Source organism: Zingiber officinale, chromosome 1A, assembly GCF_018446385.1.
Source record: "Zingiber officinale cultivar Zhangliang chromosome 1A, Zo_v1.1, whole genome shotgun sequence".
Classification (NCBI taxonomy): Eukaryota; Viridiplantae; Streptophyta; class Magnoliopsida; order Zingiberales; family Zingiberaceae; genus Zingiber; species Zingiber officinale.
The window spans coordinates 139,036,577-139,103,770 of record NC_055987.1 but is presented as its reverse complement, the minus strand read 5'-3'; the positions used below and the strand labels follow the sequence as shown (position 1 = coordinate 139,103,770).

The 67,194-nt window shown below is 38.5% G+C and overlaps 4 protein-coding genes across 5 annotated transcripts; all 4 read left to right on the top strand.

Moving 5' to 3' along the window:
* Window positions 1-23,445: 23,445 nt before the first annotated feature.
* On the top strand, window positions 23,446-25,404 carry LOC122035352 (probable beta-1,4-xylosyltransferase IRX10). The gene is made up of 4 exons (XM_042594761.1): window positions 23,446-23,774; window positions 23,990-24,378; window positions 24,442-24,683; window positions 24,757-25,404. Exons 1-4 carry the CDS (start codon window positions 23,669-23,671, stop codon window positions 25,274-25,276), a joined length of 1,257 nt encoding a protein of 418 aa, XP_042450695.1. The 5' UTR covers window positions 23,446-23,668; the 3' UTR covers window positions 25,277-25,404.
* A 6,541-nt stretch (window positions 25,405-31,945) lies between these two features.
* On the top strand, window positions 31,946-39,891 carry LOC122035341 (hydroxyacylglutathione hydrolase 2, mitochondrial-like). Its single transcript, XM_042594754.1, has 8 exons — window positions 31,946-32,106; window positions 34,331-34,513; window positions 35,732-35,935; window positions 37,929-38,052; window positions 38,756-38,856; window positions 39,188-39,262; window positions 39,335-39,433; window positions 39,557-39,891. Exons 1-8 carry the CDS (start codon window positions 32,053-32,055, stop codon window positions 39,701-39,703), a joined length of 987 nt encoding a protein of 328 aa, XP_042450688.1. The 5' UTR covers window positions 31,946-32,052; the 3' UTR covers window positions 39,704-39,891.
* Window positions 39,892-43,395: 3,504 nt separating this feature from the next.
* LOC122035312 (transcription factor bHLH128-like) lies at window positions 43,396-48,054 on the top strand. 2 transcript variants are annotated; one of them, XM_042594734.1, is made up of 6 exons: window positions 43,396-43,847; window positions 46,083-46,420; window positions 46,699-46,830; window positions 47,499-47,564; window positions 47,686-47,754; window positions 47,866-48,054. In XM_042594734.1, the coding sequence occupies exons 1-6, from the start codon at window positions 43,490-43,492 to the stop codon at window positions 47,920-47,922; spliced, it is 1,020 nt and encodes a 339-aa protein (XP_042450668.1). In that variant the 5' UTR covers window positions 43,396-43,489; the 3' UTR covers window positions 47,923-48,054. The 2 variants fall into 2 exon arrangements, with proteins under 2 accessions (XP_042450668.1, XP_042450662.1); XM_042594728.1 differs by having other exon boundaries at window positions 46,080-46,420.
* A 598-nt stretch (window positions 48,055-48,652) lies between these two features.
* On the top strand, window positions 48,653-55,844 carry LOC122035330 (zinc finger CCCH domain-containing protein 33-like). The gene is made up of 7 exons (XM_042594745.1): window positions 48,653-49,236; window positions 51,130-51,174; window positions 52,254-52,370; window positions 53,342-53,465; window positions 53,551-53,627; window positions 54,832-55,191; window positions 55,385-55,844. The coding sequence occupies exons 1-7, from the start codon at window positions 48,823-48,825 to the stop codon at window positions 55,520-55,522; spliced, it is 1,275 nt and encodes a 424-aa protein (XP_042450679.1). The 5' UTR covers window positions 48,653-48,822; the 3' UTR covers window positions 55,523-55,844.
* The last annotated feature ends 11,350 nt before the right edge of the window (window positions 55,845-67,194 follow it).

The following is a 67,194-nucleotide window of genomic DNA, read 5'->3' as shown; positions in this document are numbered from 1 at the left end:
CCTTGCGTGTGCCTTTCTGACTCTATTGGAGTCTCCTCCGGTCGGGCCTCCGGCAATGATGTTAATCTCGTCCCGAGATGCGTTGCCCCTATTTTCCTCCTCCCGAGCAGATGGTTGAGGTCGTTCATGCGATGCCCGTTGGTGGGCTCCGGGCTGCTGACGATGATGCCGCTCGGGGGATCTCCTTTCTATTCTTTGAATGGGGCTCCGTTATTGATGTCGCGCGATCTGGTGAAGGTGATTGGCGTCGGTAGCTCCTTGGCGCAAGATGAGTGATGGGGGGGAGGCTCCGACAGTCACGGATGTTGTGAGTAGCTGACTAATGGAGTGAACAAAACATCGGGGTCCATATCTTTCCCCTGGGCTTGGGTCGATCAGGCGCGACTTGTTGGACGGCGTGCGGACGAGTGTGCTGATGAGGACGGGCAGCTTCGGCTCTCGGTCCTCTGGGGGCTAGTGACTAACGGGCTGCTTCCGCTCGGCGGAAGCTGGTTGGTCATTCAGGGCTTCCTTTCTTCTCGTCGCCTGGGCTTCCTCCAAATTGATGTACTCGTTGGCCTTATGCAACATATGGTCGTAGTCCCGAGGCGGCTTCCTGATGAGCGAGCGGAAGAAATCACCGTCCACGAGCCCTTGCGTGAACGCGTTCATCATTGTTTCCGAGGTGATCGTTGGAATGTCCATGGCCACCTGGTTGAAGCGTTGGATGTAAGCTCGGAGCGGCTCCCTCGCGCCTTGCTTAATAGCGAACAGATTGACGCTGGTTTTCTGGTGATGCCTGCTGCTCTCAAAATGATGGAGGAACGCCGTTCGGAATTCCTTGAAACTTGTGATAGATCCGTCCGGCAGTCTCCGGAACCACCGATACACCGATCCCGAGAGAGTGGTGAGGAACACTCGGCACTTCACACCATTTGTGTATTGATGCAGAGTGACAGTGTTGTCAAACTTACCCAGATGGTCGTCTGGGTCGGTTGTTCCGTTGTATTCCCCGATCGTAGGGGGCGCATAATGCTTCGGCAGTGGATCACGCAGGATGGCATCTGAAAACTGTCGGTTGATCCGCTCGGGTGACGCGTCCGTTCGGGGCGCTTTTCCTTTTCTGACGTCCCAGACGGGTCCTTCGTCCGATGAAGATCCCTTGTCCTGATTAGCTTGCGCTACCTCTGAGGGCGTCTGGAACAGAGCCCGATGAAAAGGTATCGGGGCGGGCGATGCCCCCATCTGGGTGCCGGTCGGTCCCTTATTTTGCCCCCATATGGAGAGCTGCTCCGGCCGCTCTTCGGGTGGCGCTCGGCCCCCCGATGCTGATGTCGCCTGCTGCGCTGCCCGCTCGGCCTGAGCTTTCTGCTACTGGTCCACGATTTTTGCTGCTCGCGCTTGGATGAGTGCCTCGAGCTCCTTAGGAGAGAGCGTTACCAGAAGTTGACGTCCAGCTTCTTCCATCTTATAGGCTCGGATTCAGGTGCATTCCCACAAACGGCGCTGATTTGATCCTGTCCGAGCGCTGAGTCGACGGAAGCTGGGGACGTGGCACTCTCCGTTGTCCGAGCTGGGAGGGGTTTCCCGACGACGGCCCTCCGACGCTCAAGTCAGGCAACGAGAAATGGGAGAGGCAGCGTAACTGTGGCTACAGTGAAGATTTGCGCATACCTTCGTCGACGTCTGGGGGTCCTTATATAAGACCCCGGAGAGGCGCGGGCACGCTTCTTGATGCGTGCACGCTTCCCCAAATATATTTTAACAAGCCCATGTCAGAAAAACACCTCTGACGTCATTCCGCAATCGTCCGAGCATATCCCAGATGTGACAGTGGAAGCTTCCACCGTACGATCCTGGGTACGGCTCGGCCTCCAACCCTGCTCCTTGTCGGCGACAGATGTCTCGAGGATGATGTTATCCCCTGTCTCCTTTTTCCTCTTGCATTCCCTGTCTGTTCCAGGGCCGAGCCATTCGGCCGCTCGGCAGGCGTATCACTTCTGTCGTCGGTTATAGGTATCGGTCCGACCGAGAGGACTCCCGGTCGTATGCTCGGATGAGATTGCTCCTGTCTGTCTCTGTTGCCTTGTGCCTCGGCCGAACGGACAGTCCGCTCAGCCTTGAAACCTTCTTACCTTGAGCATCGGAAATCCGACCCCTAGTCGGGTTGTCTTTCATTCGGCCCAGGGGATTCACGGCCGGTCGGCCTGCTTCGTCCGGTCGGTCGGGTCTCAGCGTTGAATCTCTTGACCTTTGACCTCCACGTGTCGTTGACTTTCTGCCCACGAGGATCCCCGTCCTTACCACCGGATCAAGTCTTAATGGCATTAAAGGATTGAAGAATGTAAGATGACCACAACACATCACAAGATAGGAAGAAGATTGCTTTGACTTAGTAGCATTTTTTATTCTCAATTATTGTCAACTATGAACCTTGGTCTAACAAAATTTGTATTTTTCATTTTTTTTATCATTGAGGGTTGATTCAATCCTCCCTGTTGGCTTTAAATTTTTAAATAAAAATGTTCCTTCCATGTTATCAACAACTCAAAGATACCACCAATTTTAACCACTCCATTTCTATTGTGTAAGAGAAGATTAAAAACTAATGATTCTCTTTATAGTGAGTTTAATTTAAAGGGTTAGCTAATATGATGCATTGAATATAACCTTTCATGAACTCCATTTTTTTTTTTTTTGATAATCTAGGTGTCTGGACTTCACTCGACTAATCTTGGAGATAGATGGTCTTCCCTCTTATTCGCTTACCAAGTAAATTTGGAGCTTAGCTTATGCGTATTTAGAAGCCAACCTCCAAGATATTTGTCTCATTTGGAATTTGAAACGCTAGTCCTCTTATTGCTCCTCTGACTACTTTATCACTACAACACACCCGTGAGGGCAACTTCCTTTTACCATAGCTATAAAATATACCATTTCTATCAAATCTTATGAAATGAAATTGAATAGTCAAGATTCTTTTAGATTTATTTATATACATGATATGTATCATTTTAAAAATGCATTGTTTCGAAAGATGCTTTAGGTGGTTGTCTATGCAAGTGGATACCAAATAAAATACATATGATCCCTTATATGTTTTGTATTGAATATGTGAGATTAGATAGTTTATATAGATACACACCTAAGAAATTAAAAGTACAACTAATTCAAACCAATTTGAGTTGAATGAAATATGTGCCTTTAGGAGGCAAGCATTGTAGACCATCCCAAGGGGGGAAATGAGAGAATAACCCCTGAAAAAGAAATTCGTAGCCCCATTAAGGTTATCTTACACTTGGAATTTGGGAAATAAAAAATATAGTGATATATTTTATTGTCTTGTCAATTTTAGGTAATAATTTAAACATTTACTTTTAAGTGGTCAAGTATATGCATGTTACTTGTATGATATGTTCCACATTGTTGATAATATAATTGCTGCTTGTTATGAGTTTTACATTGCATGGTTGCACTAGTTAGTTCAATAACAAAAAGATAATTGATTTATTGTGAAGCCTTTGGAATCTTAGTAAGTCCTAGTATCCTATGATAAATAGCAAGGAACTTCCTTTTTACAAGTTTACAAACATGTAAGATCCATTTGCATGTTTGGCATGGTCGACTCAATAAGACTCAACTTTCATTTAAGTCATTAGGTCAATTTACTTCATCAAAGAGAAGGGAAAGCATGATAGAACAACTCCTTCCCTCCATTCACTTCTAGTGCAATTGAGCAAAAGTAAGAGATTGAAGACTCTCATAAACTCAATTTGCCTATGATTTGCTTTCACCCTGCAAAGGGAAGGTGAGCTGAAATAAAAAAACCACTTTACCCTCAAAAGTATTCCCAAGACATTCCGCCTCTAAACCACTTTTGTGAGTTCTCAACTTCTCTCCACCAGAGGAAGCAAGCACAATCGAGCAGCCACCAACATCGACAAGTGCGCTCTTGTTAATTTAGTAAATGTCAAACAAGTTTGTGAACTTGCTAAGAATGGAAATGGAGTTATAGTCACAAGTCAAGGAGTTCAATTGCTGGCATCCTCACCTCTATAGTCACACCCTATTCTCTAGCCCCATCTTTGTCGACTAAATTCGAGGCACAAATGACATCCAAAGCCCTAGTGCAGACACACTCGCCTCCATAGGATTATTCCTTCATTATGCTTTTACAAATCGTTCTCCTACTCCTCCATTAGTTGTTTTAGATTGTATGCTTACTCTAGTTAGCATAATAAACAATTGACAAGTAATATACCTTATATACTTGGGCCAAACACATCTTAATAAGGATAATGCTCACAATGTATGGTTACACATATTTTTATTAAACTATTATTGATTAGATGATGCTGAACATTACACTTTTCCGCATATATATATATATATATATATATATATATATATATATATATAGCAGGCATTAATCATTATATATTTTCGATTTTTTCGATATGGACCTCCTCATTTTGCGTCCATTTAACACATGCATTGTGCAATAACCAGATATGATAACGTCTTTGGAATTCAAAATCTTATAAGACCTAGTATCTTATGATAATGACAAACATTTAAGATCCATTTGCATGTTTGCAAGATCATTTCGATAAGACAACTTCCATCTAACTCATTGGATCAATTTAATTCGCCAATGGAAATTCTTGTTTGTAAAAAGAGGAGAGAAAGCATGATAGACGATTCCTCCTCTTCGTTTACTTTTAAGTGGAAGTGAACAAGAGATGAAGATTGAAGATTTCCATAAACTCAGTTTGTCAATGATTTGCTTTTGCCCAACAAAGAGAACAAAAAATAAAACAAAATAATCGAGGTATCCTCAAAGTATACCCAAGCCATTCCACCACCGTGAGCACCTTTGTCAAGCTCTCAACTTGGCATCTCTCGCAAGAGGAAACAAGGACAATAGTGCAACCAACAAGTTTACTAAACTCATTTTTTATTCATTCGTCAATTTTGAACAAGTCTACGGACTTGCTGAGAATGGAAACAAGGTTATAGTCACAGTCTTGGAGCTCAGCTTGATGATGTTGGAGTGTATACTGAAAGCCTAAGCTTTGTAAACATTCATTATGAATAAAGAATCATATTTGGTTAAATTGTCTACATTTAGTTGTAGTTGTTCAATTAATTTATATTGTAGATAACATAGTATGTGGTGTCACATGCAGAAGATAATGTTATCAGTACCTTATAAATTATAAACAGTAGCTCGCGACCAAAATGGAAAGGAACAAACCATTAGAAGGTCGTAGTGTAATTAGGTATCAGTTTATCTTGACTGTATAATTACACTAGTACACTCAGAGTGTATTGAGTAGGATCATTTGAGGTCGTTTCTTTTATACTGACTTTATAAAGAAACAAAGACCTCGGTTATTATGGAAGTGTGTACTCTTAATCCTAATATAATAACAAGCACATATATTTGATATTTATTTCTTTAATTTATCAATGGGTGAGATTTAGTTCGATGAATCAATAAGCCCGATAAATTGGGAAATGATATCACTTATAGTGTGTGTTGTTGATTATAGAAGGAAACTGTGTCCTAGAGATACTAGGTTGATAATGTCCTCAAGAGGAGCTCATAAGGATTGTCATGTTAAACCCTGCAGGTGGACTTAGTCCGACATGACGATAAAGTTGAGTGGTACTACTCTTGGACTAAGATATTAATTAAATGAGTTGTCAGTAACTCACTTAATTAGTGGACATTCGATATCTTAAACACAGGGAGACTAACACACTCATAATAAGAAGGAGCTCAAAAATGTAATTTGGGATTGGTGCGGTAGTTCAATAATAGTTTTCTAGTGGAATGAATTATTATTGATAAAATTAAGTTGTGTGTTCGGGGCGAACACGGGATGCTTAATTTTATCGGGAGACCAAAACAATTCCTCCTCTCGGTCCCTATCGTAGCCTCTTATTTATAAAGTACTATACCCACCTATACCCACCAATAGGGGGCCGGCCAAGCTAGCTTGGGAACCAAGCTAGGGCCGGCCTAGGTATAAATTGGGGTGGCCGGCCCTAGCTTGAACCCAAGCTAGAGGGGCCGGCCATATTAATTTAAAAAGGGATTTTAATTTTAATTTTTATTATGTGGGAGATATAATTTATTAAAGAGAATTAAAATTAAAATATCTCTCTTGTAAAAGATCTACAAAAGATTAAAGAAAGAGATTAGATCTCTTTCCTTATTTGTAGATTGGTGAGATATTTTATTTTCTCTTTAAAAATTATTCACATGTTGTAAAATTAAAATTATAGAAATTTCCTTTTATCAACCATGAAGAGATTTTTAAAGAGAAATTTTAATTTCCGAAAACAAATTAGGAAGTTTTAATTGTTGATTAAAACTTGTCTAATTTATCTCTTTTAATGTGGCCGGCCATTAGAGATTAAATTGGGAAATTTTATTTTATTTTTCTCAATTAAATCATGTCAAGGAAATTAAGGAAATTTTATTGTAATTAAATTTCCTAATTTGCCTAGGCCAAGGAATATAAAAGAAGGGGTGAGGGTGTCTTCACAAGACACAACCTCTATTATTTCTCTCCCTCTTTTATTCCTTGGAGTGGCCGGCCATCCTCTCCTTCTCTCCCTCTTTGTGGTGGCCGAAACTCTCAAAGGCTTGGAGCTCTTGTGGCGGCCGGATACTACTTGGAGAAGAAGAAGAAGAAGAAGAAGAGAAAGCTAGCATCTCTTGGAGGTTGGTTGGTATTTTGTTCTTCATCCTTGGTTAAGCTTTTTGTGGCCAAACCTAGCTAGGAGGAGAAGAAGGTGGTTGGTGGTTTCTCATCTCGGAAGATCGTTGCCCACACAACGTCCGAGGTTAGAAGAGGAATACGGTAGAAGATCAAGAGGTCTTTCTAAAAGATATAACTAGTAATTTTTCTTTCCGCATCATACTAGTTATTTTTGGAAATAATACCAAATACAAGAGGCTTACGATTCTAGAATTTCGAATATGTTTTTCGATGTTGTGTTCTTTTGTTTTTTCTTTTCCTTGTGATTTGATTGTTCTTTTCAGTTAACCTAAAGTTATTTTAGGAAATTAAATATTAGCTTTCTATAAAAGGTTTTATCTAGTCGGTGGTGGTTGCTTCCATATCCAAGAAGGTCATGTGCCTCGCCATGTCAGTACTAGGAACCGATTATGGAAATTAATATTTAATGAAATTAATAACTTAAGGTAATTTGGGTCGAACGTGTTAAGTTCCGCAGGAGACCCAAGTCAAAACCTAAAAGAACGAATAGATTAAGTTTTGGATCAAACGTGTTAACTTCCGCAGGCGATCCAAAATTTAATTTAAAAGAACACATGGTAGCTAGGAAAAGGTTCAGACCTTTGTACAAAATTTTTGTACAGTGGAACCTCTAGGTTTTCCGAGTAGCAACCAACAGAGGTCATTGATGATGCCCTCACCTTCCACTGCATCCTTCTTCTCTAGCCTCATTTTGCCACTAAACTAAAGAGACCAATGACATTGGAAACCCTATAGCAAACATGCACACTTCATATTGTAAGTTCAAATAAGTGAAACTATCATGTAAACTTGGTACCTCTCCCATTAAATTGTAGTTGAACTTGAGTTCACAAACCCCCTAATTTCACCCTAAGCTAGCCAAAATGAGCTCATCACATCTCAAAAGAATGCCAAATTGCCTAACCATAGAGCCAAAAATCAACCTCTTCTTTAAATTACAGCACCAATTCTTGCAATTTAAAATGCTCAAAAAAATATTTTTAAATTTTAGAGACTCCATGTGATTCTCTAAAAAGCAGAAACTTTGAATAAAAGAAGTTACCTTTCACAAAAGGAATTTTGAGATGAATGAGATCTAACACACTGATGATACTTCTTCCTCCATGTTGTCTGATAGCAATTTTCACCTGAAAGTTGTTTTACACTTGCTAAAACTAGCACGTTCTTAGATAAAGTAAGAACCATATCTCAATTATCACAAGGCTTGGAAAACAAATATGAGATGTTAAATTTCCATTGCACAAGACAATAAAAGAAAAGTGCAAAAGAGTGTGAATACAAATTTAGAATGATTTACAAAATTGTAGCATCTTAAAATATGAACAGCAAATTAACTTTCAGGGAGAGGGAAAAAAAGAAGAGAGAAATCTCTTATCTTCACTTACCAATCTATCGACAGTGTGTTTTTCAACATCATCTCCAGTTTCAAGAATACTGTTGAGGACATTGGGAAGAACCTTCCAATATTCCTTGATAAACCCTTCCTCCGGCTATTTTGAAGAATATCATTCGCTATAAAGAGAAAAGATATTCTTTGATCTCTTGAAGCCAAATAAAATTGAAGTAGCCACATTTCCACAACCTGCTTTGCTTTGTTTCTATGGGAGATACACCAATGTGACAAAGCTATTAAAGTTAAGCCAATTCAACAAGTCCTACGATGGATGAGTAATTTTAATACAGATGTGATTTTTGATATAAAGGCCATGCATATGATAATGCTCTCAACAAGTAGAAGCAGACAGAACATGAAAAAAAAAAGTCAATGCTAATCAGTATTGTCATGATAATGCACAAATGAGAAAAAGTAATCAAGAACTTGCAATCACAATTGAAGCAAGATTGTATTGTTTCTATTACATGCTGAATAATAGTTTTTTTCTATAATAAAGGCTTCAAGTTAAAGTGAGGAGTGAGGACCACTTACCATATATACAGAATAAATCTTGGCTAGCATTTTTCTTAATTGGCTTGCTCATAGTATCTTCTGCGATCTAGAAGAATATGAGCAACCTATTCAAACATAAACGAAGTAATGCAAATATTGGAACCCAATAGCATGACAAAATTATAGATATATACAAACAGCTGCCTGAAAAAGCATCAAGAAAAAAAATCATACAAAAAGAAAGTTGAATTAGATATCTGTCTGATATGAACCCTAAAGGAAGTCACACATAGATACAGCTTTCCCAACTGGTGGTCCTGAAGCCAACCTAGACAGAATGTTGGCAACTTTACTTATGCATTATGACTGATCCTTCTACACTATTTTTGCTTGTCATACCAAAACATGACATGAGTATTAAAGTATTAAAGACTGTTGATAGCTCATCTCTGTATAGCACATCTATATTCATAATTAAATAATATTGATGACGATATGTACTATTTTTTTAGTGATCATCTGTAGCGCAAATTCTAAGTAATTCAGTAAAAAGTTCTAAAGTCTGAAGATTTTCCAATCATCACAGACATTATAATGTTAAAGCAAACCACTTTCCAAATGGGTGTATACCAACAGAAATATAAGGATACTCTCTATGCTATGTCGTGTACTAGTGAGCTTAAGAAGTTCATCCACCAAAATCTGCTCATTAAGTGGTCCATTCGTCATGCCTGAAATATACCTTTGGAAGTTAAATATGTGAGACAACATAGACATTTCTGGGTTAAAACAATAGAAAAAGGAAAAAAAAAAACACATGAGAAATGTGAGCATATTAAATATATGAAACAGAGATTCCTTCAGCTATTGTTAATACGTATTCCCTTCTTGAATTAGTTTATTAAAAAAGAATGGGTTAATTCTCAATTTAGTCCCTCATTATTTGACGTGGTACTGATTTCATTCATAATTTTTCAATTGACCAAATTTAGTCCTCCAATTTTCGAACGTTTTCCCAAATTGATCCTTCCATCTAAATCCCCGTTAAAATAGACGGGAAGACTTGTTTAACCAGTGGAAGTGACCTATATCTTACTTTTATTGTTGCGTTATTTCTCCATTCTGGAGATGACCTAGAAGGAGATACTCACTCCTTGTTCAATGATGGCCTTGTTCAACGATTTCGAGAGAGGTAGCATATTCTTACTGCTGTTGCCATTCATTCTCCTCTCTGATACCATTTCACCCTTCAACAGGTCTCCCCTCTCCTTCCACCATTTTCTCTTTGTTATTTTAGTTTCGTCAAGCTTATCATTCATCTGTGAGGAGGCCTTTGGAAATATCTTGATCAATGGCCGGAAACAGAAGCTTGCCTTTGGAACGTCGGCTTATGTGAACCAAGACGATGTGCTGATGACGACGCTGACGATGAGGGAGGTCGTCTGCTACTTGGCGCAGCTCCAGCTGCCGGACTCCATGTCGACGCCTGCGAAGCGGGCGAGGGTGGAGGCGACGATGAGGGAGATGGGATTGGCGGTGTTAAGAGTGTATACTAAAAACCTAGCTTTTGTAAGCATTTATTTTTGAAATAATAGAATCACATTGGTCAAATGTCTATATTTATTTGTTGAATATAGTTGTTCAATTAATTTATAAAGTAGATAACATGGTGTGCGGTGTCACACACAGAAGATCATATTATCAACTCTTTATAAATTATAAACAGTTGCTCACGACTAAGATGGAAAGGAACAAACCATTGGAATAGTCGTAGTGTAATTAGGTATTAGTTTATCTTGACTAATAAATTACACTAGTACACTCTAAGTGTATTGAGTAGGACCATTTTAGGTAAGTTCTTTTTATACCGACTTAATAAAAAAACTAGACCTTAGTTATTATGGAAGTGTGTGCTCTTAATCCTAATATAATAACAAGCACCTATATTTAGTATTTATTCTTTTAACTTATCAAAGAGTGAGATTTAGCTTGATAAATCAATAGGTCCGATAAGTTGGGAAATGATATTACTTATAGTGTGTGTTGTTGATTATAGAAGGAAATCGTGCCCTAGTTATCTAGGTTGAGAATGTCTCCAAGAGGAGCTCATAAGGATTGTCATGTTAAACCTGTTGGAGTGTATACTGAAAGCCTAAGCTTTTGTAAACATTTATGTTAAATAAAGAATCACATTTGGTCAATTTATCTACATTTGTTTGTAGTTGTTCAATTAATTTATATTGTAGATAGCATAGTATGTGGTGTCACATATAGAAGATGATGTTATCAGTACCTTATAAATTATAAACAGTAGCTCACGACCAAAATGGAAAGGAACAAACCATTGGAAGGTCGTAGTGTAATTAGGAATTAGTTTATCTTGACTATATAATTACACTAGTACACTTAGAGTGTATTGAGTAGGACCATTTGAGGTCGTTTCTTTTATACTGACTTTATAAAGAAACAAAGACCTCGGTTATTATGGAAGTGTGTGCTCTTAATCCTAATATAATAACAAGCATATCTATTTGATATTTATTTCTTTAATTTATCAATGGATGAGATTTAGTTCGATGAATCAATAAGCCTGATAAGTTGGGACATGGTATCACTTATAGTGTGTGTTGTTGATTATAGAAGGAAACTGTGTCCTAGAGATACTAGGTTGATAATGTCCTCAAGAGGAGCTCATAAGGATTGTCATGTTAAACCCTGCAGGTGGACTTAGTCCGACATGATAATAAGGTTGAGTGGTACTACTCTTGGACTAAGATATTAATTAAATGAGTTGTCAGTAACTCACTTAATTAGTGGACATTCGATTGTTAGAGTGTATACTAAAAGCCTAGCTTTTGGTATAAACATTTATCTAGAAATAAGAATCACATTGGTCAAATGTCTACATTTGTGATAAATGTAGTTGTTCAATTAATTTATATTGTAGATAACATGGTGTGTGGTGTCACACACAGAGGATCATGTTATCAGTATCTTATAAATTATAAACAGTAGCTCACGACCATAATGGAAAGGAACAAACCATTGGAAGGTCGTAGTGTAATTAGATATCAGTTTATCTTGACTGTATAATTACACTAGTATACTCAGAGTGTATTGAGTAGGACCATTTGAGGTCGTTTCTTTTATACTGACTTTATAAAGAAACAAAGACCTCGGTTATTATGGAAGTGTGTGCTCTTAATCCTAATATAATAACAAGCACATATATTTGATATTTATTTCTTTAATTTATCAATGGGTGAGATTTAGTTCGATAAATCAATAAGCCCGATAAGTTGGGAAATGTTATCACTTATAGTGTGTGTTGTTGATTATAAAAGGAAACTGTGTCCTAGAGATACTAGGTTGATAATGTCCTCAAGAGGAGCTCATAAGGATTGTCATGTTAAACCCTGCAGGTGGACTTAGTCCGACATGATAATAAGGTTGAGTGGTACTACTCTTGAACTAAGATATTAATTAAATGAGTTGTCAGTAACTCACTTAATTAGTGGACATTCGATATCTTAAACACAGGGATACTAACACACTCATAATAAGAAGGAGCCCAAAAAAAATGTAATTTGGGATTGGTGCGGTAGTTCAATAATAGTTCTCTAGTGGAATGAATTATTATTGATAAAATTAAGTTGTGTGTTCGGGGCGAACACGGGATGCTTAATTTTATCGGGAGACCGAAACTAATTCCTCCTCTCGGTCCCTATCGTAGCCTCTTAATTATAGAGTACTATATCCACCTATACCCACCTTCATACCCATGAGAAAGGGGCCGGCCAAGCTAGCTTGTGGTTCAAGCTAGGGTCGGCCGGCCCTAGCTTGAACCCAAGCTTAGGTGGCCGGCCCCCATTAAATTAAAAAGAATTTTAATTTTAATTTTTATTATGTGGAAGATATAATTTATTACAGAGAATTAAAATTAAAATATCTCTCTTTAAAAAGATCTACAAAAAGATTAAAAGAAAGAGATTAGATCTCTTTCCTTATTTGTAGATTGGAAAGATATTTTATTTTTTCTCTCTGAAAAATTATTCACATGTTGAAAATTAAAATTATAGAAATTTCTTTTTATCAACCATGAAGGGATTTTAAAAGAAAATTTTATTTTTTAAAATTACCAAAGACAAAAAAGGAAGTTTTAATTGTTGATTAAAATTATCCTAATTGCTCTACATGAGGTGGCCGGCCACATACAATTAATTAGGAAAATTTATTTAATTTTTTCTTAATTAATTGTTGTCAAGGAAAGTTAAGGAAATTTTATTATAAATAAATTTCCTTATTTGCCAAAGTCAAGGAATATAAAAGAAGGGGTAGGGGTCCCTTCATTGTGAATAACCTCTATTATTTTTCTCCCTCTTTTCTTTGGTGTGGTGGCCGGCTCTTCCCTTTCTCTCTTCTCCTCTTGTTGGCCGAAACCTATCTTCTTGGTGGAGCTTTTGTTTGTGGCCGGATCAAGGAAGGAGAAGAAGGAGAGAAAGCAAAGTCTCATCTCTAGCATCTCTTGGAGCATTGGTGGTGGCCGAAATTATTCATCCTTGAAGAAAATTATTGTGGTCGCCATCTTCTTCCTTTCTTCCTCTTTTTTGGTGGCCGAAACTTATCTCTTGCTTGGAGTTCTTGTGGTGGCCGGATACTACTTGGAGAAGAAGAAGAAGAAGGAGAGAAAGCTTGTATCCCTTGGAGCTTGGTTGGTGTTTTGTTCTTCGTCCTTGGTGAAGCTTCTTTGTGTTGGCCGAACCTAGCTAGGAGAAGAAGAAGGTGCTTGGTGGTTTCTCATCTCGGAAGATCGTTGCCCACACAACGTCCGAGGTTAGAAGAGGAATACGGTAGAAGATCAAGAGGTTTTTCTACAAGGTATAACTAGTAATTTTTCTTTCTGCATCATACTAGTTATTTATGGAAATAATACCAAATACAAGAGGCTTACGATTCTAGAATTTCGAATATGTTTTTCGATGTTGTGTTCTTTTATTTTTTTTCTTTTCCTTGTGATTTGATTGTTATTTTCGGTTAACCTAAAGTTATTTTAGGAAATTAAATATTAGCTTTCTATAAAAGGTTTTGTCTAGTCGGTGGTGGTTGCTCCCATATTCAAGAAGGCCGTGTGCCTCGCCACGTCAGTACTGGGAATCAATTATGGAAATTAATATTTAATGGAATTAATAACTTAAGGTGATTTGGGTCGAACGTGTTAAGTTCCGCAGGAGATCCAAGTCAAAACCTAAAAGAACAAATAGATTAAGTTTTGGATCAAACGTGTTAAGTTCCGCAGGCGATCCAAAATTTAATTTAAAAGAACACATGGTAGCTAGGAAAAGGTTCAGACCTTTGTACAAAATTTTTGTACAGTGGAACCTCTAGGTTTTCCGAGTAGCAACCAACATCGATATCTTAAATACAGGGAGACTAACACACTCATAATAAGAAGGAGCCCAAAAATGTAATTTTGGATTGGTGCGGTAGTTCAATAACAGTTCTCTAGTGGAATGAATTATTATTGATAAAATTAAGTTGTGTGTTCGGGGCGAACACGGGATGCTTAATTTTATCGGGAGACCAAAACCAATTCCTCCTCTCGGTCTCTATCGTAGCCTCTTATTTATAGAGTACTATACCCACCTATACCCACCTTCATACCCATGAGAAAGGGGTCGGCCAAGCTAGCTTGTGGTTCAAGCTAGGGCCGGCCAAGCCTTGGTTCATGGGTGGCCGGCCCTAGCTTGAACCCAAGCTTAGGTGGCCGGCCCCCATTAAATTAAAAAGAATTTTAATTTTAATTTTTATTATGTGGAAGATATAATTTATTACAGAGAATTAAAATTAAAATATTTCTCTTTAAAAAGATCTACAAAAAGATTAAAAGAAAGAGATTAGATCTCTTTCCTTATTTGTAGATTGGAAAGATATTTTATTTTTTCTTTCTGAAAAATTATTCACATGTTGAAAATTAAAATTATAGAAATTTCTTTTTATCAACCATAAAGGGATTTTAAAAGGAAATTTTATTTTTTAAAAATTTCCAAAGACAAAAAAAAGAAGTTTTAATTGTTGATTAAAATTATCCTAATTGCTCTACATGAGGTGGCCGGCCACATACAATTAATTAGGAAAATTTATTTAATTTTTTCTTAATTAATTGTTGTCAAGGAAAGTTAAGGAAATTTTATTATAAATAAATTTACTTATTTGCCAAAGCCAAGGAATATAAAAGAAGGGGTAGGGGTGCCTTCATGGAAAACAACCTCTATTATTTCTCTCCCTCTTTTGTTCCTTGGTGTGGCCGGCCATCATTATCATCCTCTCCCTCTCTTCCTCTTGTGGTGGCCGAACCTCTCTCTCCCCCTTGGAGCTCTTGTGGTGGTCGGATACTACTTGGAGAAGAAGAAGAAGAAGGAGAGAAAGCTAGCATCTCTTGGAGCTTGGTTGGTGTTTTGATTTTCTTCCTTGGTGAAGCTTCCTTATTGTGGTCGAACCTAGCTTGGAGGAGAAGAAGGTGGTTGGTGGTTTTCTCATCTCGGAAGATCGTTTCCCACACAACGTCTGAGGTTAGAAGAGGAATACGGTAGAAGATCAAGAGGTCTTTCTAGAAGGTATAACTAGTAGTTTTTCCTTTTCCGCATCATACTAGTTATTTATGGAAATAATACTAAATACAAGAGGCTTACGTTCTAGTATTTCGAATATGTTTTTCGAAGTTGTGTTCTTTTGTTTTATTTTTCCTTGTGATTTGATTGTTCTTTTCGGTTAACCTAAAGTTATTTTAGGAAATTAAATATTATATTTCTATAAAAGGTTTTGTCTAGTCGGTGGTGGTTGCTCCCATATCCAAGAAGGTCATGTGCCTCGCCACGTCAGTACTGGGAACCAATTATGAAAATTAATATTTAATGGAATTAATAACTTAAGGTGATTTGGGTCGAACGTGTTAAGTTCCGCAGGAGATCCAAGTCAAAACCTAAAAGAACAAATAGATTAAGTTTTGGATCAAACGTGTTAAGTTCCGCAGGCGATCCAAAATTTAATTTAAAAGAACACATGGTAGCTAGGAAAAGGTTCAGATCTTTGTACAAAATTTTTGTACAGTGGAACCTCTAGGCTTTCCGAGTAGCAACCAACAAAACCCTGCAGGTGGACTTAGTCCGACATGACAATGAAGTTGAGTGGTGCTACTCTTGGAGCTAGATATTAATTAAGTGAGTTGTCAGTAATTTACTTAATTAGTGGGCATTCGTTATCTTAAACACAGGGAGACTAACACACTCATGGTAAGAAGGAGCTCATAATGTAATTTGGGATTGGTGCGGTAGTGCAACAATAACTCTCTAGTGGAATGAGTTATTGTTGATGAACTTGAGTTATGTGTTCGGGGCGAACACGGGATACTCAAGCTCATCGGAAGGTCAAAACCAATTTCTCCTCTAGGTCCTGTCGTAGCCTCATTAGTGCCTTATAAACCACTCATTAAAATTCTTTCTTGGTGTCCAAGAAAGGAGGTCGGCCCATTGCTTGGTGACCAAGCAATGGTCGACCACCATCTCCTTAAGAGGGCCGACCCTCTTGCTTGGTGACTAAGCAAGTAGGGGTCGACCATAATAAATTCAAATAGGAGGGGTGTTTTGAATTTTTAGAATCTTCTCTTTGTAGAAAACTATAAGTTTTAAAAGAAATATTTTAATTTTAAAAACTTTCCTTATTTGAATTAGGCCACATGGTTTAATAGAGAGTTTTAAAAATTTTAAAACTTTCCTTTTTTAACCATCCTCATAATTTTAGAAAAAAAGGAAGAGAAGTTTTAAAATTAAAATTTTCTATTCATGTTAAAAAAAGGAAATTTTTGAAGAGGAGTTTTAAATTTTAAAATATGGTTTTAATTTTTTAAATTTTCCTTTTTAACATCCACTTTAGGAAAGAGAGTTTGTAAAATTTTATAAGAGGATTTATTCTTGTAAAATTTTATAAAAAAGATTTATTATTCCTTCCTATAAGTGACCGGCCACCCTTGCTTGTGTTAGCTAGAGCCCTAGAGCCAATCATTTGATGATTGTATTTTGGACTTGTTGTATCATATTCTATATAAATAAAGGCATTTGGTTTTTGGTTATTATACTTACTTGTATTGGTGCCAAATAAACTAAGTATAATAACGTCCTTGAGTAGACGGTTCTCGCCTATATCAATCGGTTAGTTGAACCGATAGTGAGATGATATAGGGAACACTACTCTTAATCATTCCTAGTCGAGTATTAACATTCAGGGACAATGTTAATGCAATAAGACTAGCATGTAGGTCAACTCGATGACTTGATCTCACAAGTCATGTATATAGAGATATCAAGTTGACACATGGGTATGCATTGGAGAATGTATACTGAATGACCCGCCATGAGAAAGTATCATGGATCGTTATATGAGTGTCATATACTTTCTCATGTGGCTATTAGTATGACTACTAGTCCTTAGACCTGAAGTCACCATGGATCCCTACATAAAGAGTTATGTACTTTGGTTTCGTCAAACGTCACCCGTAACTGGGTGGACTATAAAGGCGATTACTGGGTATGTAACGAATTATGCAGAGGGATGTGAGTGATGTAGATGGGATCTATCCCTCCTATATGACGGGAGCGACATCAATATTCTTGATAGAGCGAGACCACGAAGTGCATGGTCATGCCCAAATGAGTCAATATAGGATATTGAGCTCATTTGATTGAGTGAGTCTACTTGGAGTTCAAGATTTAGATTGATTAGAGGATGCCACGGTCTATGTCTCACATTGATCAATCTAGATGTCTAGGATAGAAGGACACTTGTCATATTTTGTGAGGAGTTACAATTAGTAGTCACAAGGTGATGTTGGATATTAATATTTTTGTAACTTGGGTAGTAATGATGTGTTGCTAGATACCGCTCATTACTTATGTTCCTAAATGGGTTTAGGGGTATTGCCAACGTTACAAGAACCTATAGGGCCACACACTAAGGGCAATTAGATGGACATTAGGTTCATTTGATGAACCTAAATGATTAGGTTCATATGATGAACCAAATTGGATTAAGAGTAATCCAAAGTAGGCTAATTGAGTTGGACTCAATTTGGTTCATGTGTTAAGTGAGTCTAATTTGGACTTAGACTCATTTAATTAATTTAATTCAATGAATGGAGATTCATTAAATTAAAATTGACTTGAACCAATGGTTAGATTAGATCAACCAAGGGAGAGAAATGGTCAAGTTTGACTTGACTTAAGTAGGAAGATGAAGAGTCAAGTTTTGACTTGACTTTGACTTGACCAATGCCACATCATCAAGGCTTCTTCATTTGATCAAGTTTGACTTGACCAAATGCCACCTCATGGAGGAGATCAAGAGACTTGACTCTTGATATTCCATGGGAGTTACATGCCTTGAAGTGGTCGGCCACTTTTAGGGGGAATGAATATTGATTTTCATTCAAGTGTGGTAACTCCCTTCTTCTTCCTCTTGGAGCTCTCTCCCTCTCCTCCTCAACTTGGCCGAACCACACATAGGTGCTAGCACACATTTTTTTTTGTGGTTTTCTCCACCTACGTGTTCGTGTGGATACTTCTAGAGGAGTATCTATCTTGATACTCTTGAGATCCGGCACCGTTTGGACGAGCGGGAATGCGAAGGGCTTCGCTTCAAAGGTATAACTCGTTTCATGTAGATCTAGGAGTAGATCTAAGTAGAAACTCGTACTCGTAATTTAGTTTTGAAATCTTTTCTTCGCACGAGATCCGTTGGCTAGGGTGATTCGGGGTTTCCGCGACGCGAAAAAGCGATTTTCGCGGCCCGAAAAACCCAACAGCTTGGTGCCCAAGCAAGGGGTCGACCAAGATTAAATCAAGTCAATCATTGATTTGGTGATTAATTCAATCAAGAGGAAAGAAAAGGAAAAATAAAAAGGAAAAAGGAAAAACTAGAGGAAGATTTTAATTTTTGTAAAAATTCTTCCTTTATTTGCCTTGGGCAAGTAATATAAAAGAAGAGGAGAGGAGGCCTCATGTGACACAATTCTTATTCTCTTGGTAGAGTTCCTCTTGGTGGCCGACCCCTCTCTCCCTCTCTTTTCCCTTTGCTCTCTTTTGCTCCTTGGTGGTGGTGGTGGTCGAATTCTAGAGGAGGAGGAAGAAGGTTTTGGGTGGTGTTCATCTTGGAGGATCGCCGCCCACACGACATCCAAGGCGAGGCGAGGAATATGGCAGAAGATCTCGAGGTTATTAGCATACAAAGAAAAGGTATAATGAGCAATTGTTTTCCGCATAATGCTAGTTTTTTTTTGTATAAATTCCAAACACAAGTGGCATTAGATCTAGTTTTTCGAATTAGTAATTCGTTTTTTGTGTTTTTCTTTGTTTTTTGAATTTGTGATTTGATTGTTCTTTTTGGTTAAACCTAAAGTTATATAAGGAAATTAAATATTAGCTTTCCTTAAAAGACTTTGTCTAGGCGGTGGTGGATGCTTCCATACCCAAGAAGGTCATGTGCCTCGCCATGCAGTCCTGGAAGCCAATTTTGGAAATTAATATTTAATTGAATTTATAACGTAGGTGGATTTGGATCAATAGTGTTAAGTTCCGCTTACGATCCAAGTTTAAACCATTAAGAACAGATAAGTTAAATTTGGAAACAATAATATTAAGTTCCGTTTGTGATTCCTAATTTAACTTCTAAAGAACACAATAGGTTATTTTGGAAAAGTTCAACACTTGTACAAAATTTTTGTACAGTGGAACCGGTACGATCTTCCTAGGACTAACCAATAGGCGGCCGCCATGGACACTAGAATCGGCGGGTGGCACGTCAAAGGCATCAGCGGCGGTCAGCGACATCGCATCAGAATCTGCGTCGAGCTCCTCACCCGGTCGCCGCTCCTCTTCCTCGACGAGCCCACCAACGGCCTCGACAGCGCCGCCGCCTATCACGTCGTCCACTAGATCGCGCACCTCGCCCGCCGCGAGAGGATGACGGTCGTCGCCGCCGTCCACCAGCCCGGCAGCGAGGTGTTCGACCTCTTCGATCGCCTCTGCCTCCTCGCCTATGGCAGCACCGTCTTCTTCGGCCCTGCTCCGGCGGCTGCCGAGGTACCAACTCAATCTCAAAGCTCAATTAAGACTTGAATTCTCTCTTTCGACCTATGGAAATTCAGCCTTGCTCAAACTTTTCTCCAGTTCTTTGCTTCTAACGTTTTCGCCTGCCCTTCTCTGCGCAATCCTTCCGATCATTATCTCAGAACAATCAACAAAGACTTTCGATACGGTCAGTGCTTCTTCTTCGCAGCTTATAAACCAACAAAGGAAACAAGTTTCTAAATCTCGAACTCAATCAATGTCAGGATTAGGGAAATAGCGCAAGAATAAAAGCAACGGGTCATTTCCACTGGTTAAATAAGTCTTCCCGTATATTTTAACAGAGATTTGGACGAAAGGATTGATTTAGGAAAACGTTCAAAAATTGGAGGACTAAATTTGATCAATTGAAAAATTAGGGACAAAATCAAAACTACATCAAATAATGAGGGACTAAATTAGGAATTATCCCAAAAAAGAATCAACGAAAGTTCACCAGTTAAACCACTAATCAAAAAAATGACTCTCATATTAAAAAAAGGGAAATTTTCATTTTCACCCTCTTTGCCCGGGGCTATGGTGCAGCAGAAAGGCGTCAAGTTGTCACTCAGACACCCACGGTTCGATCGTCAGCTACTATACATTTGCAGGAATTTTTCCTTTAAATGGGTCACGTAACCACAAGATGCTGGGCTTCTGAGTCACCTGTCGCGAGCACTTCCCAAGTTATCCTAGCGACCGGTCGAAAACTTCCACAGGGTCGGGCCAATCACCCCAAGTTTAATATTATCTGGTTCAACATTTTTTTTTTTTTTTTTGTTAAATCATCAAAATGATTCCCTGAGTTTGAAAACCTTTATCATTTTACCCTTAAGCAAACACTGTTAAATTACTCAATGGATAATGTGGCAGCATCTTTTAATTTGATTTGAAAACTGCCATGTCATAATTTCATCGTGTAACTTAATTATGTCAGTTGTAAGGGGGAAATTGACAAGAGTTTGCAAACTTTGGGATACTTTGGCATATTAAACTTCTGGGAGCATTTATAAAACAAAGGAAAAAAGTACAAACCTTAGGGGATGGAATGAAAATTTCCACTAAAAAATATCAAACTCAGATAAGTAACGTTTGATTAGTATATATTTAACTTTAGGTGACCAATCTTAATCATCCGGGCATTCATTAATCTTCAACATGATTATAATTAAAAATTACCTGCTTGTGGTTAGAATCATTCTTCGAACACCTGTGATGTTTCTCGGGACATTATCTACCTATGCTTAACATCTTTTTAAAATTACCAATATGCTACAATCACTGGTTCTTTCAAGAGTTGGCCTTTTATATTTTACAAGAAATTAATAAATTACAAAGATAAAGAGTTAAAATGATAAATACAGGTGAAAAAAATGATAAGTTGAAAAAACCACAATGGAAACATCTGGTGAACAAATATAATCATTACATGTGGAAAGCGATAGAATGTTAGTGATACGACCTTTAAAGCTACAAATGGATAAAAACACACGAGGTAGATAAATGGTAATTTTATTAGCAGTGGGTGGGTAAAGTGCTAAAATATGCAATATGAGAAATACTCATAAACCACATTTGCCACTAGTATGTTAACTGTAAAATACCTTATATATTTCAAACCAAGGTTCTAGTAGACTATGAAATGCCAATATGAATCAAGACATTTATTTCGCTGATATGGTGATAAAGATGGCCCCCTAAAAAGTGGGTCAAAACAGTGAAGACTGGTTGACATGGAAGTCAGAGAGTCGGACGGACCTAAAGACTGCAGACCAGGCAGTGTTGGCCGAGCGGGATCGCAGTGCCAGTCGAATGCGAAGGGCCAACCAGACTGTCCGATCAGTCGTCCTCTGTAACTTGTAGATGAGGTTGAGAGTCAAATACTAAGTTACCCGACCCACCGTCTTTACCGATTGGTCTGGGCCGATCGGACATAGTGCACCTCTCCGACAACATGAAAGTCGAGGGAGGAACATGTCAGTAGCTGCATTCTATACGGCCGAGTTGGCGATATACCGATCAAGTGGTCATCAATCAGCCTATAGCGGAACTTAGATACCTGTCATACCGTATCCTTTTGGAAATTTGTGCTGAAAAGGACAGAGAATATCCCACCGGAAAATCGTCCTTTAAAAGCTTCTAGCCTGTCAACTCACAATAATTTGCAGGCTCATTTGAGGAAAGGTGTCAGAGGCACTTTATGGTATGTCCTTAGAAAAGTTTTGGGAAACATGTTAATGCTTTGAGATGCGTGCACAACGCAACAGCGATACTATAAAAGGGGTCTATATCTACAAGCAGAGGTATGTGATGCTTCTTATTTATATACGTCATTCGCTACAGTTTACTACTTCCCTCTTTGAGACCGAGCACTGATTTGAGCGTTGGAGAGTCAACGCTGAGGACCCCTTCCCTAATCCGACACTAACACTCCTTGTGTTGCAAGACAACACAGAGTCTTCGTCGAGTCGACAGCAGAGTCACGTCCCAGCTCACTACCTTCACCGATTTCAGACAGGATCAACCGCAATATGATAACTCACAATGACCAATTTCTTTAATCGGATGTGAGAGACATAAATAAGAAACATGATAAATTAATTTGATTAACTTTCTCATTTAAACAACGCATGCATATAATGGAAATAGTAAGTAGAGAATCACGGTGGAGACATATCCAAAGTAGAATGATGCGGAAACATATGGTAACTATATCAGATTAGATATTGAACATTCAATATCTGATGAACTCAACAAGTATATTAATGGCATGATCGAATTTATTACTGCAAGTGAAGATGTTTAAGTTAACCTTCCTCAGTGGATAAAACGAAGATAACCTATTACTCAAAAGCGCAGAGCAAACGAACTTGGATAGTCAATTATCCAAATGTTCGAACGCCCATACGCAAAACTTAAACTTCTCAAATTACACAAACACAAGATTTAATCTTTCCAATTACTTAAGCTCGATAACGTAAGGGAATCTGAAAGAATGAGACTGAAAGCACAATATTCCAGAACCAATCAAACCTGCTATGCCTAACGCACCGAGCGGAACCAAAGTAGGCCGTCAACGAAGTGGAGGAGAGGTTTATATTGAAAGATTTATAGTATAAATTATATGTTATAAATCTTCCATTATAAATGCCCTAATCTACTAAAGGAGTTTGACTGTGGACACACCAAAGAGTGATCGAAATAGTCAGAGCACCTGATCCAATTAGATCGACCTACTTGATCGATCCAATATTGGTTAGCAAGATGGATGCATCCCTTCCTCCAACCTGATGCCCTCCAGGAACTCACTCTATCGTGTCTGGCACGAAATTCACGGCGATGGCAGAGAGGACTTTCCCCCAACACACTGGGTGCAGATAGGAGCTGCAGGTTGCTCTCCGATGCCCCTCCATGTGACATATCATTGAGGTTACCTACCCGAGGTGGCCCTGCAGCCATGTCTGTCCCTTGGCCACTGCATGCAATCAAACAGCGCGAGAGTTCTGCATCCTCGTCGTTTGCATATGGTGGGGTGCACGGCCAGCCCACCTCGTAGATTTATTAATGACTCTCTCCTCCTGTTGTCTCTGTCACTTTGACAAAGTAAAAAAAAGGCAGCACCGCAGGAGGGGAGGCCCTCGATTGAACATTCCAACTGCTTCTCTCACAAGCCTCCACTCTCAATTTTGTCGGCGCCACTTCGCGTCAATTTTCAACTTCCCCAGTGAAAAATAGCTGTTCAATCCATACAAGCAAGCAAGAGACGAAATTCCCATCCCACGAATACCTCTCTCCTCTCCTCTCCTGCTCTAAGAAGGAAGCAGCTACTGCCTTCTCGTTTACTTCTTCTGATTATGGAGAAGGGGATCTGGGTCTTTGCGATTCTCGTTTTCTGCAGCTTAGCCTCGGAAATTGACGGCGTGGGTGTGGAGCAGAATCGGCAAGTGCTCCGATTTCGAGGTGACTTCTTGAGCTTAGATGCGATTATGCCTTCTCTTCTCTGGATCTTTTCAAATTTTTATAGCTTCATGAGGTTTCATGGAAAATCTCTGCTTTTTGACTAATGGTGTTCATGAGACTAACTGCTTGTTATTTTCTAACAGCTTTAACTGAACTTATAATTATATAGATAGTATTTGTTCATAAGCATGCCTAAGAGACACAGAAACACGCAGGAAGTGCGAGTGAGGCGTTAGAGGACGACCCTGTTGGAAGATTGAAGGTGTTTGTCTACGAATTGCCTAGCAAGTACAACGTGGACAGGGTGAAGAAGGACCCTAGATGCCTGACTCACATGTTTGCTGCAGAGATTTTCATGCACCGGTTCTTGTTATCGAGTCCTGTTCGAACACTTGTTCCCGAGGAAGCAGATTGGTTTTATGTCCCAGTTTACCCAACCTGTGACTTGACTAAGCAAGGCCTTCCTCTGCCCTTCCAATCTCCAAGAATGATGAGGAGCGCGGTGCAGCTAGTTGCCTCAGAATGGCCTTACTGGAACAGAACAGAAGGAGCAGATCACTTCTTCGTTGTCCCACATGATTTTGGGGCATGCTTCCATTACCAGGTAATTAGTTGAGAGTACAGTTTGTACTAAAGCAGCACTGTCTGATCACTTTTGCCACGGCAGGGAGAAATTGCGATCAAGCGTGGAATACTCCCTTTGCTTCGACGTGCCACGTTGGTTCAAACTTTTGGACAGAAGAACCATGTCTGCTTGAAGGAAGGATCAATTGTCATTCCTCCATATGCCTCCGCTAAGAGAATGCATGCGCATTTGCTTCCTCCGGACATTCCCCGCTCCATCTTCATTTACTTTCGCGGCCTGCTTCACGACAGTGTGAATGATCCCGAGGGGTGTTACTACGCGAGGTATATAGCTCGTTTTGAGCTTGGCTTTGATCGTGCGATAACGATATATCTTCACTCGATTTACATTCTACAGGGGCGTTCGAACATCGTTATGGTTGAACTTCAAGAACAATCCCATCTTTGACATCTCGACCGAGCATCCATCGACTTACTACGAAGACATGCAACGCGCAGTCTTTTGCCTGTGCCCCTTGGGTTGGGCACCCTGGAGTCCGAGATTGGTGGAGGCAGTGGTGTTTGGCTGCATTCCCGTGATCATAGCCGACGGCATTGAGCTGCCTTTCGCTGACACAATTCCGTGGACGGATATTGCGGTATTTGTAGCCGAGAAGGATATCGTAAAGTTGGATACGATACTGACTTCAATGCCATCAGAGGATATACTGAGGAAACAGAGATTGCTGGCGAATCCTTTGATTAAGCTGTCTCTGTCTTTCTCACAGCCTTCGCTACCAGGAGATGCTTTCCATCAGGTGCTGAATGGTCTTGCCCGGAAACTTCCGCATGGAAGCAGTGTGTACTTAAAGCCTGGGGAAAAGGTTTTGGACTGGAGTGCAGGTCCAGTGGAGGACACTTATCCTTGGAACCAGTAGCATTAGCTTACATGGCCATCTGTGCCTTGTAGTGGCAGCACAATAGATATATATATATATACACATGATTTCATTTTTACACATGGCTGTAGACTAGAGACCTTTTAATGGACATTGTAGTAAAAGCAGAGGCATGAGTGATGTTGAAACCACTACTATGCATACAACAAACCTTCCCAACTTCCCTAACTAAAAAGAGAGAAACCAGGCGCAATCCAAATTTACATGCAACCTTAATTATGATCTATTTATTTATAGATATGAACAGCTCCACCAGTGTCGATCAGTTTCATAGGCCTCTTGCAAGCGTCTCCTGGAACTCCTTCTCCTGGTAATGAAGCAAGGCCATGCGGCTCTGGACGCGCAGTTGCTCGTAGAATTTCCTGATGAATTCCTCCGCCTCGTCGTCCACCTTCGCGCTCCGGCCGAGGTACTCGTCGTCGGACGAGTAGTTAGAGATGCGGACCGCGAAGGCCGCCGGCGACGCCAGCGGGGAGAAGAGGACCGATTTGGCAGCCGCTGGGAAAATCACGGTGGCCCGCCGCGGCGAGGAGTTCCAGAAGTACTCCTCGGGCTCCGCCGCCGCCACGGAGCCATGCAAGCAGGGAAGCAAGTAGCCACTGCGGCGCTTGCCGGCCTTGGAGCGGCGGCGGCGGCCGCAAACAATGGGGTAGTTGGGGGTGTTGCTGCAGGAGAACTCGTACTCGCGCGGCCCAAACAGAGGCCTCTCCGGCCGCGTTCCGAACACGAAGTCACCGAGGGCTTTGCCGAGGAGCTTGATCTCCGATAGCAGCTGCCGCTGCTTCCAGGCGAAGCTTTTCCTCATCACAAAGAAGGCGACCTGTACCTGGTTCCACGCTGCTTTGGCAGGGGAATACCGACCGGCTTGGAGCTCCATGGCTGACTTCAAGCAATGGACATGGAAGACTAAAGCAGCAACTAGCTTATTTATATAGATTCATAAACCGCGTCTGTCTCAGCTAGTAAAGTGCATCGAAATTGGACCGAGATGTTGTCTCATGGCTTAAGAAACTGCAGCTGATTTGGATACTCAATAAAATAGGGATTTCGCTGCCTTTCATCCAGCGCACTGTTGCATGGCTGGGAAACGAGTGAGAAGCTTCAAGTTGGACCATTGTGGTTGACAACATCAGTAATACTGTTTAAAAATTATGATCTGATTATAAAAGTAGATTCGAGGGGGGCGGCAAGGAGATACTGATACCTCTCTCAGATTTGACAGATGAAGTAAATTGCAAGAGGATGTCGAAGAAGTGCCTACGCATTTTCCTGTTCTTTTTCCGTCTCCTTGAGAAGCATGGAGGCAGGGAATCTGTACTTGGGACGCAGAGATTCTTCTTCTCCGCGTCATGGACATTTGATGACGTTGAAAAATAAAAGTGTAGATTTTTTTTTTAAAAAAAATAATATTTATTTATGATAATAACTTATTAAAAACCAGAGACAAAATAAATAAATAATAATAATAATAATAATAAAACACTCTTATATCACATAACTACTTTCAAATATATTATTCAATATTATTATCTTTCATTCATGTGCATTAAATTTTAAATTAATTTATTACACTACTTTCAAATATATTATTTGATACTGTTGTACTCCTTAAGCCTTTGGTCCCTTGGGCAGCAGATGACTACTTACTTATTGATATTCAGTCGGTGCCATATTTTCGATCGGTGCCTCCTCTTTTCTAGCCGCATGAGCTTCTTTCACATTGATATACTTGTTAGCTTTCTTGAGCATATGATCGAAGTCCCTGGGCGATTCATGATGAGTGACCGGAAAAATCTCCCTCGACGAGCCCCTGGGTGAAGGAATTCATGATAGCCTCAGACGAGACCGAGGGAATGTTCATAGTCACTTGATTGAAGCGTTGAATGTACGTTCGGAGTGTTTCCTTGGGTCAGGGGTGAAGAGGCTGACGCTTGTCTTCTGGTAACGTCGGCTGCTGGTAAAGTGGTGCTGGAACATGGCTCAGAAATCCTTGAAGCTTCGTATCGAGCCGTCCTGCAGCCTTCTGAACCAGCACTGCTCTGATCTGGAGAGAGTCGTGAGGAAGACTCTGCACTTCACTCCGTCTGTGTACTGGTGCAGTGTAGCTTCATTGTCAAACTGATTCAGATGATCATTGGGGGCGGTTGACCCGTTGTACGTCCCAATTGCCAACGGTGCAGAGGGTCTTGTAAGATCTCCTCTAAGAACTGCCTGTTGATCCGTTCGGGAGACGTGTTGATCCATTCGGGAGACGTGTTGCTCCGGGGCACTTTGCCTTTCCGTGCATCCCAAACGGGAGCATCGTCTGAAGACAATCCCCGCTCTTGATGTGCTTGGGCTATCTCTGAGGGGATTTAGCACAAGGCGCGATGGAAGGGGATCGGCGCGGGCGGTGCTTCTCCCTTGTGTCGGTCAGCCTTTTGTATAGCCCCCATACGAAGAGTTCGCTCGGTCTTCTTGCCCCGCTCGCCTTTCGGCCGCCGATGTTGCAGGCTACGGCGCCAGTTGATCGACTAGCGCTTGTTGTTGTTGTTGCTCGATCATTTTTGCCGCTCATGCTTGCACGAGCATCTCCAACTCCTCCTGAGTGAGCGTCACGGTGGTTAGTCGTCTAGTGTCTTCTATCTTATCGGCTCGGATTCAGGTGAAATTTCCACAGACGGCGCCAAATAACAACGGTAGAGGTCAAGGTCAAGACGATCAATGGGGGGTCGATATCGGCTAGTCGAGCGAATCATACTCCGACCGAAGATTAAAAGACCAACCCACCATCTTCGACAAGTAATCAAGCCGATGCTCAAGGAACGACGCGCAGAAGCTAAGCCGAGCGGCTCCTCTGCTCGATCGAGCAGCATACCCAATATCAGCTGAACATGCGGACAGTGGACTTCTAGCTGAGCGACTATCCCGCTCGGCCAGGCGACAGACCACATTCGGATAGTGGACTTTCGCCCGAGCAACCATCCCGCTCGGCCCTGCAACAGACAACACAGACAGTGGACTTCCGGCCGAGCGTCTATCCCGCTCGGCCCGACAATAGACAACACAAGCAGTGGACTTCCAGTCGAGCGCCTATTCCGCTCGGCTCGACAACAGACATCATGTGGATAGCCGAATTTCGGCTTGTTGGTGCAATATCCCTTAGGTCAATGTTGACTGAGTTGACCAAGCTTGAGTCTTGGTCATAGTTTCGATGTTTGACAATACATGTAGACACATGGACAATGCAGGTGCAGTTGCTCATGTGGGGAGATTCTGATCAGGGACTGATCAGTGTGATTGAAGAAGAGTCAAGTAGGTCAAGGATGACCGGATACTTGACTGAGAAGTCCTAACTAGGATGTTAGGAAGAAGGAAAATCCTGGTGAGTGAAGCCAGATGAAAGACCTAGTTAGTGAAGCTTGGCAGTGAGGAAATCCTAGTGAGTGAAGCTAGGTGAAAGTCCTGGTGAGTGAAGTCAGGCAAAAGAAAATCCTGGTGAGTGAAGCCAGGTGAAAATCCTAGTGAGTGAAGCTAGGTGAAAGACCTGGTGAGTGAAGCCAGGCAGAAGTGAAAGACCTAGTGAGTGAAGCTAGGCAGATTGAAATCCCTGGTGAGTGAAGCCAGGCAAGGGCAAATCCAGATGGATCAAGGATGATCGGACATCTGGTGTTGGGAAGTCCAAGTAGGTCAAAGTTTTGACTGGATACTTGGCACGAGGAAATCCAGTTAGGTCAAGGTTGACCAGACATCTGGTGGAAGTCCAAGTAGGTCAAGGGAGTGACCAGATACTTGGCACGAAGAGAAAAGTCCAAGTGGGTCAAAGGGATTGACCGGACACTTGGTGTGGGAAGTCCTAGCAGGTCAAAGGAGTGACCAGATGCTAGACATGAGGTACCAACAGGTCAAGGTTGACCGGATGTTGGTTTGAGAGGTTTGGGACTTGGTTTTGGGCAAAAACCAAGAGCTGGATCGATCAGTGGATCGATCCAGACCTTTCCCAGCGAACAGAGAGCCTCTGGATCGATCAATGGATCGATCCAGAGGTCCCAATCGATCAGTGGATCGATTGGGACGCTGTTGATTCGCACGATAAGCGCTGGATCGATCTGTGGATCGATCCAGGCGTTTTTTCCCAGAGCACAGAGGCGCTCTGGATCGATCCGTGGATCGATCCAAAGCCTCCCCGATCGATTGGGAGCAATCCAATCGATCGGGATTCGACCGTTGTGTCGTATTTGAGCCGCAGGCGAGCGTTGTCTTCGGTATCTCTTCACAGATTCATTTCAGATCTTCACCAGCTCCTCCACAGCTCTTCTCAAGCTCGGGATCGCCAGTTCTTGAAGGTTCTTGGAGGCTCTTCCAAGTCAAGAGGCGGATCAAAGCAAGAAGAAGAAACTAGGGTTAGGGTTTGTGCACTCATTGTAAGCTTGTATTTCTTTACTACCCTTTCTTTTTCTTGTATTGAGTCTTGTAGGGTTTCTCCGCCCTTGGTAGTTACCATAAAGGAGAGTTTCATTAGTGGAGGGTGCGTGCGTTGTGTGGATCCTTGGATTAGTCACCTCCCTTGGAGGTGGATACCAAGTAAAATTCAAGTGTTAGCGTGTTTGTATTTGTTTCTTTGTATTTCCGCTGCGCATCCTTGAAGAAACAAGCAACGCCGAGCAACGAGAACGCGAAGAGCTATTCACCCCCCCTCTAGCTACTTTTCGGTCCTAACACGGCTGAGCGGCTATTCCGCTCGGCCAAGCAGCAAACATAGCGGGATATCTTTGAACATCCTTTTAGGAGGCAGTGCCGCTGATAGGCGGCATGGTCAAACAGAGGATTGTACGGTGGAAGCTTCCACTGTCACTTCAGAGATATGTTCGGCCCGTTAAGGTACTGTGTCAGAGACACTTTACTGACACGTCATTTCAGGGAAAGCTTTGAGATGTGTGCTCGTCTTGGGAAGTGTGCACGCGCGCTACAGGAGCTCTATACAAAGGAGGGTCCAAGCATCGACGAAGGTATGCGTTACATGCGATATCTACTGTTGCGCTACAGTTCTCATTGCTTCTTCTTGCTTCGTGTTTCGCCTAAAACTGACTTAAGCGTTGGAGGGTCATCACCGGAGACCCCTTCCCTGGCTCGGCACTGACGCTGTTTGTGTTGCAGGATCAGAGTGAAGTCCGTAGGAGATTAACAGGAGCGCCATATCTCCAGCATCCATCTCATCAACTTTCGGACAAAATCATTATTCAATATTACTATCTTTCACATTAAATTCTAAATTAATTTATTACACTACTTTCAAATATATTATTCAATATTATTATCTTTCCCATTAAATTCTAAATTAATTTATTACATTGTAGTAGTTATTGTAGTTTCATAACTGTTACAATACGAATATTCGATAAATAAGTTGAATTCATTTTAATACAGTTATGAAATCATAATTATTATAATATAAATATTTTTGAATAAGATAAGTATGCATTGTCAGCTACAAAATCATATATGTTATAAATATTATAATAATTACAGTTTCACATTTGTTACAACGTACTTAAATAGTTTATGATTTAATACATGTGATATGAGATAATAATGTCAAAATAATATACTTACCGTAGCTATTTCACTTTGTAAGAGGGACCGATGGAACCTTTTGAAAAAAAATAATGAAAATTGATGAAAGGGCACACTTAAAGTTACAGAATTCATGTATAACTTTTAGATTTTCTAAAAGATGTATTCTCGCCGGTCATGATAGTGATGTATTCAAAGAATAGTACCATGTGGTACTGATTTTCAAAGAGCATCATTATTATGGTTTTGAAAATTTATTTAGTTAATTAATATTATATGTATTGAAAAGATAAATTTTTATCAAATGGAATACTAAATTTGATCATGAATGTTCAATTTATCTACAACCTTACAAATAACAGTTCTACATGGTACTACTACATTTCAAAAAATAACATTGATGTTGCATTTCAAAAATAAATATTACTATGATGCTGATTTTCAAAATATAACATCATAACATTACAATAATATTAATTTTAAGGTTTATATAACATTTTATTCAACTAAACAAATAATCTTGAACACATATATTTAACTTGTTAATATTCGTGAATGAACACTTGTTAAATAAACAAAAAAGTTAAATTGAACAAATAAATTTAAATTATCAAATTCAATAACTAATAAATGAATAAAAATTTTAAATAATCAATAAAAATTAACATCTAAATGAATCAAGATCAAACTCATAAAAAAAACAAAAATAAACTAAATTTGAATATTTTTTTTAATGGTTTAATGGATTTTAGATTAGATTTAATTTAGCTTGAACATGTTAAAACTGAGTTTGTCTTGGCTTTACTTAACTTCTTTACAACCTTAGGTATTTGAATGTAATATCATAGTGGATGGCGGAAATGGTAAAATAAAAAAATAAATAAAAAATAAGAAATTTAAAAGTTAAATACCTCTTTTACAAATTCTAAACTTTAATGGGTCTGAGATAAAGAGAACACCAAATACTCGTACCAACGGATGGATTGACATTGTCAATTTTTTTTTAAAAAAAAGACGTCGTTTTAATGATTCCATTATATATATTTCAAATTTTTTTATGAAAATAAACGCCCGAAAAAGCCCTACGCTACAGCGAGTCCACTTTCCGGTGCCAACCCACCACCACCACCACAACTTCATACAGACCCCTCTGACCCCTTTCCCTTTCTCACTTGCACACCGCAAGCCCGTCTCCCCTGGCGATGTTCGCGAAGGCTTCCTCCCTCATGACTGCCTTCGTGTGCTCTTCTCCCAGGGTCTCTTCTCCGACATTCCTATCTCCTTCTCCTTGTTCCTCTTCGTAAATTCCGATCGCGCTGTCATGTTTCGTTTTGGTTGGTGATTTTTGGTTGCTTTAGTTCGTGGTTTCGCGCGGATCAATTCTCCATGCCTCGTGTTAGTTTTGATGTTTCTGAAAGGGAGTACTGGATCCCTCGCTTGATCCGACGCGTGTGCTTGAGTTCGTAGTGCGTCTGGGATCTATTTAGGTTTATCCCCTCTTTTTTTTTTTCGTCTGTGTTTGGTTTTGGGATGTGCCCTGTGATTTTTGTAGTTGTGATATCGAATGAGTTTTGGTTTGCCGCTGAATTTACTTGTGTCAAGCTGCGCGTCGTGAGGAGGGCTGCTGGTGTGGTGTGACGTTATTATTCCTACCTTCATCGGATCGGTTTAGTCGTTGGGTTACATAGAAATTATGTACGAGAACACACATTGGGTAGAGCTTATATGTTCAGATTTAGATGCTCCAAGATAGATTACAATGATCTTAGAGGCTAGGATAGCTAATAATCTGCAACACTGACGACTAACCATCTTTAGAGCAGAAAATTTTGGAAGATTGTAGTTCTTATTGAACTGTTGTGTTTAGGTAGATCCTGCTTTGCTTGTCGTGCACTAGATGTCAACAAATGATGTGGACTGTTGGATTGCTGATGTGCCTCGCTTTGCTTTGCGCTAGTGATGTTTGAATACCTGATAGCATTTAGATTATCTAATTGTAATATTATGATTTTTTTTTTCACTTTCGACTACAACCATTTTGATTTTCAATCAGTTTTATACATGAAGTTTTCTATCTATTTCAATTATGACCTACTGTAAGCCTCAAGTGCTGAAGATGTTAAATTTTGTTTGCTTGTACTTTCGTGTTCATTAGACCCATTCATGTATCCTTTTCTTTAGAGAGTGAATTCTCTTTCCATGTATTGTTTCATTCCAATATAAAAAAACCACTTTAACTAATGGAGGAACCTAAGTAAGTCTCCTTTTATTCCCCCTCCTCTACTTCTGCACCTTCTCCTTCTCTTCTTCTTTGTCCTCTTCCCCCCTTGTCCTTGTTTTTTGCTGATCAACACCACCTTGTGCAAACATACATGACATGAAACCATATTTAAATCATGATTCATCAGTTAAACAGATAAAAAGTTTTGGAATGACATGACATGCAATTCAACAATGTGAAATTAAAGTTAATTACCCCTCCAACAGAAAATATTAAACCATCAATCAATTCGTCTGTGATTCCATATTTCATGTTTGGAGTTGGAATGCTTATTGAAATAACTTGGTGCTTGTGCAAGCTTTATGTTTCATGCCGCATCCCCGTCATTATCATCGTCATACCATGTTATTCCTAACTATTTGAGATTGACTACAATGATGCTACCCCTCTATTGAACTCTACACAAGGTTAGATCACTAGTAATATTCAAATTTCTGAATTCACTATTAATAGCATTAGCTTACATTTTCTTTGGTAACTGTCCACCCATCACACCTTCAGTATTCTTTGTAAGCATGTCTATATATCGAGTCTATAGGAAGACTTTGAACATCTCAATACCATCTTATACTTTCTATCTTATAAATTCTTTTTTTATTGATGTGAGTTAATGACTTATCATGAACATGATACCTGACCTGTTACAGCTAACACATGGTATGTACAAATAAAATAAAATAAAATAAAAACTCATGTAGGACAATAGTAGATCATGACATAGATATATCTAAAATTAGCGCAAAAATCAAAATAGCTATATCTGAAGCAGTCCCCTCAGATTTATATTAGATAATTAAATTGTTCTGGGATACCAGCTGATGCAAAAGAGTAGACATTCCACATCAAAGGCCTGATAAAAGCTCATGTTTCTATATAGAAATACTAAAACAGCTATGTTTGAGACAAATTCGTATAGCTTTAGTTTTATTTAGATATCAAATCTAAATTCTATTTTAGTTTGTTGTACTCAAGTATCATCCCTCCAGCAAGATGGCTACTGTATTTTACTATGTCTTTTCTCCATTATTGCTCAATGCAAAACTAGTGTATTTTGCTATGCATTTTCAATTATTGCTCAATGGCTTTGCACTTGTTCACATCTTTGTGTTCCTACTTGCTAATATGAGGTGCACTCAATTTTTTTTTTTTTTTTAGTTCTGGTATTCATATTATTCACACAAGAACTTACGTATTTGCAGGTAAGAGGACAACTGCGCATGTGGCCAAATATGAGAAAACATTGGTTTGGGAAGGATCTATTGTATGGTATTGGAACCTTTGTTGTCAGACCGATCAAAATCTTGCGCGGAGTTAATCAGCTATTGGGTGTCCCACCCTTCTGCACTATTAGCTGTCTGCAATCCTCATTGCAAATTGAATTGGTGAGGTTTCCTTATACCTTGGTCCCTAATTCCTTCATTTTCATAGTACATACATATATAACTTTTTTTGCACTAAATGGAAGATTCAAGAAATTAAGCAAAATGCCTCTTTAGCACTGGCATGTTTGTGATTGTCTGGGTTGTGTGTCATCAAATTGTTTCCTCCAGCTATGAGTGGTTCTTTGCTGGTCATGTGGATAGAAAAGGCCTTTGTATTCAATAATGTTGAAACAAATCATTTTCCTTAGCCACTAAATCAGTTCTGGACAATGTTTGAACACTGTCTTGCACTATTTGGCTCTGCAACAATCATTAACTTGTCTTAAAGTCTTAATTTTTCTCAGTTTAATTAGTTTCATATTTAGTCTAGGTCACGATGATTAAAAAACATGTGTTTTTTTATGTTTTAAATTTAGAAATAAAAAATATGAACTATAGGAGTAAATTATGTGGCTGGCCGCTAGCTGGTTATAAGTGCCTATTATGATGTTTTTGTCTTAATTTACTCAATGTCTAATTTTAGGAGTAAATTATGATTTATCAAACAATTCATAATAAAAACCAAAATGGTTGCGCATGAATGTTCTGAAATTGTTTTGTAATTATTTAATATGATTTTGTTAATGAAACAATTTTATTTGTTGATTGGATAACAATAACAATGTTAAATTATATAATATATTATTACTTTGATCGGTAATCTTGTTTTATTAATTTATTATTTTTTCTTATTATGCCATAAGACTACCTAGGAGTTCCAAAACATCTTTTGCTATGGGAAAAAAATAGCATTGCTCATATATTTAGAATCCTGTACGAGAATGGACAAACCTTTCTGGTTGAGGAAAAAAAATTAAAAAGAACATGCAGGGTTGTTGCTGCTATGATATCTAGGGAGGTCTAATCATCATCTATATCTAGTATCTTGATCCACTAAATGGTGTTTTTACATAGACATCATTACATCATAACAAAATGAGTTCTATGATATGCATAATCAAATACATTTTTCTTTTCTTTTTCTAAATAAGTTATTTTCTATATGATGGTTCGACTCTCTGGGGTGAAATTTTCATACTATTGCATAGCCCACATTCAGTTGACCTGCCTCTTTGGATTGTCATTTATTCTTGACGCCTGGTCATTTTGGGTTTTGTTTTCTTACCATGTTATTTATGTCATACTCTTGGTATTTATTGCCATATTTTTTTTTTTCAGGTACCCTGCCTTCAAGATAATTATGCATATCTTTTGCATGATGTAGATACAGGTACAGTTGGAGTTGTTGATCCTTCAGAAGCTGTGCCTGTTATAAATGCTCTAAAACGTAGGAATCAGAACTTAACATACATACTGAATACTCATCATCACTTTGATCATACTGGTGGAAACTTGGAACTGAAATCAAGGTATGGTGCAAAGGTACGACAAAATTTCTTCTTCTTTGTCTTTTGAGTTAACAAAATTCACAAAATGTGGATGCGCTCACATTATTTTCTTGATGGCTTTTCCAAAGGTTAGAAAAATTCAGGATGGTATGAGGAGAGAAAGATAAGAATGTTAGAAAATTTAATTATTTCTACACAAAAATCCAGCTATTTTTTCTATTAACTGTAACTTCTCTCCTCACATTTCTCTCAATGACAACAGGACTTTTAGGAAATATCAATTCCTTTGTAGATTTATTCCTTTTGTCCACAAGTCATTTTTGGAATCTCCACCTAGTATAAATGTGTGCTTGTTTCTCGTTCAAGAAAGCTACTTAGTCTTTTTATATTTAGATTATTCATTTTTTCCTCTTGTACGTAACACTAACACTAACACCAAAATCACGTGCAAAAATCTTTTAGAACCTAATGTGAGCCACACTAGCTAGATATTTGCATTTGGAGTTTGAGTAGCATAGCTTAGTCTTAGATTTGCATGGTTAATAGATGTCTTATTCTTCAAGTTCTCAATTTTAAAAAAATTATTTGTTGTCATTCTATCAGTTATTAATATGCATTATTTTTTTATTCTAAATGCTAATCCATGTTTAAATTAATTGAATAAAATTTATCTTTAAGATGAAAGTAATTAAATTTATGAAAATGAGCTGTAAAAGCAATTAAAATTTATCAAAGTGAGCTTTACTGCCATTGTAAAGTTTTCTGCTTACAGTAATTCTTATCTACTTACTAAATTTATTCCCTATTACATCATTGCCCAAAACAAGACATCCCGACTTAGATGGTACTACAATGAGGATCAAAATCAAGATAATGAAGACCATCATGGACTTGACTATCAAGTTTTCAGGGAATTATTATTTTAAATTGCTTAGTCAACTTCTTTTGTAGATATATTTTCCAAAAACAATTAATTTTTTTAATGTCTTAAGCATTTTTTTTCTCTGAGTGCTCACAACTTTACTATTATTAAGCAAGAGCCTCATAGATGACAATACAACAACAACAACCAAGTCTTATCCCACTAGGTGGGGTCAGTTATATGGATCCTTCTATATTGGGCTTTATCCTCTACTATATCATTATTTATGTTTAAATAAATTTTATCTTGTTTTATAGTCGTTAATCAAGTTCTTTTTGGTCTTCCTTGTTTGATGTGCACATTTGTCTTCTAGCCTCTTTGATGACAATGAGAAAATTTAATTGGTCAAGATTTTTAGGTCTTTATTGTACAATTTCAATGAAAATAAGCAATGGTTACAAGTGGGTGAAAAGTAGCTGCCTTGCACTTTACCTAATAATTATAGCCTAGAGCAAGGTGGAGTTTCCCCAGGAGTGAGATAGATGACCTTTTCTTATTGATTGTTGCTCATAAGACTAACATGGTTTCTTTGAATTTGATTGAGCAAGTTAGCAAGGGTAAACAGAACATGCTTGCTTACTCAACATATTCAACAAGACTATCTTTAGTTGTATACTTGTATCATTTTGTCATGCCATGGTTAGCCTACTGACTCTGGTGGTTTTGTTGGTGCAAGGACTTCTTCAATTCACCGTGTGAGCATCCAACCGACAGTTTCTTATTCTAAAAGATCCCATCTTGAATGATCGGAAAAACACTAATATCCAAACAGAAAAAAAAACATTAAAATATATAGGCTATATATTTGACATTAGTCTAGTAGTGTCAGCTTATGTATTCCTATTTGCTAATCCCTTTACCGTTTGTTCAATCATACTCAAACCCAAAGGAAATTGACTCAATAAGATTAAAGTTTCTTTTGCTGGATTTCTCACTGTTATAGCAAGTTAGCTATGCAAGAAGTCAGAAATTTATTTTTTTTCCACTTTGAGAAATTAGCTTGGTTGATTTTCTTACATACATTGGGTAGCAGATTCAGTTCTTATTACTTTTGCTGATTTTTTTGCGAGCTTTTCTCATTTCTGTATGTGTATGTTAAATTTAGGTCATTGGTTCAGCTAAAGATAGAAACAGAATTCCTGGCATAGACATATCCCTACATGATGGGGAAACATGGATGTTTGGAGGACACGAGGTGCTTGTGTTGGACACTCCGGGGCATACAACAGGTCATATTTATGTAGGCGTTTGGACACATGCCATAATTGATGTGCTACTTCTTGGCTGAAATCTGGCTAAAGAAGCCATTTATTTTGTTTAACATAGCCCTTGTTTCTCTCTCTTGGTATGTATCTCAGAATTGGCAGTGCTTCATTTAGAATATAATGATGAAATCTATTTTTACCAGTTATTTGGAACCAATTCTCAATTTATTTTTTTTCATCATAATGGGAAAATAAATCTCAAGAATCACTGAGTTGTGTTTCTTATGCTTGGACTCCCCCTGCTTTTTGGTTTACCAAAATGCTTGTAACAATTGGGTAAGCCATAGTTACAGAAAAGGACAATGATGATTATTAGTTGGGTATATTAGACATTGTCTCTTTGATAAAGCTAGTAGCACTTGGATTTTGTTCACTTTGATGTCGTTGCCATGGATTGAAAATCTATTTCTTTCTTACATTTTCAAGAAGCTTCTTTGCTAATTCTTATTTATCATAGGTAGTTTTGTTGTTTTGTGAAATTCATCATTTTGCTGTCGCTTTATTACCAAGGCTCTTCACCAAATCTGTTAGTAAGTTTATGTTAATTGTGGGACCTAACTAAATGTACTCATTTACAGGTTTTGTCCTCTATACTGCATGACAAATCATATAGTTTCTCCCTTGAATAATGAAAACGTGCCTAACCACGTTTTGGAATGTTGGACAGGTCATGTAAGCTATTACTTTCCAGGATGTGGAGCTATATTTACAGGGGATACCTTGTTTAGCTTATCGTGTGGCAAACTTTTTGAAGGAGATCCAGATCAGGTTTCATTTTTGCTAAAATGTCCTCATAATTTGAAATAATTATTTCTGTGTAGAGTTGCCAATACAAAATCTTTGGAAGCGAACATTCTATAAAAACTTGATAGTCAATAGTAAGTAATTTGAGGTTTGGTAATTTTCTTCAGTACATTTCTTGTATAAAACAGGATCTTGATTCTTATGGAAAATATATTGCCCTTGAGAATCATAAGCAACTTTAATGCTCTAACAATAAAGTATGACTGAAAAGATCGCAAAACTATCTCTTGACTCTTTCTTTTCTTATTTATTTCTTACTATTTTCAGCATCAGCCTTCTATTTCTCTTGATGCAGATGCTTTCTTCACTTCATAAAATCACTTCCTTACCAGACGAGACAATTGTATATTGCGGTCATGAGTACACTCAGGTATTAGACCACGCATTATGTTTGCAGTTGCAAAATGCACATGCAATGTTTGATGTTATTGCCTTTTTGCAGAGCAATAGTAAGTTTGCCTTGTCCATAGAGCCCAACAATGAAGCACTCCAGGAATACGCAGCACATGTGGCTCAGCTGCGCAGTAAAAGGCTTCCAACGGTAATAATACCAATCTAAATTCTTGGCTTAGGGTACCACAGAAGACATTTATATATAGCTATTTTTCTAACTCTTGTCATCTATCAAGAATTTAACTTTGTTGTGCTCGTTTAAATATCGTAGATTCCTACAACAATAAGGAGAGAAAAGGAATGTAATCCATTTCTCCGCACGTCCAGTCTGGAGATTCGAAAGAATTTGAATATCCCATCAACTTCAACTGATGCACAAGCTTTGGGTATTATTCGTCGAGCAAAGGATGACTTTTAATGCATCCGTTTGTTGATTGTTGACAGGTCTGTATTGCCTGAAAAATTGTATTCTTTAAATGTTTTCTCTGATGTCCTACCATGTATAAGCTTTTCTTATGTATGATTTTCTCTACCAATGAAGAAAATGTTCTGAGGAAATGCTCTTTTTGTCATGAATCAAATAGTTTGTCACACCTCTTGATCCGACATCATCATATCTCATCTGAATTTGAAGATTTGACCAGTTTTTATTATTTCATTTAGAATTCACTCTTGCCTCGAGGATGTATTAATAAATTTCCAGCTTCGAAGTCATTGTGAGTATTTTATGTTACCCTTGACTTTTTGCTACTCTTGCAAAATATTGAGTTTACCAGTCATACGACCCCTTATTGCTTAGGAAATTGCCCAAAGGCAAATTCAGAGTTGGAAATTGACTATCATATTTTAATAATTATCAAAGGGCTTGGAAGTTGACTATCATATTTTAATAATTATCAAAGATTACTATTTATTTGGTTTTCATCTTCTAACTCTCCCGTCAAACTTTATTTTTTTACTCATTTTCATCTCTCATTTACCTGCGACTTTCATTTCCCTCTTTTATTTCCTCTCTTCTATTTTCTATGATTAATTTTTTCCCCCTTTTTGGCATATCCCAAGGAATCTTAATTCTAGAGTGCCTTTACAAGGTCCGAAATAAACAATGAATGATATCATTTCTAAGTTAGATTAATAAATTTTTATCCAAATCTATTAACGGATCTAGACTACTTGAATTTTTACAAACATGCACTAATATGATAGAATTAAGTGAGAGGAATGTAGATATGATGTCAAACTTCAGTTATGATTAAGGAAAATTGTGAGCTTGATTTGGAGAGATCATTGTGGCAAAAGGACGAAACGCTCACCCCTAGCGCTCTCGTCGTATCCGACCCAAGGTCATCACGAGGAAAGTAAATCGCAGCATCCGAGTGAGCATGTGACGGACAGGGTATAATACGAGGATAGGAGATTTATTCCCCAGCTGCCCCGAGTATTGATCCTGCGACCTCATTGTGGCAACACCCGCCACATACCAACTCGGATGACCCGCGGGGTCGATTTGGAGAGATCATGCCCATATAGAACTAAGATTTGACACCATATATATCTTTTTCTCACTCGATTTTGTAGGATCGAAACAAATGAGAGAGAGAGAGGGTGAATCTTGTTTTAAAACTCTTTTTTTTTTCGGTTTTAAAAACTCTTTGGAAACTTAGGTACATAGCGTAAAAATTAAGTAAGAATAACACAGTAGAAAGAAAGAGGTTCGTTTGTTTTTTATTTGGTTCGAAGTTTCAACAATTCCTACTCCAAAGCTCACGACCCCTTTGACCGTATCAATTGAACAATCTACTAAAATTTCTTTAGAAAACCTTCAGACAAATATATCAAATACATAAATGAGGAAAGTGTAATAACCTACACTTTCCTATGCAGATATAATAATAATTGAAAACACACTTTTATTGACACTTATAGTACATGTGGTTTGTAGCTCGAGGTCGGTGATGCTCTGACTGTGATAGTTAGGCGTAGTAGAGTCGCATCAGAATGATCGAATAAATTTGTTTAAAAGTTATATATAAGAGCTAATCGACCACCTTCTTTTATATTGCATTGGAGGCACCTCGACTCATTCGGGTGCCTCCATGAACTCTGATCCAATCTCCAAAGTTCGATGTTTATTCTCTTGGAGATGTCTCCAATTGTCAAGGGGCGCCTCCAATGCTTAAACCCAAGGCACCTCTAATAACCCGAGGTGTCTTCAGCGCTAAACTCTTATCCTCGCAGCTTATTTGCTTTGGGGCGTCTTTAGTCATCCAAGACACCTCCAGTCCCTTACTTAGGACACCTCTAATTAGTTGAGACACCTTGAGCACTGTTCATTAGAACTTCAATTTTGTTCCAAGTTCCTGTAAAGTATGCTAGACAAAAATACCTACAAAACTGAGTTAGCACATAGCATAATAAAATTATGAATTAGATTTTGTTTTACCAAGACTTAGATTTCTAAAATGAATTTAAATTGGATCAACGCCTACAGTTCCGCTGGGACTCGTACTCACTAGATCTCTCCTCCAGTTTCGTACCTCCACTTACCACTTGAAGACTTTCTTGACTTTTTGATCTCTTGACTCATCATATCTTCCTGCCAGATGCGCCATTTGGACTTCAGTAGTCGTCAGGTTCTATTAAACCAATTGAATTTTCTGCCAGATATCAAATCTTCTTTGATCTATCTAAGCTTCCTGTTAGTTATCTAGTTCTCATAACCTAACTTGATTTCAGTTTGATGTTTCGTCCTTTAGACTCATCAAGTTTTTCAACTTACACACTTAGTAAATATATTAGAACATACAAAATTTAACTTTAACCTTTTATTATATATCAAAACCTAAGTTTGATTATTAATGCTGACTGTATCAACATGTGTAAGCTAAGCTGTTTCAATCAAAAGATGTCTTTTATTATTTATTTCGGGTTCCCCATAGGTGCTCCAGGATTAAACTTCCATGGGACATATAAGGGGGAAAAAAACTAAGGTGATGTTTGGTTAAATGATGAGAATGACTATGAATATGAGTTTGATAGTAAGGTGAAATGAGAATGAGAATGAAAATGAAACCCACCTAGTTATATGAGTTTGGTTGATTCTGATAAATCTAGAAATCATTCTTAAATTGTCATTTCTAAACCCACAATTCAAATAATATATTTTATTATCATTTCATTCTCTTATTTTTAAATCCATCAATCAAGCACTCTTAAAAATTTAATAAAAGGAAAGAGAAGAGAATGAGAAAAGTTGCACGCAAATGAGAGGAGAAAGAGAGTAAAATGTCAGATTTGGTAGAAGCAGTAGAAAGGGAAAACTAGATAAATACACCCTTGATGATTATCAAAATATGATACATCAGATGATCAATTTCCAACTTGCGCCCATTTAGACAATTCCCGTAGCATATTTCAATTGAACTCATATCGTTGAGTCCCATCACAGAGTCAAGTCAGATGGAATCATGTGCTTTAGGCGCGCCAACCGGACATTGTCTTCTTTAGTAGCAAACACTCACTAGACATTGTCTTCTTGCATTTTGTCTCGCGGTGCCCAGCTACCTTCGAGATCAATGTCAGAGTCCTACTTCTGAAGACAATAATGGCCATTTGATCCTTAGCTGTTCAGTGTCTTCAAACCCGTAGGCTTGTTTCTGGGATCCAATCAAACTCGACTGACTCAATGGGCTGGATTGACATTAGCACATAGTTTGATTGGCTCTGTACTGCTTAGTGGTCCTCTAATCCTTTGATGCCCTTAATATACTGAGAACCTGGACTTTAGCAAGAAATTCAATTTCATCAATTATCTTTCCATGATTCTAAAAAATAAAACTAACAAATTATTTTTACATTAATACCCTCTTAGTATCCATCTCATAGATATAAAAAAAATAAATATAGATATATAAATATTAAACATATAATGAAATAAATCTTAGATGATTAAATCGAGTCAACTCTCTCCGTCAACGGTGTCCAACTTCCCAGGTTCCATCCTTAGTTCATGTTCATCGCCACTGGGGCCCGCGCCGAGCCGACCAGAAGATCAGAGCCGTCCGTATGATTTCCCTTCCTGCTAATAATACATTCTCCATCAACGCAACGCGGAACGACTCCGTCCATTCCCAATAAGGAAGCTTTTCTCCTCCCGCCGCGAGTCGGTCCCTCTCTGTCTCTCTCTACCGCGCACACGGAGGCGATGAACCATTCGCCGTCTGGCGGAGACCGTCCGGCCGCGATGGGGCCCCCGCCGGGGCTCGCTCGCTACGGCTCGGCCCCCGGGTCGTTCCTCGGCGGGATCGCCGACTCGGTCATCGCCGCCGGCGGATCGGAGAGGATGATGACCCGGTTCTACGCCGGCGACTCGCCGTGCCTGACCTCCGAATCGAGCTGCTGGGCCCCGGACGGCGACGCCGCCGCAGCCGCCGCTGCTGGAGGTTGCTCGCGGGGGTCGTACGGATCCGGGGAGCTCCACCTCTCTTCCGCCACCGGATCCCCGTTGGTCCGGCACAGCAGCTTGCCTACGGGGTTCTTCTCCCATCTACTGGCCGATCACGGTGAGCATTTATTTCACTAATTTTATGCTGGAGTAAACCCGTGGATGGGCTTCCTGTCGCCTGTTTGAGCTGTGACAGCTGATGGTACCATGTCCAGTGACATTGAACGTTAGTTGTGGATCTCCATTCTCCACTCTCCGGGGCAATAAACAAAAGGAAAAAAAAAGTATTTAAGATATATATATATATATATATATATATATATATATATATATAGAGAGAGAGAGAGAGAGAGAGAGAGAGAGAGGCTTTGGTGGGTGCGATTGTTCTTAGACTTCAGATGGGCTATGTGGGCTCCATGGATCACCAATCAGAATCATCCAGGGCCATCAATTCGTGTACCAGAAGAAAGAAAAAAAATTGCATTACTTGGGCTAGAATATTGAGTACTGACATAGGACCGGATTCTATAGCCCCCTTATCATGGTCCGTTCCTGGACCGGGACAAAGGGATTGGTGGGAGGCAATGACCCCCATCTATTAATTGATGGGGGGCTATTGCCCCCCACCAATGCAAAGGCTGGATCTGCCCCGTTGGTATGAGAGCAATGATAAAATAAATTATTACAATCTATTCTTTTTGGGATAAAAGGTTATACGTTAACCCCTTTATCCCATGTGGTTAGTCCTATGATTATCTATAGAGAAATAAATTAGAAAATCGAATAAGTCACCGCATAGGAGGTTGCTATAAGATATTTTTATTATATCAAAATGTGAAGCCGTCACCTTAGCGGCCCCTTCAGGATGCCCCCACACACTTTGAATACATGCACGAGAAGGAAAAAAAAATGCATTATTTGGGTCTAGAATATTGAGTACACACGGTCAGTATGGAGGCAATGACAAAATAAATTACTACAACATACTATTGTTGCATCAAAAGTGAAATCGTCACTTTAGCGGCCCTCCAAAGCAGCCCCACACACTTTGGATATTGTGAATTAGAAGAAAAAAATACATTATTTGGGTCTAGAATATTAAGTACTAACATCGTCAATACGGAGGCAATGACAACAAAAATTACTGTTATTGCATCAAAAGATGATGTCATTACTTTAACAATCCCTCTACACTGGAAGGGGGTAAATCACGGGGAGCATTTGCCCTAGCATTTTTACATGGGGAGGTTAGGCACTAGCGAAGCATTTTCACACCTGTCGGAAATTGAGATCTATTTCATCAAATATCCATATAGGTACCAACTGCATCAAGCTGCGAGGGCTACTCCATAAATTTTAATCAAAATTATTTCAATTTCGTTAAAAAATGGCCCAACTTAATTAAATATTATTGAAGCAGTTTTGATCCCAACTTTGGTAAAATTATTATAATATAGAGAATTTGAGTAATGTTTTTACAGGGCAGCTTTGGTCAAATTTACTGAGTTTGAGAATGAAAAAAATAGGATGGATGCTCTTTTGATATTTCTTTAACATGGGGCGCTCTTTTTAATGATGAAGAACATGAAATACGTTTTTTGATTTTTACCCTAAGAGAAATATACATTAGATTAAAAGCCGGAAAAAAAATTTGTATTTCCTAATGTAATAAGCTTTTTTTTTCTGTGATAAGTTTTTAGTTCTGTAAAAGTCACATTCTTAAAAACAATTTCAATATATATTTTTGTCTTACCTCTTTGATTGATGCTTAAATTTCAATTTTTTGTATCCTGAAAGATAACGTAGAAGCTTGCTAAGCACTTAAATTAGCTTTCCTTTCCTTTCTGCTACTTGTATTGTTATCTTAAATAGTGGTTAACAAGCTACCGAACTGAGCTACAGTACAGTCTAGATCTTTTCTTGCCTTGTGAATCCCTTTGATTTGTCTTCTAATAGTGTGCTTCCAATTTCAAACATCAGAGGTCTCAGTTAAAGTGCTGTTATAAGTTGATTCAGTGTTTTTGAAACTGAAGCTATGCTTGGCATGTTGTACTAGTTTATTCTCAGTCTATATGTGATGACAATCTGTTTCTATATGGTACTCGTGACAGAAAAAAGTATCCGTAGATATTCGAAATTTCCAGCAGTTATGGTTATTGATTTATGCGATCTTCATTGTATAACTTATCTGAAACTAGGGATCTAGGTGGTTGCTGCATCAAATTCTTTTACTGTTTTAAATATAAAATCTTAGGAACGACAGTTCACTCTTTTTTTTCCTACTTGTATTATTGTGTCTTTGTTAGCCTTTTCTAATTTTGAAATTGATTGAATTTACTGTCACTAACAGCAGGTAATTCTAGTACAAGGATGATTGGAAACTACTCTCAAGCAGGCACAGAAAGCATCCATGTATTGGCACATAGAAGGCAGCATGCCCCGTGGGGCTTCTCGCGGCAAGACTCCTTGTCGCAAATTTCTGAATTGAGCATCCCAGAAATGGAAGAGAGTGACACACACCATGATTCAGACGAGGTAGCTGGGAATGCCGGCCAGTCCTACATCTCTAGCAATTTTCAATTGGGCTCATGGGATGATAAAAATTCAATTGCTTTTTCTGCTCCACAAAGCAAAAGGATTAAGTGCGATAACGGGGATGCAGTTGCAAATCTCGGGAACATTGATTCACAGGTAAGGTACTCATTACCACCAAAATCAACAAAGATGAGACATGCCTGTGAATGACAATTTTGATTTAGCTTCACAGTTTCCATGACAATTTTGCCTTTTCTGCCATAGCATTTTTATCATTAATCACTGTGTTTTCAAGTTGGCTGTCAACTATATCGAAAGGATAAGAAGAAGAAAAATATAAAGCAATAGTTAAAGCCAAGCCAATGACAGTAACCAATTTGGTTGTGTTGTTATCATCTAAATCAGTAATCATGAACTGTCTAATATGATTGCAGTTCAGTTTTCCAAGGACATCGTCTGAAATGTCTGAGTTAGAGAAATACCTTCAGATCCAACAAGATTCAGTCCCTTGCAGAGCACGAGCTAAGCGTGGCTGCGCAACTCATCCCCGGAGCATTGCTGAGAGGGTTAGTTCATGTCTCTCTGTTTCTTTCTTTTAAGCTCCCACACTAGTGGTCTTTTCTTATACATAAAAGAGAAAAGTACATATGCAATTGAACCCTCAAGTGCAAGATTACCTTGTAAGCAAGCACAGAATAATATGTCAAAATACAGAGTCATGGAGGGAAACAAGGAAAAGCATAAGGATGTAATAACATCAGCTTCTTTGTATCATCTGAGAAAAATAAGGAACATTAACTGGTCAAATTGAAGCTTGTGTAGTGGAGTAAATTTATAGCATTATGAAAGTAAAACAATAGTTTGAACCATAAACTTTCAATAGTATTGAAATATTTTATATTTATATATTTGTCCATGATGCTTTTCTCAATATATACTTAGTTTATTTAGGGTCAGTGTAAAGCCAGTTAGTTTGTAATCAATTTCCCAAGTTGAAGCTATCATTTAGATTTGACTGAATATAATTCAATCAGTCAAGTTTTTTTAATCATCTATTGGATTTGGAAGTAGATATTTGCAATGAAAAAAAAATGCCTAACACTTTATTTAGACTCAATTACCAATCTTCAATTTTGGTTCAGTAGAAAAGTTGATTCAAAGCTCTGAAATCACAATCACCATCTTTATTTTGAATGTATTCAAGTTACGATTTTGTTTCTATTGTCGTTGTTAGGAAAGGAGAACACGAATTAGCAAAAGGCTGCAGAAATTGCAAGATCTTGTGCCTAACATGGACAAGGTAAACACAAGAACACACAAAAAACTATCCAATGTGTTTCCATTAGTGAAATAATAGAATGTAGATAAGCAGGTTTTGAACAACTGCAACTTATTTGATGTTTCCTTTGATTTCACTGAAGCAAACGAGCACCTCAGATATGCTGGAATTGGCAATTCAACACATCAAAGAGCTGCAGGGCCAAGTAGAGGTGTGTTTTGATAGTCGAAAGCAAATACGCGAATGCCATAGTTATTGTAACCGGATGATAAGTATTCTCTAACACTACTTGTTCTCTTTTTCTTTTCTTCTTTCCATTCAGAAGCTCAAACAAGAACAAACAAATTGTACCTGCACTGCAAAGCAGGAGAAGGCTTGAGGGCGGCCAGTCACTGTCATTATAGCTACTTTGTCTTTTTGTTTTTTTAAAACAAAAATTGCTATAAACGATCATATTGAGTTCATTGAACTAGAATGGATCCATGGCAAGATAAGGAGTTGTACATTGCCATTTCCGTTCTTCTGTATTTGAGTTGGCAGCCGTATTCCCTCCCTGCTAGGTTCATCAAGCCGATTGGCCGGCCGATCGGTCAGCTGTGCCGGAGCTGCTTCATCTCTTTCCAACCATTAGTAAACATTCAAATACTTATCATGTTTTACATTTCAAAATGCAAATAATAATAATAAAGAGATGAACACCGATTGGCGGCGGTGGTGGTCGGAGGTGGTTGGCGACAGTGGGCAGCGGTTGTGGTGGACTAGGAGTATATTCGATATTTAAATTTTGATTAAATGATGACCTTATAATATAATCGAATTACATAGTATTTTCTTCTTTGTAATGCAGATTATAAAATTTTATTACCTTTTAAATTCAAATTTCATTACATTATAAATGTAAAACTAAATCAAACAAAATAATATAATCTTGGTTATATTATAAGGCAGGTTATACCCTATCAAAATAGCCTAAAGGCAGGGTAAAAACAGACGATAGATATCGTTTTAAGGAAGTTAAAAAAAAAATAAGGAAAACGATTTTGCAAAATTCTCAAATTATGAACCAAAAGTATTATTATTTTTCTTTTCTATTTTAGCATATTCCTAATTCTGCGAGGAAAGGAAAGTATTTACTTTTTCCTATTTAGAGCACGGTACTGATATTTCTCTCTGGTACCGCACTGCGGTGCCGACGCGGCGCACGTTTTGGGAAAGTGCGTTTCAGCAAAACCCTAAAAAGCTGAGTACTACTACGGCGGACGTCGAGGGGACGTGGACTATGGAGGAAGCCGAAGAGCAGCCGATCCGAGGGAAGGGGCGCGACGAGGAAGGAGAAGTAGATGCTGTCTCCGCCCAAGTCAGGAATCTTAGTTTGGACGGGAAGTTGGATGGAACGGAAAATGGCAGCTGTGTGGATTGGGGGCCTGAAAGAAATGTAGGCGGGTGGACATTGGGAGGAATTGTGGGTGACGGGAAGGAAGGATCGGCGTGGGAAAATCACTTGGAGGTGGTACCTCGGGTTTCCGAGGGGCAGCAAGAGGGCGACGGTAGCTATAAGGAAGATTTAGCTGGATCCTGTCCCTATCCGCAAAGGCCAGGGCTGCCTGATTGTGCTCACTATCTGAGAACTGGGAGATGTGCTTACGGATTGAACTGCAGGTTTAATCATCCTCTGATAGGAACGCTCACTCAGGTCCACTCTTCTTTGTGTTTTTTTCCTTTACATGTAGAGTTTTCAGTGGTTATTTTACTTTTCTGTATCCTCTTTGAAGCAGTGTCTGAGAGTCTTAATGCCCGTGAGAACTTTTGTAAAATCACCAAATTCATAAGAAGTTGATAGCATGTACAACTCAGTGATTGATGTATTCCTCGTTTCTGTTTATCTTTAATGGACGTCTAATTATGATGTATTTTATCTTTAAATTCTGAAGTGTCATTTTTATTGTTTTGTGTTCACATCTCATAAATATACTTACAGATATTTGTCAATTCTCACTCTCTTATGGAATTACCAGAGAGGGAACTGCTCTTTCTCATTGTTACCACGTGTCCTTTTGTTAAAACGTGTTTTCACTTTCAAGTAGTGATTGATGGTTTTCTTCTGAAATTTATAACCATAGTACCTAAATGTCTTCATGTATACTAGTACTATATATATCTTATAAAGAAAAACTTTCTCGTTGCTATATTTGTACTTGTAATATGTCAATGAAACACCATTATTCATATTTAAATCAAGTTTCTCTATGTAATTGCTGTTTCACAGATGTGTGTGATGGACCAAGGTTGTCAAATTGAAGATTATGTCGTGAATCATTTTGATAAATCATGGAATCGTGAATCCTATTGAACTGTGAATCATGTTGATAAATTATAGAATTGTGATTTTACAATTCAAATAAAAATTATAAAACTGTTAAAAATAATTTTGCTCTATTCAAAATAATTTTGATATCCAAAAGGTTGTAAACTATGTAATATTTCATTCAACAATATAATAGAATAGACGTGTTAAAAGAAATGAGGATGTGAGAAGGAGAGGATAAATTCTACTTCCTAATCTCATGAATTCACATCTCTAGATGAGTGTTCTTAAATATGTTTAAATATCGAGAGGGTCCTTACTTGAGTGCCTTGATATTTTTTGTTTTAGAACCCAAATGGAGCTTTAACAACATGGAGTAAGTTGATTGATTACAAAATTATTGATTGCAACATGGAGTAAGTTCATCAATGGATATTGTATGCTCCCAGGGCTTGGCTGAGTTGATCATTGCATGGTAGAATTGCCAAATCAAGCAAGGGTAGATTCTTGGCGAAGCCGGGAGAAATATCCTCTCATGTGGTGGCCTGCTCAGTTTCTTGATTTACCTTTCTACAGATGACTGAGGGGCAGCCGTGTGGGGGCATTCGGGGTCAACATATGGCCTTTTTGCTAAATCAATGGAGATTAATTTGTTGCATTAAGAATGAAATGGATGTGAATTAGAAAACTTTCTCATCGAATGCTTTGACTTAGAGAAATGATTGTTACTAAATGGCACAAAAGTCCCTAACAATGCCACCTTTTTGTTGAGCTTGTGTTTCCACTTGACAAATTATTTTTCTCCTATGTCATTGTAATATTCAAGATCTCACTCTGTTCGACATTTATACTTTTGCCGTGTGACATGAAATGCATCATTTTTTAAAAATAAATTCAGTTTAATCTATTGTGTAGTGGGTTTAATTTAATTTGTTAGTTTGATTTACTTTTAGTTTGCCAAATTTAACTTCAGGGGCTTTCTGTTTCATATTTAGAATTGTATAAAATAGGAATTATATCAAAGCATATTGAATCAAACCAAGTCATCACACATCTTTTTATTTCCTATTTATATGTAAGAATCGTATGGCTTTATATGTGAATCATATCAATCGTATGATACAATTTGTGTATCATTTGATTTTGACAACAATGTGGCGGTCCACTTTCTTATTAAGATGCCAATAAATTCTTTTTGGTGTTGAATAGTTAGTACAGTTTATAGTTTCTGTATATTTGTTATTTTCTGTAATGTACTTATGTTTCTTTTTGGTGTTCTAGTTTTCTATTCACGAGGATGTGAGAGAACATCAAATAGAATGCAAGGTTAGAAGAATCTGGTTTTATTGTAATACCTTTTTTGGTTAATTTTGCTGGGACATTGTTCAATATTGTTTATTTAATTAACTCCATTTGGTTTTATTGTAATACCTTTTTTGGTTAATTTTTCTGGGACATTGTTCAATATGGTTTATTTAGTTAACTCCATTAATCTCTTTGGACTATTTTGCATTTAGGCTGAGAGTGTTCTAAAGTGTGAACGTTATTACTTTTATTCATCCAAATTATGATTAAATTTTCTTATTGTTTCATCGTGTCTTATCTTTAGCCACAGCAAACTATAACTATTTGCTAAATAACTCTGATGGGCCTGGATGGTTGAGTAATTTATTGGTGCAGAAGTTAAATTGTATTGAGAGATTGACAGCTTGAGAATGTTATTTTGCTTGTCTGAATGTACCTTTACTACCTTGTTGTGTTCAAATTTGATTCTAGAGCAATTTTTTATTTTGGAATAAATTTATTTCTATATGAATTTTGCAAATGCAATAAGATGGCCCATGGTCGTTTTTTATCCATATTTTTATGACTTACCTTGATAACGTATAAAAGAGAGTGGAGGCTTAAGAGAAAAGGAATTTAGTTTAATTACTAACTGAATTTAGCTTACTTTTATTCAATGATATCCAAGTGGTGCAAAGCAAAAAAGTGATGCTTGTAAGGATTTTGATAAAGAATTTTTCATCCATACATTTGCAGGATACTGTGATTGTCGAATCATTTTCTCTCCTAGATTGGTCTTTCTTATTTTGTTGTTATATGATTCCTTTGCAAAATAAATGACAATAAAAATTGATATATTTGTTGTTTTTTGTTATTTAGTTTTGCATATAACTTGATAATGAACTTGAGATATTTTTCAATGTGTGTATGATTAATTGTTTTGTGGCACTTTCTAAATGTGATTGCATTTATGGGAGGAAAATTTTGTCATGTTATACCAACTCAGAAAATTGCCTTGTAATTTTTTTGCCATTCCCAGTTACAATCCCTTTTGCCTTGTAATCTTTTTAGTAGCTCTGCTCTTTCTGACCCCCTAATTATAAGTTGGGTTGATTTTGCAGTTCTTCTCAATGCCAGGAGGTTGTCGGTTTGGGAATGCATGCAAGTTTCTTCATTCTCAAGAAAAAACTGAAATGCCTGGAATTGAGCTCAATTTTTTAGGTCTTCCAATTCGACCAGTAAGTTTGACCATAGTTAATGGGCTTGTACAATTCATGATCTTTATTATATCAGTTGATGCTATTCAGGTATATCGAAAAGCATAGTATATGAATCATAATTTAAAAGAATCATGATGATTTTGATTTGATACAATACAAATTTGCAGTAAATCATATGTTACACATTTGAGAAACAAGGCCCATACAAAATCAATAAACTTGTTAAATATAGATTCATCTCATCAAGAGAGGTTTGGTGGGATGAAATCTAACATAGAAGAAGAAATCTGGCCAAGTGGATACTTAGAGTCAATGGTGAGGGTGGAGTTAACACATGGTGGTGAGTTATGAAATGATGGGCAAATATTGTTTCATTGAGATTCAGTGTGTGATGAGGATCGAGTTAAGAATGACAAATTGTAGTTGATGGCGACAGTGTTGTCAAGACATGATTGTAAAGACTTGAGACTCAGTCAATGATGAAGGTGAAGCAGAAAATTACAGAGAAGTGTTGCTACGCCAATGCCATCTTCCTCTTCCTTTCTTCAGCCAAGTTGATTCTGCTTAGACTCCAAGTGGATGTTGAAGCTTTAATTGACAATTACTGTCCTATTACCCGATAATCGATCAACCATGTTTGAATTTTTTTTGTTGAATTTCATTTCAATTTTATTGAAATGAAATGAATATTATTGTATAATTTCTTGATCAAAGTGAAATAAACATAGTTTTTTTGTTGTTGTTACGAATCAAGATATTACAATAATTTTATAGTTTAAGAGAAATAACTATTCCCAATTAAGCTACAAATTTTTTGATCTATTTTTCATTTTTGTATTTTAACCTTAGATTCATGATTCGAAATGATTAGGATGAATTATCCAAAATCATTTACGATATTAAGTATAATTTAACAACCTTGGATTTGACATTTTAATCCATCATCTCGTAAATGGATCTTCACTTTCTACTCTCACTTTAAATTGCAGGGACAAAAAGAATGCCCCTATTATATGCGCACTGGTGTTTGCAAATTCTCAAGCAATTGCCGATTCAATCATCCAGACCCCACTGCTACAAATACTCAAGATTATTCACCAGGATGTCAAAATGGTGCACTTCTCTTAATGACTATTCTTTTCTAAAAATAAATTCCAAGAAATTATTTTGAAATTGTGCCAAACAACTTCTGATTCAGATCATCTGACACCCCGCATTACAAGCATGCTTTTTCCTCCCAATGGGCTCAATCTAAATCCTGATTTCAGGTCTCAGGTAAATATTGCTTGATTTTAATTATTGATTTGGAGGATTTGTGAAATAGTTTCCTTGTCCAGTTGTTAAACGTTACCCTTTACAATCCTCTAGAGATTCTAAAAATAGTCAATGTAACCTGGACATTTCTTTGGAGTAATTTTAACATATTCTCATTTGGATCAAAAGAAGGAATAATTTTAAAGTAGATAGTGATCCGAGAGGTAACCAATTTGAACTTGCAACGTTGGAATGAATCACAGAGTGAGGCGAACCATTATTTCATTCCATTCATGCGTACCCAATGCAACCTAGGAGGTCATGGGCCTAGTGCCGTGAGGAGAAGTGAATGATCACTTCCCTAATATCCATATAATACGATTTGCGCAAGCATAGTATATGAGTACATGTTATATGGCACAAAGTTACAGTATTTGCTGCACAAAATCATCTATTAAATTAATATCGATCCAAAAAAAGAAAAATTCAAAAGCATAATCAATGCTTATAATATCTTAATGTAATCAATGCTTCTAATATCATAACTACCTCAATAGAATATCATATGATGTTATTAATCAAAACTATTATTGTCACCTCAAATAGTTAAAACTTAAAAGGATATATACATTTAAACAGTATAAAGGATGTAATCATCATTTCCACTAGGCAAAAATTTTAAATCCTCAGACATTTCACCTTCATTTTTTCCCTCTTTTGAATTGCAACTAATATGGAGGAAACAAGAAGGTGGTACATTTAGCCACTAAATATATGCATTTGGAATGCTAAACAAAAAATTCAAGAAGATAACATGAGATTTGATGTCGCTTTTGCTAGCGCATTATTTTGCACTTGGTGCATTTTGCAAAGATGTGCATCTTAACCTCTGCATAGGTAAAATTGCCTCTCCTCAAGTATTAAAGGTGGTGCAGCCCCATATCATGCCTTTCTATAACTATGATAAATGTCTGGTTTCATCTCACTGTAACCTTCTCTGTAGATCAGTGCAATATTTTAGTTTGTTTGTATTAAAAGATGTTTGAATTATTGTTAATGCTGATTGATTTATGCTACCATTCCTTGTAGATTTTGCATGCTCCATGAAGTAATCAACAACATTTTAGTTTGTCTTGTATTTGAAGATGTTGAACTTTTGCTATGCAGATTGGTTTGTGCTACCATTCCTTGACTTGCTTTGTTAATTAGAAATCCTTTGTTTCAGATCCCAACAAGCCCAAACTACCCCACCGAAAGTTTTATGCAGCAGTCTTTATTTCCAGCCCCATTAAGTAACCCAATAGCTGTACACCAGCAGGTAAGTGCAAGTTTTCCGGAGAGACCTGGCAAGGCTGAGTGTGCATACTTCATGAAGACTGGAGACTGTAAATTTGGATCAACATGCTTATATCACCATCCAAGGAGTCGCCTCACGATGAGTCCTAGTTACAATGTCACTCCTGGCAAGACTCCGTGTGCCTACTTCTTGAAGACAGGAGATTGTAAATTTGGGTCAGCATGCATGTTTTACCATCCAAGCACTCCTACTTACAATGTCGGTCCTCATGGCCTTCCTTCAAGACCTGTGAGTACATTGCACTACCGCACAAGCAAATGCTCACTTAAGTACCTTTCAGTTGACATTCTAATGTTTTGTTTGTTCAATGTACATTCCTACAATGATCTCATTATACTTTCTCATCCTTGTTTTAATCTTTTTCAACTAATGATCTCCTGATTGTCTATCTATTATCACTTTGTTTATCAATCGCGTACAGGATCAGCCAGCCTGTTCATTCTATAACCGTTTTGGGATCTGCAAATTTGGGCCTGCCTGCAAGTATGATCACCCCATGGTTTCAGCATCCTCATCCTATGAAGCAGCAAGGCCTTTGAGTGATATGGTCAGACGATGAGGTTGATCATGCAGCAGTTTTCGGCAGCTACATGGATCTGCCACTCTTGATACCTTAACTAAATCACCCACATAGCAACTTGAGTCAGCCACATGATGGATCTGCTACTTGTTTATTTTTCATTCCTTTTTTACTGTGCATAATATCGTTTTGCTAGAATCTATTGCAACCTTGTGAATTATGCTTCTTGCTTTCTTGGGAGAATTCCAGTCTAGCATGGATTAAATTGGGGGTCCTGCTTTTTAATAGGGTGCTTGTTAAGGAGAGCTGGAAATTCAACTAAGTTTGTTATAATGCGAAAAAATTAAAAGCGTATCTATTATATGCTGGCTGGATATGAGTATTTGTTAGGTATAGATTTTAAATTTTATATAAATATTTAATAGATTGAGTCCATTGGTTGCAGGAAGACAAGTTAAAAACACCCTTGAATGTCTCTTTTCATCTACCATTGTACCATCACAATTTCACCACAAGTGCAATAGAGTGTCCTCACGAGATGACTAAAACTATGTTGGCTAGAGCGCAATCACTTCAAGAATATGGCTAAGCTTTGGTTAATGGTCCATGTCTACTAAGATTAAGAATTTGAGTTTTACGAGATAAGCTTCTCAGTGTGAATAAACTGTGGTTTAGATAAATTTTGATAAATGAATTAGAAACGAAGACCCTTTACCTATTATAAAAATAGAGAGAATTAGCCAAACATAAAAGGTATTATAAGTGTGAGATTCTTGAATATAAAATTCTCCATCCATTTGTTATGTGTGCTACACCTAGACTACAAGTGTAAGATTCTTAAATTTAAAACTCTCCCCCTATTTTTTGTTGTTATTATTATTATTATTATTATTTTAGTTGATAATATTTATCTAATTTATGTTGATTAATTTTAGGATGATCAATTTATTTTTATTAAAGTTTTTTACCGATCATCATAGTAAATCAGGAAGCGCACTCATAACAGATAATCAATCATCTCAATGTTCTCAGGTCAATCATCCATCAAGGAAATTCATTCTTTAATTTGTCAAAATTAAGATTTGATCATTAGTAATAAAGTAAAATGTGATATCGCCCCCTAATTTTATATTTATTGAGAATTGATCTAAAATATATTAAAATAAATATTTATTTAGATGGTAATTGATCCGGTCCGGAATCTGAGTCAGACGGACTGTCGGGTGAGGTGACGAGAATGTTGACGAAGTCACGACGTCCTGGAGGAGGGGTGTGCTGAGATAACTTCTGTGTTGACCAAGTATGCAAAAGTCCTCTGGTCAACGCTACCTGCAGCCAACGACCGGGTTGACCCGGCCCCCGGTATCCCGATGCTCGAGACAGATCCAACGAATATATGAGTACAAGATTAAGCCATAAAATAATGAAATATGCATAGGATATGAACGAAGAACTTACCCTGGCCCAGGGGGCGCCCTCGGATGGGACGCGGCTAGAGTTGTCGCGACCCAGAAGAATGGATGACTCCGATCAAGCTGGAGAGCTGGATCTGATGACGAGGAGCTGAACGCGGCACGGGCTCGGAAGACGAGCTGCAGGTCGAGATAAAACACTGGCACACAGCTCGGGAGATATTAGCGGCATGCAGGTCGGGACATGAAACCAGCACACGGACTGGGAAACGAGATCGGCACATAGGCCGGGACACTAGGTCGGCACGCAGGCCGGGTGTCACGCCCCCAAAGGAGTCTCTATTAGACAAAAATCCGGCAGCATCTCCCCTGTACCGGTGACAATCTGAAGCATCAATACAAGCAAAATACATCAGCCACATGCGACTGGAATATTTATATACACAACCACGCAGTTATAATAACAGTCCACACGGCTGGAATGAAACAATAACAACCACGCAGTTATATATAAAACAGCCCACACGGCTGTACTAAAAACCAACACAGCGGAAAAACGAAAACGGAAAGCCCAATACAACACAATCAGCACACTGCTAGCCGGCTAGACTTTATACAACAACCACAACAACAAATACAACAATCCACCAAATACAACAAATACAAATAAAACGTATACCAAACCAAAAACGACCTTCGGATGTGACGTAGGACTCGGCAGACAGGATACTCCGAACGACACTCCAACCATCTACCTGAAAACATAAAGATATACATGCGATGGTGAGTATATGTAACTCAGCAGGTAATAGAAAAGATAGTGCATGGTCTATACATAAACATAGAGATCAAAGGTATACAGTCTCAGTAGGAAATCAAAGAACATGATCCTACTATCATAATCAATGCATCTGAACATATCAGACCTACTAACCTGACATACATACTGTAAAAATCACAACCGACATAATGATAGATACATACCCAATCTGGAATCGACACCTGGTACAATGGTCAGTAAACTCACCAGATCTGCAACAAACCTACTCGTGACACTTGTGCAATATAAATACGACTGCAAATACATGTAAATAAATGACATGTATGCAGCATGACAACCATATGCAACAATCATATCGCAAACAAATGCAACATACCACAAACACATGCAACTAGTATCTACTAGGCATGTATGCAAATATATCTCCAACGATGCACCGCGCATCAAATGCAAATGTGCATGCATGCTCCATGGTCATCCCCGCCACCTCTCTAGACACCACGACCCCTGTATGGCCGAGAGGCTTGGGTCCGTGACAAACCGTACTAGCCTCCAGTACATGCACCGCTATAGGCGGCCGAAGCGGACGGTCAGCTAAGCAGTTATATAACTACATAGTTAAGGGTCCCTGACCACTCACAACTCAAGCCCTCTGACTACTGTACCCTCAAGACCCACTGCTCCAGAGTGGTCGAGGCTGACAGAACATTGAGCGGCCGAATGAGCACGACAGGACTAGCTCCACTCCTAGCTACCACTCTCCAACAGTGGCCGAATGGGCAGCTATAAACAACCGACAACTCTCTCACAACAAGGGAGACAATAGTCGTCAGTATGCAATGAATGATGACATGATATATATACATATATAATCATGATACCGACATTGTTATCATCAATGCATGCCCCAAACCACATGAGTACCCCACAATATGAGTATAATCGTCATGGTACATCCATATATACCACCAATCATATACGCACAACTACGCATGTATAATCGACCAAAGAATCTCCAATAACCCCACAAGACACATGTACACAGAACATAAGTACAATCAACATGTATCCTCCGGTAAAAACACAACAGACATGTGTATATACCCCAAACATACAATCAACACAACTCCTCCAAAAGTACATGACAAATACGTATGTACACACCACATGTAAATGCACGGTCAACAAGATAACTCCTATAACACATACCCACCTATGTACAATCCACATCATATACTCAATCAGCATGGAAATACCAACAACCTGACAATCCCTACAACACATACTCTACACGTGTAATCACAACAGAGTAGATATCAAGAGTGGAGACTGTATATGAATTAAATAGATCATCACAAGGGTCAAGCATAAATATCATGCAGGAAAAACAGCAACCGATCATGATATAAGATAAAGCAGCCTAATTCATTCAATAATAACCATGCACTAAGTTTCAAAGAAACTATAAAGAGGCTAAGGAAGAAATACCCGCCTTTATCTGTAGATCGCGTCCAAAATAAATCTCACTTCGTGATAATCATCCCATATTAAGGTCCTGCATCAATCAATATATATATATATATATATATATATATATATATATATATATATATATATATATATATATATTTTATTTAGCTAAATTTATATGAATTAAAATAGCTAAATAAAATCCCTACCCAATCAGGATAACTCCACTCAAATCTGATCTCTAATTAATACTCCAAATAATCCTTGATCACACTCCTTCTAGATCCCAACATAATCCATAATCTATTAATCAATCCAAAACTCATTAATCAACACATCTTAAATCCAACTCACATAATTCATCATCAATCAAACACTAATCCAACTCATCATAAATCCTTCCAATCATAAACTAAACACCCCACATCTAATAATCAATCTAATGATCCCAATGACAAACATGAAATCATGATATTCATCCACCATATATAATCCATCATTTAATCCATGACTTCACACAATCAAACACTCATCAACCAAACTACACAGATTACAACCTTAAATGAAATCTGATACATGCTATATTAACCCAATACCATCATCAACACTCCACCAATTCATCACCGAAATGCAAACTGACCTCCAATTCCATAATGAAATCAATCCAATGCAACTAAACAACCATGAATTTATTTCCATATTAATCCAAATTAATATACATCCTACCCCACTAGATTCTACAGCAACTTCCCCTCCAAATGCAACTATGAGGAACAAGAGCTACTGACCTTTGCTGGAATTGGTGACCTATCGAGTGATGAACCCGAGTAGTTACCCTCCACAGCTTCAAGAAGTGGATTTGACAGTGGCCAGCAACAGGTAAAGTCCACAATGAGTTGATCCGTTGCATTCCTAAAATCTAGAACAGAAAGAACAACGAAATAGAAACAATTAAGCAAGATCTTGAATTCATACGAATCCAGATGAAACTTACCTAAATTGATCACCCGATTCGATTCATCTGATGGAGAGATGTGGATTACCCTCCAACGAACAGGTTGAGGAGGAACAGATCAGTCGGAGATCGGTTGGGAATGCGAGTCAAGGTCCTCACTGTGCCCTAGCATTGAATCCTGTCGGACGCGCACCAGAATCGAACGAACTTTGTGACCGGCAACCAGATATGGGGAAGAGACGACGACGGCTGGCCGAAAGGGGAGGAGCAATGTCGCTGGTGCTCACAGTGATCCAGCTACGCCGTGTGGTGTGCCATAGTCGGGAGGGCTCGGCGTCGCCAAATCTAGGGCACGACGACAAGGGAGAAAAGATCGATGGATTCGTGGAGAAGAACGAGTGGCGGAGATGAGGGACAGTGGAGGAGAAGCTCTCTATCAGTGGTGAACTCACGACGGCCGGCGATCGATGTTGCTGCCCGACGACCAACGATGAGACCAGATTGCGAGGGAGAAGAGTTCGGGGAAGAAAGGGGATCGGGGAAAAGAGGGGTTCGGGAGAAAGAATAGGAGAAGAAATTATAAACCTAGGTTAATTAAACTTAGGTTAGTTTAATTCAATGCTAAGTTAATTCCTCGATCAACTCCCACTTATTTTGGGTATCCCAAACAGGTCTCCACAAGCCCCACGATTTATCCCCTCAAAATGAGTCATAGAGACTCCATTTAAATCCTAAAAAATTTCTAAAAATTCCTGAAAAATCCTATAAGATTATTCGTTCAATAACATTTATTATTTAATTTTGCGGTATCTTACATTCTCCCCCACTAATAAAAATTTGGTCTCCAAATTTACTGGTCAACTCAGGGATCCTCATCCAAGGGTAACATCCAAATCACATACTCATATACCACTCACTCCAAGTATAATAACCAAACAACATTCTCATCTACTACTCTACCCTAGTATCATAAACATATCTCCAAACATGACAATCCACCTCCAAATGAATAGCGACGACTCTGTGAGCTATGAACTCACCCTACTCCCGCTACTCCCACTCTGCAATATAGCTAACTGCGGGATAAATCAACTACCTTTGAAATCCAAAATCCACTATCCTCAGATCCTCCAACATCTGTATAAGGCGGTCAAGCTATCCATCAGTCTGAGGGTAAAAATCTATACTAAAGTGAAGCTTCTAATCCAAATTCTGTTGTATCCACAGACAAAATCATGATGTGAAATCACTGATCTCCATCTAATATAACACTCAGAGATATACCATGAAGACTGATTAATCTCTCTACCGTATAACTCTGCTACTCACTCCAAAGAATCTATCCTACAAATCGATAGCTAAAGAGTAAATCCATCAACTTAACAATGATTACCTGAAGCATCATATCATCTCAATGTCCTAGATAATCCCACAACAAAATCTGTCAAAACATGCTCCCAACTCTACTCTAGTATCCAAACCAATAGAGACAATCCTACTAACATCTGATGTTCAACCTTTTCTTGCTGACATACTAGACCTCAAGCTACTAAATCCATGATGTCTTTCTTCCTATTATTCCACCAATAAGAATGCTTCCAACCCTCAACACCTACTGTCAACAAACTAAATGTATCCAGAAAGTCTACCAAATCTCATCATCTCATCCTTTCTGATAATCAAATATCCATAGTAAAGAAATGTCAATCCAAAGTCAAAGGGGCATACAACCTTCTGACTAAGAGTCTACCCATCTAGAAAGTATCTCCACAACTCTCATAATCATCTCATATATGTCCCTCGACAAATATCGATAAAAGGTCAAACCCTCTAATATGAGATATAGACTACAATATCTGGTAAAATGATCACGTGGTCAAGGTCTTGAGCCACCTGATAGAGACAATGTTAGCTGAGTCGTCTAACCATTGCTCCACCCTGAGGTTCAGCAACTTCCAGTATCGAGCAATGAACACAAAGATAAAGGAACACTACAACTAACTAGATGATCAAAATATCTGTCAATCGACGCTCTACCCCTCGAAGATCATCCTCTGAAATCATACCTAGTTACGATTGGAACTCCTAGGTATTACTCAACTAATACCACTTCCTCCGTATCATTACAGGTCGTAGATCACTACATACATCAAAGATATCTAACTACATCCGATAGGTCTATGAGTCAGGATCTCCCATGGAGACACTTTAGGCGAGTATACTAGTCATCGCCTTAAAACCCATCCTGGTATCAAAAGAAGTAGAGAATTACTCTCTCTCCAAACACCTCAAGGAAATCGCTAAGTGATGATCTGATCCTCAAAAAGCATTCTCTGTTTCTTCCTTCACGTGGTACAGGGTCACGTAAATGTTAAGCAGCTAACTTCAACTCTCTCCCGCCAGAACAAATCATATGTCCGAAAGTACTCTCCAACTCATACACCATAATAACGGTTATATCTCATAAGTGTTAAGCATGTAGCTTTACACTTTTCCACATCAGTGGAGTATCCTATCCGAATGTATCTTCTAAGTCATCCTACCAGGTACAGACAGTCCATGGTCAAAGTCCCCATGAAATAGGATACGACAATCCTCTACAGGCTGACCAAGCCGACAATGGTATACGACTAACTCAGTCCTCCCCATGACGGTACAAGTCATGTACTCAAATATGTCTCCCATAATATCTAACTAAGTATGAGTATCCTAAAGATAAGAATCTCTAAAAATAGAATAAGTCAGTCCCCTACTGGTCAGACCAACAAAATAGATCGTCATCTACTAACAAATCCAAGAAGAGTACAACAATCATCCACTGATAAAACTAACTAAGGTAAATCGATACCTAACTACCCAAGTCAACAAGGGTAAATCGATCCTCTACAGGCAGAACAAAGAAAAGAATCTAAACTAATCCTCTACTAATCGAACTCATAGGATCACGAAACCAACTAAGATAAGTCAAACCCTACTGCACAAGTCAAACAGGTAAACCAATCCTAAACAGGCCTAACCAATAGAAGTAAACGGGTACTCTACTAACTGAGTCAACATGAGTATACAGATATCATCCACTACCTAGCTAATAATAATAGAAACTGGTATGCACTCTAACTTGTTAGGACCGAAAAGTAGCTAGAGGGGGGGGGGGGGTGAATAGCTCTTCGCGTTCTCGTTGCTCGGCGTTGCTTGTTTCTTCAAGGATGCGCAGCGGAAATACAAAGAAACAAATACAAACACGCTAACACTTGGATTTTACTTGGTATCCACCTCCAAGGGAGGTGACTAATCCAAGGATCCACACAACGCACGCACCCTCCACTAATGAAACTCTCCTTTATGGTAACTACCAAGGGCGGAGAAGCCCTACAAGACTCAATACAAGAAGAAGAAAGGGTAGTAAAGAAATACAAGCTTACAAGCTTACAATGAGTGCACAAACCCTAACCCTAGTTTCTTCTTCTTGCTTTGATCCGCCTCTTGACTTGGAAGAGCCTCCAAGAACCTTCAAGAACTGGCGATCTCGAGCTTGAGAAGAGTTGTGGAGGAGCTGGTGAAGATCTGAAATGAATCGGTGAAGAGATACTGAAGGAATCGCACGCCAACAGCTATAAACGACGCCAACGGTCGAATCCCAATCGATTGGATTGCTCCCAATCGATCGGGGAGGCTTTGGATCGATCCACGGATCGATCCAGAGCACCTCTGTGCTCTGGAAAAATGCCTGGATCGATCCACGGATCGATCCAGCGCTTATCGCGCGAAGCAGCAGCGTCCCAATCGATCCACTGATCGATTGGGACCTCTAGATCGATCCAGAGGGGTTCTGTTCGCGGGGACTCACCGGATCGATCGGCGGATCGATCCGGATCTTCTGGATCGATCCACTGATCGATCCAGATCTGCTGGATCGATCCACGGATCAATCCAAACCTGCTGGATCAATCCACGGATCAATCCAAACCTGCTGGATCAATCCACGGATCAATCCAAACCTTGGTTTTTGTCCAAAACCAAGTCTAAAGCCCCCTAAAATAACATCTAGTCAACCATGACTTGTTGGTACATAAGACCTAGCATCCGGTCACCCTTGACCGGCTAGGACTCTCTCACCAAGTGTCTGGTCAATCCCTTTGACCCACTTGGACTTTTCTCTTCTTGCCAAGTATCCGGTCAGTCCCTCTGACCTACTTGGACTTTTCTTTCTCGTGCCAAGTATCCGGTCAATCCCTTTGACCTACTTGGATTCTCACCAAATGTCTGGTCAACCTTGACCCATTTGGATTTCTCTTGCCTGGCTTCACTCACCAGGACTTTCCCAATTGCCTAGCTTCACTCACTAGGTCTTTCACCTGGCTTCACTCACCAGGACTTTCCCAATTGCCTAGCTTCACTCACTAGGTCTCTCACCTGGCTTCACTCACCAGGATTTTCCTCCTGCCTAGCTTCACTCACTAGGACTTCCCAGTCAAGTATCCGGTCATCCTTGACCTACTTGATTCTTCTTCAATCAACCTTGCATTGTCAAACATCGAAACCCAAACCAAGACTCAAGCTTGGTCAACCAGGTCAACCTTGACTTAAGGATGTTGCACCAACAATCTCCCCCTTTTTGATGTTTGACAATACCAACACTATCACTTACAATACCACATGTAAGTTAGGCTAATCCCATAGCCTAAACCTTCTTCATGCCACTAGGTAATGAATACATAAGTTAAGCCCTTCATTCTCCCCCTAAGAGGGCAAACTCCCTCTAGGTAATGAAAGCCTAACTTACTCCCTTTCATTCTCCCCCTATTGGCACACATCAAACCATGCCCCATTTTTGGGCACATATCAACAAATTCACTTGTTGAAAACTCTCCCCCTGAAGAGTTGCTCATCGTTGTTCACAACTTCACTCGTTGTGATCAACACGATAATGAAGGTCCCATACCCTTCATTAACCTTAACCCTACATTCTCCCCCAATGTAGGCAAATGCCCATCCTTGAGCATTATCCACTTGAAGCCACTTGAACAATGAGGATATCCACTCCCCATTAAAGTTCAAACGCTCAACCTTGAGCATGTTCTTAACGGAAGGTTAACCACCTTCCAAGGTTCATGAAAAATAATTTTCATGTCTTTAAAGAGTCCCTCCCCCTAAAGACATGGTGGTAACTTCTGTCATTGCACCAACAATGACTTGGAATCCCTAAAACTTTAGGAAACCCAATTTTAGAAGTTTTGAGGTTCAAATATTCAAAATTTGAAACAAACCTCAACCTAAACTTCAACTTAGCCTTCCTTAACCAATCCATCCTTGTTGTCCACACGAAAACACCCTTTTTATGTATACAAATGTATTTTCAGGGGTTTGGAATGGTTACCTAGACTAAAATAGGTTCAAAATGCTGAAAATAAGCTTTCCCAGCCAAAATCAGCATCTTCAATCGATTGGAGTTGGGTTCCAATCGATTGAACCCTGCTGAATCGATCCACTGATCGATTCAGTCTTCTTGGATCGATCGGCTGATCGATCCAGCGAGCTTCTGCTCGCGAGAAATGCCTTCTCAATCGATCGACTGATCGATTGAGGCACTCCAATCGATCCACTGATCGATTGGAGGCCTGAAATTGCTGAAATTCAATTTCAGCCAATTTCAGAAACCCCTAGAAAATTCTACAAAATTTCAAAAATCGTAAAAATTTGTGTAGACATTATTTAGGGTATAATTTATCATGGAAAAATAGTTTTCTATGAAAATACATCATATTTTCAAAGATTGACACAAACTTGAGAACTTGCAAAAATTTTAGTATTTTCTTCAAGTTTGTGTCTAACTATTCAATGGTGATTACTATCAAAAGATAGCATTCACCAAGGTTTTCCAAAATTATTTTTAAAAACATTTTCAAAACCAATATCCCACCATGTTCCTTGGGCTTAATGCACATGACTTGTACATTAGCTTTCCCAATGATGGGAAAACACATAACTATGTGTTTTGATGAACCTAAAACTCAGAAGAATGCACTAAATCAACATCTTGAGTTTTGTTCATCTTCCTAACATCTCACTTGTATCTAATGTGCACTTAAACACATACAAGTCACCTTATAGTCCTTGTGAGATGTGAGATTTTGGTTTTACCCTATTCTAGGGATCATGCATATCTATCTAGGCATTTTAAAGATATTAAACATCCACCTAGGATGTCACTTGTTAATAAGTGATGTTAAATGCCATTTGTCCTTAATTTCAAGGAATTTAAACTTAATGCATGATTATGTTATGGCATACATTAAGATGAAATAATTTTCAAAAGAAAATATCCTATAACTACTTGATGTATGAATGTCATGACATGGTATTTTTGGATTTTTCATAATAAAACATAAATGTAAAAATAGACATGATGTCATGACATATGATGGGCAAATAATCATGGCAAGGTTTAGCATAAATAAAATATACCTAGATTACCTATCTAAGTATCCTCAACCACTTAGCTAACTCAAAATATATCACTTGTTTTAACTTAAAATGTTAAACCTAGATTGCCCTAAATGCTTCAAAGAAATGCCAAAACCTAAATTGACATTTCTATTTCTCTTGATTTGTTTATGTCACTAAAAATTAAGCATATCCTCAAATGTTGGCATATTCCATTTTTCCTCAAGAATAATCACATAAATCAAGGCCCGGATTGCCTTAAATTTCTAAGAGAATACCAAAATCCCAACTTGGTATTTCTCTAGGTTTTCCCAATTTATGCCATTTTAAGATAAAATCAATTTTTCACCATTAGGCACATTTTACTCTTTCAAGGAGTAAATAATAATTCAATTTCATTTTCAAAGGTTAACAAAAATCTTGAAAATGCTACTTGAGTGTCAATTTCTTCATGATTGGGTTAACTACCCTTTCACTTAGAGTTGACACTCTCTAACCCATTTATGGGGTAGAGAAAATGCTCCTAGGAACCCAACACCTATTGGTGCTCCTTGGATGCTCTAGGTATTCAGTAGGGATAACTTCCCTAGATACCTTCCTAGTGACCTTGTTGGGCTTCTTAGAAGCCTTGGTCACATTTTCTAGGTCA

Coding starts and splice junctions, on each gene's coding strand:
- LOC122035341 (XM_042594754.1), top strand. CDS start 32,053: ATGTTCGCGAAGGCTTCCTCCCTCATGACTGCCTTCGTGTGCTCTTCT. Junction 34,514..35,731: donor CCTCATTGCAAATTGAATTG/GTGAGGTTTCCT, acceptor TTTTTTTTTCAG/GTACCCTGCCTTCAAGATAA. Junction 39,434..39,556: donor GCAGTAAAAGGCTTCCAACG/GTAATAATACCA, acceptor TAAATATCGTAG/ATTCCTACAACAATAAGGAG.
- LOC122035352 (XM_042594761.1), top strand. CDS start 23,669: ATGGAGAAGGGGATCTGGGTCTTTGCGATTCTCGTTTTCTGCAGCTTA. Junction 23,775..23,989: donor GCAAGTGCTCCGATTTCGAG/GTGACTTCTTGA, acceptor AGAAACACGCAG/GAAGTGCGAGTGAGGCGTTA. Junction 24,379..24,441: donor GGGCATGCTTCCATTACCAG/GTAATTAGTTGA, acceptor TTGCCACGGCAG/GGAGAAATTGCGATCAAGCG.
- LOC122035312 (XM_042594728.1), top strand. CDS start 43,490: ATGAACCATTCGCCGTCTGGCGGAGACCGTCCGGCCGCGATGGGGCCC. Junction 43,848..46,079: donor CCATCTACTGGCCGATCACG/GTGAGCATTTAT, acceptor TGTCACTAACAG/CAGGTAATTCTAGTACAAGG. Junction 47,755..47,865: donor AGCTGCAGGGCCAAGTAGAG/GTGTGTTTTGAT, acceptor CTTTCCATTCAG/AAGCTCAAACAAGAACAAAC.
- LOC122035330 (XM_042594745.1), top strand. CDS start 48,823: ATGGAGGAAGCCGAAGAGCAGCCGATCCGAGGGAAGGGGCGCGACGAG. Junction 51,175..52,253: donor AACATCAAATAGAATGCAAG/GTTAGAAGAATC, acceptor TTGATTTTGCAG/TTCTTCTCAATGCCAGGAGG. Junction 52,371..53,341: donor TAGGTCTTCCAATTCGACCA/GTAAGTTTGACC, acceptor TTTAAATTGCAG/GGACAAAAAGAATGCCCCTA.